The sequence below is a fragment of the Pan paniscus genome, chromosome 21, assembly GCF_029289425.2.
Source record: "Pan paniscus chromosome 21, NHGRI_mPanPan1-v2.0_pri, whole genome shotgun sequence".
Taxonomy (NCBI): domain Eukaryota; kingdom Metazoa; phylum Chordata; class Mammalia; order Primates; family Hominidae; genus Pan; species Pan paniscus.
The window spans coordinates 37,201,710-37,272,252 of record NC_073270.2 but is presented as its reverse complement, the minus strand read 5'-3'; the positions used below and the strand labels follow the sequence as shown (position 1 = coordinate 37,272,252).

At 49.9% G+C, this 70,543-nt stretch overlaps 2 protein-coding genes across 5 annotated transcripts; both read right to left on the bottom strand.

The window, feature by feature from the left end:
* Positions 1–9,921: 9,921 nt before the first annotated feature.
* HM13 (histocompatibility minor 13) lies at positions 9,922–66,572 on the bottom strand. 4 transcript variants are annotated; one of them, XM_003833405.6, is made up of 13 exons: positions 66,208–66,539; positions 53,353–53,451; positions 42,677–42,759; positions 35,899–35,987; positions 31,817–31,902; positions 31,599–31,724; positions 30,808–30,865; positions 26,099–26,182; positions 19,826–19,862; positions 17,743–17,845; positions 13,171–13,256; positions 11,242–11,388; positions 9,922–10,345 (listed from the first exon to the last, which is right to left on the bottom strand). In XM_003833405.6, exons 1-13 carry the CDS (start codon positions 66,388–66,390, stop codon positions 10,246–10,248), a joined length of 1,281 nt encoding a protein of 426 aa, XP_003833453.1. In that variant the 5' UTR covers positions 66,391–66,539; the 3' UTR covers positions 9,922–10,245. The 4 variants fall into 4 exon arrangements, with proteins under 4 accessions (XP_003833453.1, XP_003833452.1, XP_008957162.1 ...); XM_003833404.6 differs by lacking the exon at positions 11,242–11,388 and having other exon boundaries at positions 66,208–66,572; XM_008958914.5 differs by lacking the exon at positions 26,099–26,182 and having other exon boundaries at positions 66,208–66,527.
* MCTS2 (MCTS family member 2) lies at positions 32,750–35,879 on the bottom strand. Its single transcript, XM_055105032.2, has one exon. It carries the CDS (start codon positions 33,424–33,426, stop codon positions 32,881–32,883), a length of 546 nt encoding a protein of 181 aa, XP_054961007.1. The 5' UTR covers positions 33,427–35,879; the 3' UTR covers positions 32,750–32,880.
* Positions 66,573–70,543: the final 3,971 nt, after the last annotated feature.

Genomic DNA, 70,543 nt, shown 5'->3' with positions numbered 1-70,543 from the left:
ACACATACTCCTAAACATACTTAGGCACACACAATCATGCATTCACAATCACAACCATATAGAAACCCATCTACAGCACTGGTCCACGTAAGATTTCAAATTTACCATTACCCACAACTTGTAGAAACCCAAACATTAGCATAGACTCTCCTTTTTTTTTTGAGACAGTCTCATTTTGTCGCCCAGGCTGGAATGCAGTGGTGCGATCTCAGTTCACTGCAACCTCCGCCTCCCAGGTTCAAGTGATTCTCCTGCCTCAGCCTCCTGAGTAGATGGCGAGAGGTGAGTGTGCTGGCAGCCCTCCCTCGCTCTTGGGGCTTCCTCGGCCTCGGCGCCCACTCTGGCTGCGCTTGAGGAGCCCTTCAGCCCGCCGCTGCACTGTGGGAGCCCCTTCCTGGGATGGCCGAGGCCGCAGCCGGCTCCCTCAGCCTTTGGGGAGGTGTGGAGAGAGAGGCAGGGGTGGGAACCGGGGCTGCGCCTGGCGCTTGCGGGCCAGCTAGAGTCCCGGGTGGGCATGTGCTTGGCGGGCCCCGCACTTGGAGCGGCTGGCCGGCCCGCCGCCCCAGGCAGTGAGGGGCTTAGCACCCGGGCCAGCAGCTGCAGAGGGTGCGCCGGGTCCCCAAGCAGTGCTGGCCCACCAGCGCTGCGCTGGATTTCTTGCCGGGCCTTAGCTGCCTCCCCGTGGGACACGGCTGGGGACCTGCAGCCCGCCATGCCCCGCCCGCCCCATGGGCTCCTGTGCAGCCCAAGCCTCCCTTACGAGCGCCGCCCCCTCCTCCATGGCGCCCGGTCCCATCGACCCCCCAAGGGCTGAGGAGTGCGGGCGGCACACGGCCTGGGATTGGCAGGCAGCTCCACCTGCAGCCCCTGTGCGGGATCCACAGGGTGAAGCCAGCCGGGCTCCTGAGTCTAGTGGGGACTTGGAGAACCTTTATGTCTAGCTAAGGGATTATAAACACACCAATCAGTACCCTGTGTCTAGCTCAGGGTTTGTGGATGCACTAATCGGCACTCTGTATCTAGCTAATCTGGTGGGGACTTGGAGAACCTTTATGTCTAGCTAAGGGATTGTGAATACACCAATAGGCACTCTGTATCTAGCTCAAGGTTTGTAAATGCACCAATTAGCAATCTGTGTCTAGCTCAGGGTTTGTAAATATACCAATCAGCACTCTGTATCTAGCTAATCTAGTAGGGACGTGGAGAACTTTTGGGTCTAGCTCAGGGATTGTAAAAGCACCAATGAGCACCCTGTCAAAACGGACCAATCAGCTCTCTGTGAAACAGACCAATCGGCTCTCTGTAAAATGGACCAATCAGCAGGATGTGGGTAGGGCCAGATAAGAGAATAAAAGCAGGCTGCCGGACTCTGCAGTGGTAATGTACTGGGGTTCCTTTCTGCATGGTGTGTGGTTTTTTTTTTTTTTTTTTTGCTGTTTGGTTCCACATTGCTTTTATGAGCTGTGATACTCGCTGTAAAGGTCTGCAGCTTCACTTTTAGAAGCTAGTGAGACCACGAACCTACCGAGAGGAACGAAGAACTCCACACACGCCGTCTTAAGAGTTGTAACACTCAGGTGGAAGGTCTGCAGCTTCACTCTTGAAGCCAGCGAGACCACAAGCCCACGGGGAGGAACGAACAACTCCCGATACGCCGCCTTAAGAACTGTAACACTCACCGCGAGGGTCTGCAGCTTCATTCCTGAGCCAGTGAAATCACGAACCCACCAGAAGGAAAAAACTCCCAGCACATCCGAACATCACAAGGAACAAATTCCAGACACGCTGCCTTTAAGAACTGTAACATTCACTGCGAGGGTCTGCAGCTTCGTTTTTGAAGTCAGTGTAGACCAAGAACCTGCCAATTACGGACACAATGCGACTACAGGTGTGTGCCACCACGCCAGAGTAATTTTTGTATTTTTAGTTTAACCATGTTGAGCAGGCTGGTTGTGAACTCCTGACTTAAGGTTATCCACCCGCCTTGGCCTCCCAAAGTGCTGGGATTACTGGCATGAGCTACCAAACCCGGTCCATCAGAATAGATCCTCACAGGAGCAGACACTGTCAGTCAAACACCTACCCCGCCCTCCGCAACATGCACGCATAGTTGCATAGAGAACCTGTCAAAAAGAAAGGATCCCGGTCAGGCAGAAAGAGGCTTAGCTTCTCCCCCAAAGTCCACACCTAAGAAATCTGTTTTCCAGACTCAGTACCCTGGATTTTCCCTCACCACCTTTGCATCTGAGTGTTACCAGTGCCTCCACCTCCCCTCCCGCACTTCAGAGCCCAGCTGGGACCTGGGGTAGCCTGAGGGGGTGGGTGGCCAGCTTCTGGCAGCAAAGGAAAGCACCTGTCTGAGGTGGGCAGGCCCATGGGGGTCTGGCAGCAAAGGAAAGCACCTGTCTGAGGTGGGCAGGCCCATGGGGGTCTTGAAGCAGCACCTTCGCTGGGTATCCCCAACTGGGCTGATCCCAGGGGGCACAGAGCTGGGACCCATGGTTTTGGGAAGGCAGTAGGGAGGGCCCATCAAAGACTCCACCAGGCATTCTCTGCTGGGGTCTGCCTTCACATGAAGATAGCCTTGTTTGTCACACCTGTCTGCCTTAAAATAACAAAAGTTGGATGCTGTCTGGGTGTGAGATGAAATGGCAACTGACTGAAATGGGAAGAAAGTTAACTATGGAAAAAATACTTCATTTAGATCTGATTTGGGTTAAAAAAAAGCATAGAAAAAAATCTGAAAGTAATCTATGGGTGGCCAAATGTGCTGTTTTATTTTCAATGTTTTTTACATCTAATTTTCTTTTTTTTTTTTTTTCTGAGACAGGGTCTCTGTCACCAAGGCTGGAGTGCAGTGGTGCGATCATGGCTCACCTCCAGTTCAGGTGATCCTCCCATCTCAGCCTCCCGAGTAGCTGGGACCTCAGGTGTGAGCCACCAGATCCGGCTAATTTTTGTATTTTTTTGTAGAGATAGTTTCGCCATGATGTCCATGCCAGTCTGTAACTCCTGGGCTCAAGCGATCCACCTGCCGTGGCCTACCACAGTGCTGGGATTACAGGCTTAAGCCATGGTGCCCGGCCTTTTTTGAGACCTGGTCTTGCTCTGTTGCACAGGCTGAAGTGCAGTGGCACTATCATGGCTCACAGCAGCCTTGACCTCCCAAGCTCAAGCAGTCCTCCTTGGCTCAAACAATCCTCCTGCCTCTGCCTCGTGAGTAGCTGACACTACAGGTGTGTGCCATCATTTCTGGCTAATATTAAATTTTAATTCTGTAAAGATGAAGTCTTGCTATGTTGCTGACGATAGTTTCAGACTCCTGGCCTCAAGCAATCCACACACCTCGGCATTCCAAAATGCTGGTATTACAGATGAGAGCCACCGTGTCCAGCCTAATTATTATTATTATTATTATTTTTTTGAGACTGAGTCTCCCTCTGTTGCCCAGGCTGGAGTGCAGTGGTACCATCTCGGCTCACTGCAACTTCTGCCGCCTGGGTTCAAGCAATCTCCTGCCTCAGCCTCCTAAGTAACTAGGATTATAGCTGCCCACCACCGCACTCGGCTGATTTTTGTTATTTTTTTTTAGTAGAGATGGGCTTTCACCATGTTGGCCAGGCTGATCTCAAACTCCTGACCTCGTGATCCACCCGCCTCGGCCTCCCAAAGTACTGGGATTACAGGCGTAAACCACTGTGCCCCACCTTTTTTTTTTTTTTTCTTTTTTTGATAAGGAGTCGTGCTCTGTTGCCTAGGCTGGAGTGCAATGGCATGATCTCGGCTCACTGCAACTTCTGCCTCCCGCGTTCAAGAGATTTTCCTGCCTCAGGCTCCCAAGTAGCTGGGATTACAGGCACCCACCACCATTCCTGGCTAATTTTTGTATTTTTTAGTAGAGACGGGGTTTCACCATGTTGGTCAGGCTGGTCTCGAGCTCCTCACCTCAGGTGATCCACCTGTCTCGGCCTCCCAAAGTGCTGGGATTACAGGCATGAGCCACCGCACCCGGCCAAGAAAATTTTTTAGAGATTGGGAGGAGTCTTGCTATGTTGCTCAGGCTGGTCTTGAACTCCTGGCCTCAAGCATTCTACATGCTTTTGCGTCCCAAAGTGCTGGGATTACAGGTGTGACCCATGTCCAGCCTAATTAAAAAACTTTTTTTTTTTTTTTGAGACGGAGTTTCACTCTTGTTGCCCAGGCTGGAGTGCAATGGCACCATCTCGGCTCACTGCAACCTCCACCTCCTGGGTTCAAGCAATTCTCCTGCCTCTGCCTCCCGAGTAGCTGGGACTACAGGCGCATGCCACCACACCCAGCTAATTTTATTTTTAGTAGAAACGGGATTTCACCATGTTGGCCAGGCTGCTCTCAAACTCCTGACCTCAAATGATCAGTCCGCCTTGGCCTCCCGAAGTGTTGGGATTACAGGCGTGAGCCACTGTACCTGACCATATTTCTTTTTAATACAGACAGGGTTTCACCATGTTGGTCAGTCTGGTCTCTAACTCCTGACCTCGTGATCTGCCTGCCGTGGCCTCCCAAAGTGCTGGATTACAGAGGTGAGCCACAGCGCGCCCGGGCCAAAGTTTTAAAAATACAAAATGAGGCCGGGCGTGGTGGCTCACGCCTCTAATCCCAGCATGTTGGGAGGCCTAGACGGGCGGATCATGAGGTCAGGAGATGGAGACCATCCTGGTTAACACGGTGAAACCCCGTCTCTACTAAAAATACAAAAGAAAATTAGCCAGGGTGGTGGCGAGCGCCTGTAGTCCCAGCTACTTGGGAGGCTGAGGCAGGAGAATGGCATGAACCCGGGAGGTGGAGCTTGCAGTGAGCCGAGATTGCGCCACTGCACTCCAGCATGGGCGACACAGCGAGATTATGTCTCAAAAAAATAAATAAATAAAATAAAAAAATAAAATGCAAAGTGAGCAGGGTGTGGTAGCATGCACCTGTAGTCCTAACTACTCAGGAGGCTGAAGTGGGAGGATGGCTTGAGTGCAGGAGTTCAAGGTTACAGTGAGCTATGACTGCCACACTGCACTCCAGCCTGGACTACAGTGAGAGCCTGTGTCAAAAACCAACAAGCAAAATACCCACCCACACACAGCTTAGTTTACATATATAGCAAAAATCTTCCAAGCCACCTAACTCCTTTGTATATTCCTTGCCCTCAAATTTACTCAAAATAGTATCTCCCTTTTTTTAATATTTTGGAGACTCTTCCATAAATATCTATTGAGAACACACTATGTGTGATTTCCATGTATTTATTTATTTTACTTAATCCTCACAGCCATTATGTAGACGAGGAAAGTGAAGCTCAGAGATGGGAAGTCACTTGCCTGAAGCCGCAGGTTGGTAAACATTAGACTCTAGGTAATTTGATAATTTGTGTCCATTTATGAAGTGCCTGCTGTAGCCAGGCCCTCAGGATTGTCCCAAACCTTTATAGTCACTCTTACAACAAAGACTGAGTGCCTTCATGTTTCAGGCAATGGGCCAAGTGTTGGGGCTACGGTGGAGAGGAAAACAAAGGCTTAGCCCATGGTTGAGGGAGGTTCAATTGTTCACCCCATTTTTCAGGTAAGAAAACCAAGGAAGAGAAGGGAAAGAAAGTGTCCTGAGATCACACGGTCACACGAAAATAGCTGAGGCACGGCGCGGTGGCTCACGCCTCTAATCCCAGCACTTTGGGAGGCCGAGGTGGGAAGATTGCTTGAGCCCGAGTTCGAGACCAGCCTGAGCAAGAGTGAGAACCGCCGTTTCAACTAGGGGAAAAAAAAAAGCCAGGCGTGGTGGGACACACCTATATTCCCACCTGAGGTGGGAGGATCGCTTGAGCCCAGGAGGTCGAGGTTGCAGTGGGCCGTGATCGCGCCACTGCACTTCAGCCTGGGCGACAGAGTGAAACCCTGCTGCACAAATAAAAGAGAAAAGGGAAAAAGAGCGGAGACAGGCAGCCCCGCTTTACAGGTAGGGAAAGTGAGGCACAGAGAAGTAAAACGACCTACCCAAGGAAACCCATCTAGTAAAGGCAGGGACCGGGATCGCAGGCTCTTGGAGCTCACCAGTCCCCGCCGGGCGGTGCTTGGCCCCTCCTTCCCCTCCGGCGGGCGTGGCCCGGCCGGGCCCGCCCCCTCCCCTGCGCGCGTTCCTGGCAGCCCGGCCGGCGTTTCCTGCCTGCGTCGCTGAGCTGGCGGGCGGGCAGCCCATCTGGCGGCCCCCGCGGGGCGGCGCGGGGAGGCGGCCCAGACTTGCTGGAGCCAGGCGCCGGCCCGGGGGCCCCCCTGCCCGCCTGGAGAACCCAGGTGTGGCCGCGGCGGGGGTGGGGGGTGGTGCTTTCCTTCCCGCTTGCTCGGCCCTTCCTGACGCACCAGGGCAGGATGCAGCCTCCTCCCGTCCTCTCCTCGGCCTCCGCCTCCCGCGCCCTGGCCCGGAATGCTGGAGGGAATCCAAACGCGGGGCGGGGAGGCAGGGGCAGGCCCCTGAGGCCCCGCCCCTGATAGCCATTTGATACCACCGCTAGTCTTGCCCGTGTTTGGGGTGACTCAGCTTCCCTGCTTGTGCAAGAACAGCTGAACTCTGACCTCCTGGATGGCCGACTCTTGCCTTGCTCCTCAGGGACCCCAGACACGATCGTAGGAACCGGAGGTACTACTGCCCTAAGCCATAGCGCTTGACATTATCCATTTATTCAGCAGTTTCAAGTCGCGGCAAGCGGCGTTTGACCACTTCTGGTCCCTGCCCAGTGCTTAACTGGTACCTGGTGTCGGCCTGATGGAGGCTCTGAAGGCTTTCCCTCAGAAAGCTGGACCCGCCCTGGGAAGCAGGTCCTAACCCCCCTTCAAAGTCGAGCACAAGACCGCTTCATTCACACTGCAGGAGCCAGCCCTGCTGTCAGACTCTGACGGTGCCAAACCCCCTTCTCCAATGCTGCCCCCAAAAGGAACCAGGGATCCATTATCCTGATCATGTCAAACAGCACCACGGTGAATACGAGACTTGGAAGCCAGACACTCTGGGTTCACATGCCCCCTGGGCCCTTACTTACGGTCTCTGCCTCAGTTTCCCCATCGTAAGAATGATGTAGGTACCTCAAAGTGTTGTTACAACGATTAAGTAAATCTTAAGATACATTTGAAACTTGAACACGGGTTTCAATTGTGCAGGTGCACTTACACGTGGACTTTTTTCTACCTCTGCCACCCCTGAGACACCAAGACCAACCCCCTCCTCTTCCTCAACACAGAGACCAGGATGAAGATCTTTATTTATGATGATCCACTTTCACTGAATAATTTTTTTTTTTTTGAGACGGAGTCTCACTCTGTCCCCCAGGCTGGAGTGCGATGGTGCAATCTTGGCTCACTGCAACCTCCGCCTCTTGGGTTCAAATGATTCTCCCGCCTCAGCCTCCTGAGTAGCTGGGACTACAGTCGCCTGCCACCATGCCAGGCTAATTTTTGTATTTTTAGTAGAGTCGGGGTTTCACCATATTGGCCAGGCTGGTCTCGAACTCCTGACTTTGTGATCCGCCTGCCTCTCTCGGCTTACTGCAAGCTCTGCCTCCCGGGTTCAGGCCATTCTCCTGCCTCAGCCTCCCGAGTAGCTGAGACTACAGGTGCCTGCCACCATGCCCGGCTAATTTTTTGTATTTTTAGTAGAGACGGGGGTTTCACCATGTTAGCCAGGATGGTCTCGATCTCCTGACCTCCTGATCTGCCCATCTTGGCCTCCCAAAATGCTGGGATTACAGGCATGAGCCACCATGCCCGGCTCTTAGGATTTTCTTAATTACATTTTCTCTAGCTTACTGTATGGTACACAGTGTAGTACGTATAACATACAAGATGTTTTGACTGTTTATGTTATCAGGTAAGGCTTCTGGTCAACAGCAGACTATTAGTTGTTTTGCGGGACTGAAAAGTTATACAGATTTTCGACCATGACGGGTTGGTGCCCCTAATCCCTGTGTTGTTCAAGGGTCAGTTGCACTAGCATAATGCTAGTCACGTGAAATACAGTCAGTGCACACTGGGGTCTCAGCAGGGCTGGTTTTCCCCTTGGAACCCTCTCTCTTGTCGCAGTCATGGGAGACTGAGGCACAGAAACAGAATCTAATAAAGCAGGGTAGAACTTGGGTTCTAGAGCAGTTTCCTAATAATCCACCCCAAACCAGGTGAGGCTGGCATCTAGCCCACTCGGGGCCCTGCCCAACCACCCACACCCCCTCCCCAGCATGCAGGCCCAATCCTTGCCCGGCCTGGTGCCATTTTTCCATGGGACTCTGGCGGTGGCGGTTCACATCTGGAGTCTAGACTCGCAGGCTCTGCGGGCCAGGCCTACCGCCTGGGCTGGGCCACCACTGCCCGCTGTTTGCTCAGCTGAAGCTGGTTAATTGGAATTAGAGTGGCCTCTGCGGTGCCGGCTGGCCGGGCGGGCCCTAGTCCGCTGCTCCTCCGGAGGTCTGTGGAACATCTGGCTGGACCAGGACAGTCATTAGGTGGCAGGCACTCGGCGCCACTGCCGCCTCAGCCTCTGCCGGGGGCTGGTGGTGACTCAATAAGGCCTTTGTGGGCCCTGGGCCGCAGAGCCAACCATGCTGTGTGCCTGGGCCGCCTGCCCCATCTGCCACCCTCAGAGGGGCCTTGTTCCAGGACCACATGGCCTCAGAGTTGGCTGGAGTGGGTAGAGATTCCAGAAGCCCCTGAAAGGGAACCCCCCTCCCTGAAAGGAAGAAGCCTTTTGAAATTTTCTACCCCTTTTCCTTCCTATAGAACCCTGGAGCCAGTAAAATTGGGTGGCTGGGGCTCAGGGATGCCCAGCATACCAGCCAGTGACTTGGTCCCAGGGGTCTGGGGAGGAGCTGCGGTCCTTAGGAACCTGGAATTGTTTGGCTTGGCTAAGGTCAAATCGATGTCCATGGGCAAGCTGCCTCAATTCCCTCATCTGCACAGCGGAGCGAATAATAGCACATACAGCCCAAGACTCAGAAGGAAGTGAAATCCTGTATCAAGGTGCTTAGTGCATGTCAATACCTAGTGAGGGTATTACAATCATACTCCTGAGTCTCTGGTCATGATTGTCCTTTGGCCACTTCCAAACTGGAAGCCACTGTTATTTTCAGCCTTTGAACCTGAAGCTTGGGCAAGGGAGAGCCCCGGGTCTGTCAGTATAGTGGCCACCTGCTCCTGTCTGTTTCCCCACTCAGTGACCTCATACCAGGTGGGTGGATGAGGGTTGTGGCCACCGTTTGCCTGGTTTGGGGTGGTGTGCGGTCGGTCTCCTGCTGGCCGGGGCTGCTGTCTTCAGCAAACTTTAGGGAAACCCGGGCGCTGAGATTTCAGCTCTTAGGCCCCAGAAGGCCTCTAAGAATCACTAGGCTCAGTCCTTCCCCACCCCAGCCTCTAGAGGTCCTGGCCCTTGTGCCATGACTGGCCCCACAGTAGTCATTTTGGGAAGAAACCCAGGAATGGGCAGAATGGGAGACAAAGCCTTGATCTTCAGGGCAACCTAGAGTCTGAGCCCTCATCAGCCGAAGCCATATGGGCACAGGGACCAGGGAGGCTGGCAGGTTCTACAGTTACTGCTTCCCTTGTGAGTCAGGTCAGCCCTGGGTACTCCCCACCACTCTCACCATGGTGAGTGGGAGACTCTCATCTGCCAACACTCTTGCTGCCCCCAAGTATTTCGAGGAAGGTGGTGAGAAAAGTGCTAGCTGGTGAGAGAGGGCTCATGGGCCCCCTCTACTGGCTAAAAGGTGTTTTACGGGTGCAGGGCTGGCCAGGCACTGGGGTGGGCACCCTTAAGGGGCTTGCAGAAAAGATTTTGGGTGGGCAGGTGAGACCTAGAAAACCCAGGGCAAGACACTGGGTGCTTAAACAGAGAATGTTCCAGGAGCACAGTGGCCCGCCCTGGCCATGGGATGAGTTTTTAATGTGAGGCAAAATCAGTCCACAATACAAAATCTAAAAATCACACCCACTTTTCCCACCTGGCTCCTGGGGAGGGGGGAAGCTGGGGGTTTCTTTTGCCTGCAGGGTGTGGGGAGGAGCAGAGGAGGGCCAAGAAAGGGAGAAGGAAACAGAGGCCACAGAGGCCTGGCTGGAGGTATCCTGCTGCCCCCTGCCCTGTCCTGGAGCTGCCCTTGGCCTCCTGTGCCCTCTACCGGTGCACGCCTGTGTGGGCCCAGCCCCCATCTGTCTGGTCTGGCCCTGAGAGGCTCGGGCACCAGCCGCATCATTTCTCTTTCTTCTCCAGCCCCTTCGATGCTGATGCCTCTGTTCCCTCTTTGGATTCTGTCACTGCCGCTGGATCCTTAGGATTTGACTCCTCATAACTGACCAAAAAAAAAAAAAAAAAAAAAAAAAATTCATTTAGAGGAGAGGGTGAGCAGAACCTTGGTTGTCCCCTTCCCCCACCCCCATCCTAGGAAAGCGCCTGGTCACATGCAGAGCATCAGCCCTGTGTCCACTGCCCAGCACCTAACAGCACCTGGCCCCAGCCCTACCGCATGCCCTCCTCAGGCAGGCTGCTCTGCTTTCTCTGAGCCCGGGGGTACCAGGAGGCAGCAAGGGCAGCAGCCAATGGAAGAGAGGTTGGGCCTGGGCTTGTGTGGGCTGACTTCAAGCTTCCTGAACCTTCTGCTGTAGCGTGGAAAAAGGGGTGGCCATGACAAGGCTACAAGAGATGGAGATAGGCTGCCTCCCAGGGCACACAGCATGAATCAAACAGCTCAGCCCCAGAGGTGAGGGCACTGCTGTACTGGCAAGTGGCAAGGTGCTGCTCTGAAGACAGACACCCTGGCTTAGCTCCTTCTATGGGCTTCATTTTTCAAGCAACTGAGTTCATGCCAAAGATAATACACATCTTTCCTCACCAGATCAACCCCGTGAGGCAGGAATGTGCCCACTTACAGATGAAGAAAGTAACTTGCCTAAGGTTATACATATACCTTGAATGGTAACAGTATCTACTACTGCATGACAAGGGCCATTTCCATCCACTATGATGTGGGCCCCACATTACTGGTGAGGGCAGGAAGCTTCGGGGTTGTCCTGCTTCCCAGCCCTATGGCTCGGTGCAACCACTGCCTGGTGGTTGTGGAGGAGCTGCTCTTGCGGCCTACTCCTGGCAATGGTCCCTGCCCTATGCACTGGAGCTGCAATGTCTGCCCTACCTTGGGCCCCGGGGCAGTAGGGGGAAGCGGGCAGGTGGGCACCCGCTGGGCATTACATGGCGCTGGGATTCTGCGGGCGCCGGCGGCGAGGGCCAGCTAGCTTCTGCTGCATGGAGTCGGCCAGGCTGGCTGGGGAGCCCGAGACTGTGGGGAAGTGGGTGAGCCTCGGGGTATGAGGCAGGATTTCCGCCGAGGACTCGTAGCTGTGTGAGAGAGACAGAAGAGACAGAAAAAAAGAGATGGATAGGGAAAGACTAAGGGAGGACAGAGACTTCCTTTCCAAGGAGCAGAGAGCAGAACTGTCTTGTTTTTACCTATTTTTGCACTTCCAGATTTTATGGAAAGAAGCTGATATTATTTGGAGAATGAAAAAAGAAAGATGCACCTAGACAAAGGCACATCAGGCCACTGTGCAAAAGAACAAGCATGCTCTAGAAGTGTATGTGCTGCTGTGGAAACACCTCTAAGAAATACCGTAGAAACCCAATGTGCAGAATGCTCCAAGAATGCCACCGTCTGTGCAAGAAAAAGTATACACACATCAGTGCACAGGTGTCTGAATGTCTGTGTAACACTGCTGGCCTCTGTGGGGTAGCTGGAGCATGAGGGTGCTCTCTCTGTTACAGCTTTGGAATTTTTAACTATGTGAATGTGGTACCAATATAAAAATAAGTAAATCAATAAAAAAAGGAGGAGAATAGAAGGGAAAAGTAAAAAGGTGGAGAATCGGGAGAGAAATGGGGAGAAAGGAGGGAGAGAGAGACAGAGAGAGATCACTTGCTTTTTACCCCAATCTAAGAATGTCCAGGGTGGGAGTGGAGGGCAAACAGTGGGGGCAGGGTACCTGTATGGCAGAGCATTTAGCACCAAGCAGGTAAAGGCCAGGGGCACCCTCTGCCTTGTGTATTCAGAGCTTTGCCTGATGAGGGTACAATAGCATTGGGTGGTTACCCCAAGGGGAGGGGCAGGGAAACCTGGGCTGGATGGGAGGCAGAGGGAGGGTGAAGGATGGGTGCTAAGCTCAGGGATCGGGTGCCATGCCTGCTCCCAAAGCTCCCTGAGACCTGTCCCCAAGTTCACCCCTAGCCCCCACTTGCCTCAGACCACAGAGCTTTGCTGGGCGAGGCAATGTGGGCAGGCAGGCGGGGGGCTGGGGATTCTAGACAGGACAGGGAGGGCAGAGGCAGGTCTGGGGGAGGGGTGAGTCACAGGCTCCCCTGCGGGGAGCCAGGTGCACAGGAGGCCCTGGCAAGCGCTCTAGGGACAGCTTGGAGGCCAGGCAGGTGGAACTGGGCGGAAGGCACCCGAGTAGGCAGCTTTAATCGCAACTGGCAGCTATTTCTAGGTCCCTGGCAGGCAGGGTCGGCAGTGCTGGGGGCAGACACCTGTTGGAGTCACGCAGGCCTTGCGGTATGGGTGGGGCTGTGTGCAGGGTGTGGTAGGTGTGGATATGGCCCTGGGGAAGGGGTATCTGTGTGAGATACAGATAGAGAGAAAGCAGTGAGCTGTGGGTTAAAGCCACAGAGGTGAATGAACAGGGACTGACACCTGCCTTCTACTCGGGGCACTTTCTACCACACTAGGGCATCCCACACGCCCCCTGTTCTATTACTCACATGTGAACACTGAGGCCATGGGAGGGGAAGACATGCATGAAGTCACCTGGGGGCAGAGTCACCTAGGACTTCTGACAGTAGGCAGAGAAAAATCCACAACAGCTATTCTTAAGATCCAGCTAACATTTGGATGGGGGATGCCTAGAGGGCTCTGATGCCTTGCGCTCCCCTGGCTCCTGGCCCAGGGTAAGGTTCCCACTGGTGTCCACAGGCCAGGTACCCATGTACTGGTGAAAAAGGCAAGGGGTGGGGCTGGTGGTGGGAACAATGTTCCCCTGGAGAGGTGTAAAGATACCCCCAGCAGGTTCCACTGACTGCCAGCAGGCGCACTGGTGCCCATGAGGACATCTGCCCCCCACTCTGCCTTACCTGAACATCTCTGTCACTTCTCCCTTGGCCAGCGCCACCAGGACAGGAAAACCGATGCAGGCGGGGACCAGGTATAGGAGGGCAGGCTATGAGAGGACACAGGCTGGTGAAGCCATGCTGGGCACGGCACTGCCTCAGGGCCGTGCCCAGCACCCCAAACCCCTCCTGGGCTGGACTGAAGGACAGTGACTGGTCCAGGACCATAGCAAGTCAGTGGCTGGGCCTGAACCCAGGGCTCCTAACTCCCAGACAAGGGTTGCTCCTCCCGAGAGGGAATGCAAGAAAACTAAGAAACTCAAGTAGGCAGGGCTTCAAGGGTTCCCAGGGGTTTGGCTGGCAGCATCTGAATCACCTAGGTCACCACGTTCAAAAAGCAACTTCCTGGTTTGGTCCTACTCCCAGAGACTCTGCTTCCTGAGGTCTGGGGCTCACACCTGCATTTTAGCAAATGCTCCAGGAGATGCTATTATAGTGATGATGACGCCACAGCTGCTATGTAATGACTACTTGTTGCAGCCTGTATTAAGGTGACCTAGCTGGTCACTGGCTCCCCCAGGATTCACACCCAAGCAATTTGGCATGTCTGTGCTGAGACTCCTGGTAAAGCTGGGTTTGGAGAAGAGGACGGTTATACTAAGACCCTGTTCATGAACATCTACTGTGCAGGCACTGAGCTTAGCCTTCCCAGGAAGTCAGCCCACTGCCACATCCCATGATGGTTATCCTTTTGCAGAGGAGGAAGACCAATGCTTCACAAGGAGAGGGAAAATAGCCCAGGACTCAGAGACCCAAATCTTTTTTTTTTTTTTTTTGAGACAGAGTCTCTGACTCTTGTTGCCCAGGCTGGAGTGCAATGGTGCAATCTTGGCTCACTGCAACCTCCGCCTCGCGGGTTCAAGCGATTCTCCTGCCTCAGCCTCCTGAGTAGCTGGGACTACAGGTGCCCGCCACCACGCCCGGGCTAATTTTTGTATTTTTACTAGAGATGGGGTTTCACCACGTTCGCCATGGTGGTCTCGAACTCCTGACCTCAGGTGATCCACCTGCCTCGGCCTCCCAAATTGCTGGGATTATAGGCCTGAGGCACCACGCCCAGCCCAAAGAGTTTCTTTCTTTTTTTTTTTTTTGAGATGGAGTCTGGCTCTGTCACCCAGGCTGGAGTGCAGTGGTGTGATCTTGGCTCACTGCAAGCTCTGCCTCCCAGGTTCACACCATTCTCCTGCCTTAGCCTCCGGAGTAGCTGGGACTACAGGTGCCTGCCACCATGCCCAGCTAATTTTTTGTATTTTTAGTAGAGACAGGGTTTCACCGTGTTAGCCAGGATGGTCTCGATCTCTTGACCTTGTGATCTGCCTGCCTTGGCCTCCCAAAGTGCTGGGATTACAAGCGTGAGCCACCGCGCCTGGCCGAGTTTCTTTTCTTTTCTTTTTTTTTTTTTTTTTGTGATTTTGAGATAGAGTCTTGCTCTGTCTCCCAGACTGGAGTGCAATGGTGCGATCTTGGCTCATTGCAGCCTCCACCTCCCGAGTATCTGGGATTACAGGCATGCGCCACCATGCCCGGCTAATATTTGTATTTTTCAGTAGAGATGGGGTTTCACCATGTTGGCCAGGCTGGTGCACTTGAGTTCTTTCACATGGAGTCAGGTCCCTTGCTACGTGCTCTGTAAGTCCCTCTAATTTCCCTCACAGCATTCCTCAGCAATTTTTTTTTTTGAGACAGGGTCTCACTTTTGTCTCCCAGACGGAAGTGCAGTGATATGAACACGGCTCACTGTAGCCTTGACCTCCTGGGCTCAAGTGATCCTCTCGCCTCAGTCCTACAAGTTGCTGGGCCTACAGGTGTGCGCCTCCATACCTGGCTAATTTTTGTATTTTTTGTAGAGACTGGTTGTCACCATTTTCCCCAGGCTGGTCTTGAACTCCTGAGCTCAAGTGATCCACCTGCTTTTGCCTCCCAACGTGCTGGGATTACGGGTGTGAGCCATCGTGCCTGGCCTCCCCAGCAATTTGTAATGGAACATCCCCATAGGTGGTGAGTTCAGTGAGGGCGGGCCCACAGCTGTCTTGCTCACCGTAGTGTGCCCTGCATACTGAAGAGGGCCTGGTAAATACTCAGTGAATGGCTCCTTCATGGTGCGTCTTCATGGGTGCTCATGGAGTGAAGAGATTGTCCTGGAGAGGGTGAGGAAACTTCATTCTTTTTTTTTTTTTTTCTGAGACAGAGTTTCCTTCTTGTTGCCCAGGCTGGAGTGCAGTGGTGCGATCTCGGCTCACTGCAACCTCCGCCTCTCAGTTCAAGCGATTCTCCTGCCTCAGCCTCCCGAGTAGCTGGGATTACAGACATTCTCCACCAAGCCCGGCTAATTTTGTGTTTTTAGTAGAGATGGGGTTTCTCCATGTAGGTCAGGCTGGTCTCAAACTCCCGACCTCAGGTGATCCACCCACCTTGGCCTCCCAAAGTGCTGGGATTACAGGTGTGAGCCACCACGCCTGGCCGGAGACTTCATTCTTAACATAAAGCCACCCCTTGGCCAGAGAACAAAGAAGTCTTTCCCGCATGCCCTTGATCCTAACATTCAGACTTATTTCTTGCCATCTGTCATAGGTGGGCTGTGATCAATACTGCTTTATGTATATTAAATTATTGAATCTAACAATCCCTAAGTAGGATGGGTGTGGTGGCTCACGCTTGTAATCCCAGCACTTTGGGAGGCTGAGGTGGGCAGGTCAGTTGAGGTCAGGAGTTTGAAACCAGACTGGCCAACATGGTGATACCCTGTCTCTACTAAAAATATAAAAATCAGCTGGGCGTGGTGGTGCACGCCTGTAATCCCAGCTACTTGGGAGGCTGAGGCAGGAGAATTGCTTGAGCCCAGGAGGCGGAGCTCCAATGAGCTGAGATCACACCACTGCACAAAGGCAGAGGTGACCCTTACCTAGACCAATGCTAGCACTGGGACTACCTGTGTGTTGGACAGCAGGGGACCCCATGGGACAGGGTCCCCTCATGTCCTGGATCCCCTTTCCAAGGATTTTCAGAGAGGTGCCCACTTGGATGACTGGGGAGAAGGGCTGGGCTGCTGCTGGGGAGTAACACAGGCCTTGGGGCAGGGTTCAGGAGTTCATTAGTCTGGAGTCCAGATCGCCACCCAGGGCCCAGCCTGATGTAGTGTTTGCATTCTCTCAGCGCTGCAGTTTTCCGATAAAGGAGAGGACTCCTGTGTGCCAGAGCTCTGAATGGGAGCCTCTTCTCAGTCCAGCCAGGCAGAGGGTGAGGCTGCCACCTTATGGCCACTGGGGGAATTGGCTCTGGGCTTGGACTCCAATAAGGGGCTGGGAGCTGCAGAGACCTCCAAAAGGTCTCTTAACTAGTCCTCCAAACCAGGTCCAGTCACTCTCTGTGACCCTTGCCATACGCATGTTACTCTCACCTTACACGCCATTGAAGCCCTTGAGCAGAAGTGAGAGGCAGTTCCACAATGGTTGTTCTTGGTTTTTCTAATTATGGGCTAGGGGCCTTTTGACCTTCTATAAAGTAATACTGTACTAGGACTAAATGAGTTATTAGCAAAAGAGTTTAGCACAGTGCCTGGCACAGAGTGATTAAAAAAACCCCAGCTTTTGTGATTAATTCAAAGATGGCTCGTCTGTATTTGGGCCCTGGGGAAGGGGAAAGGGGACAGAAGCAGCAAGCCCAGAGTTCCATGGTTACTGGGCGGTGCTGGGATTCACAACAGGGCTCCCTTAGCCCCTGTTCGATGCTGCGTTTCCCATGGCCAGGGCTTGAGAGCCTGGGTGTGGTTTCCATGCTGACCCAGGTTTGAATCCTGGCTTTACCACATACTTGCAGTGTGTCACCTGAACTCCAGTTTCCCCACCTGTTCACAAGGATCCTCATGAGTGCAGAGCCTGACATGTGGAAGTGCTTAACAAACAGGAGCTCTTATTATTTCCAGTAGAAAGTAGGGCAATCCTGTCTGCTCACTTTCCCCTGAATCTTCCCCTCTCCAGGCCACGCTGAGGGCTCCCAGTCTTTGTGCTATGTTGCTTCATTCTGTGGTGGCTCAGTACTCCATCCTCATCTTGGTGGGAGAAGGAGGCAGAGCCTGGGCTACTAGGGAGTAGGGGGAGGGACGCCCCAATACCCAACACCCACTCCAATCCTGTTCTTCTCTGCCTGCTTCCCACTACCAAGGCTGAGAAGCCAAATCCTCTTTCCTGGACTCTCCTGTAGCCAGGGTGGCTTTAGAACCCCAGTCTGGCCCATGAGATGCTGAAAGGGTTCTGGGAAAGTTCCTGCCTTCCTGATGAAGGCAGCAGGCATGGCTGTTACACTTTTCCCTCCTTCTTGCCTCTAACGTGCCCATGCTGCCTAGAGCAGTGGCAGCCATCTTGCAACCACAAATGGAAGGCACAAATTGGAACCACAAAAGAGAATCACAGACATGACTGCTCCAACACCAGTGGGGAGTGCCTATCTCTGGACTGCTTGCATTTACAAATAAATCCCTCTGTAAGTCCCTCTATTTGCAGTGAGGCATTCCTGACACTCTGATACCGTCCTGCTCACCTGAGCATGCTTGAAGATGTGCATGATGAAGATGGTAAGGCCCAGGCCGAAGATGTAGGCTGCAAAGCTGGTGTAGAAGTAGGTGTGGGTATTCTTCTTCAAGCTGCAGGGAAGGTGTGAAGAAAGAGGAGGAGGGTTAGATATAGGGACTGAACTAGTAATACCCCTTCTGAGGGAGCTGGGGAAGACCCTAGAGGTTGTAGGGGGGTGACTGAGCTCTGGGCTGGGAGTCTGGAGGTGGGTGTGCACGCTGATACTGCCCCCAGCTATGTGTCTCTGGACAAGTTGCTTTCCTTCTCTTAGCCTCAGTTTACTCATCTGCAAAATGGGAAAATGAGCTCATCTCCTTGGTAGTTATGAATATCAAATGCTGCAACTTATAACAGTGGCTGTAAGACTTTAGTCAGCATAAAAATCGTCTGGAAAGCTTGTGAAAAAATGCAGGATTCTAGGTCCCACCCCCAGGGAGTCTGATCTAATAGCTCTAGAGCAGGGCCCAGGAATCTGCATTTTGAAAAAAACATCTGAGGTGAATCTCATACCGTTGGATCATGCTTTGAGAAACACAGATACAGAAACTGCAAAGGTAAGTTACTACTTTTAAGTGCAGTGGACGTAATAGTTCAGTAGCCTATTTGTGGTACTAACTAGATGCTGGCTGCATGAATAAATGCCAGTGGCTTCCTGGAGGTGATTCATCCAAGATCAGCTTCAGAACAGATGAATCATATACAGCCCGGCATTGCCATTACGTGACTTCCCTCTCCAATGCCAGCTCCATAACCTCTGCATGTCCCCAGCACCTGGGATGTGCCCAGCCAGTACTATGGACTCAATTAACATTTGTGGAATGAATGAGTGCTTCTGACCCCCTTCTCTCCTTGTCCTGGGTGCTTCTAAGCCTTCGGCTGCAAGTACCTTGAGAACTCACCTATCTTGAGAACTGGGATACAAGTGACTCCCTTTGGGAATGTTGCACTGATTCTGGAATCAGCTGAGGAGCTGCTTATGCTGTGAGCCCAGGCTAGAAATGAGACTCTGTCTCTGAGGGTGCTGGCAGTTGAATCTGTCTCCAGCAAATAGCCTGGGGGCTTCTTATGGGTTTCACTTTGTATTACCTCTGAACAGCCAGGAGTAGAGATGGCTGGCACAGACATCCCTCTACTTACAGACTGGCCAGGTCTCTTCCAAAGGTGACTGTGAGCCCATATGCTCCTAAGGTTTGAAGTGGCACTACACAAATAACCCAGGTGTATGTGAGTGGGAAAAACCTAAGTTTCACATGGAAACTGGATTTCAATGATGCTGGTAGTAAGTTTCTCATTACCACTGTCACTGTTATTACTGCTTTTGCAACTATCAGGCATGAGGAAATCAAGAGAAGTTCACAAACCACCTCAAAGTTAAGTGCAACATTGCCAGCCCTCACAGGGATGACGGGGCATAAAATGATGGAGCTGTTGCTGGCGCCCCCTGCTGACGGCAAGTCCCATTGCATAGGTGCATTAACTCGGATAAGACCTTTCTTGTGTTTTAAATGCTGACCTAAGTTGCCCACCTTCTCCCCCTCGTGCTGTCTACAACAGACTGAAAAATGTCTGAGTAAAGAGAGGGCAGGGAACAGCTAGAGCAGCTGAGACATGGTGACCTGACCCTAGGCTGATAGAAGATGATGATGATGACTGCAACCAGGATTCAACCAAGAGCTACTGAGGTCAGTGTGTGCTCAGCACTCTCTCCAGATTTTCATGGTAGGAACTCTTGTTATTAACTCAAGATGAGAAACCAGAGGCTCAGGAAGGTCAGGCCACTTGTCAAGGTCACACAGTGAGAAAGCACTGTGAGTACCACCAGGCCCTTGTGGGTTTAAATCTCTTGGCCTATGATTCTTAAAACAATTTTTTGACCACAGGCTCTTCAAATACTTAGAACTTCAAGATGCAAAATGCAGATAAAATCAGAATTGCTCTGGCTGCTGTAGGGGTGGAGGGTCTGGTCTCCTGAGGTACCTTCTCTGGGCTCCTGAAGGCCACTGGAGAATCCCTGGAGAAGCCCATGCTGGGGCAGGCCCTCACTCACTCACCTGATGTCAAAGCGCAGCAGCAAGGCAATGAAGATCCCTGTGGGAGAAAGCTGGGGTTAGAGAGTGGCAGGGAAGCAGCAGGGCAGTGAACTAACAGGAGACTGGGTCCTGGTCCCCAACCTGGTGTTCTGTCTTGGAGCAATCATTGGAGACCAAGGGTGTGGCCAATACTCTCAAGTGCCAGCAGAAAGTCCCATTTCTCTACCTAGAACAATGAGAGGGGCCCAGGATTTTGCTTTGGCCTGGGACTACAATGACCCAGCACCTCACCGCATCATACTATGTCACACTGTGTCTGCCCAAATGCTTATCAAGTGCCTATGTACCAGGTGCTATGGGAAATGCAGGAGTAGGCAAAATCACTGCTCCCACAGAGCTCAGCCAGGGGGACAGGGTAGCCACACTATGACATACCTCAAATAGTCACGGAAATCATTGTGAGATTGTGACTGTTAAAGAGTGCTTCCACTTTGGAAGGCAGAGGTGGGTGGATCATGAGGTCAGGAGTTCCAGACCATCCTGGCCAACATGGCGAAACCTCGTCTCACTAAAAATACAAAAATTAGCCAGACATAGTGGCATGCGCCCGTAGTCCTAGCTACTCGGGAGGCTGAGGCACAAGAATCGCTTGAACCCAGGAAGTGGAGGTTGCAGTGAGCCGAGATCGCGCCACTGCATTCCAGCCTGGTGACACAGCGAGACTCTGTCTCAAAAAAACAAAACAAAACAAAACAACAACAAAAAACAAAAGCAAAAATTAGCCAGACGTGGTGGCAGGCACCTGTAGTCCCAGCTACTCGGGAGGCTGAGGCAGGAGAATCGCTTGAACCCAGGAGGCAGAGGTTGCAGTGAGCTGAGATCACGCCACTGCACTCCAGCCTGGACAACAGAGACTCTGTCTCAAAATACAAAAAACCCCAAAATGAGCTGGGCATGGCAGTGCACGCCTGCAATTCTAGCTATTGGGAGGCTGAGGCAGGAGAATTGTGCTTCCCATGTTGTAAGAAGGTGTAACAGGATGAGACCTAGGCTGGGCAGGGGTGAAGGAGGGGAAAGAAGGCAGGCTTCTTGGAAATGCCACACGCCAGGAGGAGAGAACAGCATGTGCAAAGGTCCTGGAGAAAGAGTGCTCAGGAGATGTGGCAGGGACTGAGGGGTCACTAAGGCAGCTTGCCCACTGGCAGGAGATGAGGAGATAGACCAGCCCTGCAGGGCCCCGAGGACCATGGGGAGGAGTTGGGTCTTTATCCTGAGTGAAGAGACGCACTGGAGAAGTTCTGAGCAGAACAACCTAAACACATTTTGAAAAAGGCCCCTGTGGCAGTGCGTGGCTGGAGGGGGGAGGAGGAGGGGCAAGCAGTGGGCCATTTGAAGGCTCCACAGGAGCACAGGAGAGGGTTACTTCGGTCCACCCACTGCACTCTGAAACTTGAAAACCAAGCCAATTGTAAGCAATGGTTCTGCTAAAAAAGAAAAAAGAAAAAGAAAGAGACATCCCGGAAGCCTAAGCAACCCCCAAACACAGCCAACCAGTCCTGTCCCTGTGCTATACGCACACCCTGTGTGTCGCCTCCCTTACTGGGCTCTGGGCTCTGAGTCTCATTTACTTGAAGGAAGGCGCTGAGAAGCACTGCCTGGCCGGGTGCGGTGGCTCACGCCTGCAATCCCAGCACTTTGGGAGGCCGAGGCAGGCGGATCACCTGAGGTCAGGAGTTCCAAGACCAGCCTGACTAAAATGGTGCAACCCCGTCTCTACTAAAAATACAAAATTAGCTGGGTACTAAAATTAGCTACTCGGGAGGTTGAGGCAGGAGAATCACTTGAACCTGGGAGGTGGAGGTTGCAGTGAGCTTAGATTGTGCCATTGCACTGCCTGGGCAACAAGAGCAAAACTCCATCTCAAAAAAAAAAAAAAAAAAAAAAAGAAGCACTGCCTGTCAACTGTCAACATATGATTAATTTTAAAGAGGGAAATGAATTAGTTCTCAATGAATACTCTGTAGGAGTAGGGAGTTGGTTGGGGATAGAGCAGACAACTGCAGTTATTCTGGAATCAAGCTGGGAACTCAGTGCCCCCTGGCGGCTGATTTCTACCAGTGTTCTCCAACTAATCCAGGGGTCAGAGCTCTGCCAGGGATTTTCACTCCTAAAGTGCATCTGGCCTTCCAAACAACGCTCCACTGTGATCAACTTACATTTATTGTGATTGCGGGACTACTGGGGATATATATAGAGGGTGGGGAAAGGACAGATATGCCGAGATGTCCCGTGCCTGTCTCAAGCCTGGAACTTATGACAAGGACACAGGGGAAGTTTGTGTGGGTGAATGACAGACTGTGCCCTTAAGAGTGAGCCAGATGCTTTACAGGACTCCATTTCTTTTGTCTGACAGAGATGCCTTCTACTGGGGAAGCAAGTCTCCCTGCCTCACAGCACTGCAAATTATGAAGACAGATGGGTGCAAGCCCATACCCTCGTGGCCTCAGGCAAGTCAAACCTCAGTTTCCTTATCTGTAAAATGGAAATGCCCTCTATCTCACTGGACTGCTGGGAGAAGTAAAGATAACATATAAAAAGTACCTAGCACCATTCTTTTTTTTTTTTTTTTTGAGATGGAGTCTGGCTGTGTGGCCCAGGCTGGAGTGCAGTGGTGCAATCTTGGCTCACTGCAAGCTCCACCTCCCGGGTTCATGCCATTCTCCTGCCTCAGCCTCCCGAGTAGCTGGGACTACATGCGCCCGCCACTATGCCTGGCTAATTTTTGTATTTTTAGTAGAGACGGGGTTTCACCATGTTAGCCAGGATGGTCTCGATCTCCTGACCTCATGATCCGCCCGCCTTGGCCTCCCAAAGTGCTGGGATTACAGGCTTGAGCCACCGTGCCCGGCCACCTAGCACCATTCTTGGTACACGACAGGTGCTTGATAAATGGTAGCTGTTGTGATTACCATCTTATTACTGCTAGTGCTGCTGTAAGGAGCAGTTCTGACAGCGTAGCCTTTTTTGCAGTTGGACAGTGCTGGTCTGAGTCCTGGCCCTTTTGCTTACTAGTGTGTGAATTTGTATCATTCCCTTTACTTCTGAGCTTCAGTTTCCTCATTGGTAAAACAGGGAAAGCCTCTGTGTCACCTCCATGTGTCACAAAATGCAACTGTCACAAATAGAAGTGCCTGTATCACCCTAGGTGATCAGAATTGCTATAATATCCTACCCTGGAAAGTAAGTCAGCCTTTAATCTGCTGCTTTAAAATAATTCCTCTTCTTTTAAAAAATATAGACGGGGTCGGCCAGGCGTGGTGGCTCATGCCTGTAATCTCAGCACTTTGTGGGGGCCGAGGTAGGTGGATCACCTGAGGTCGGGAGTTTGAGACCAGCCTGACCAACATGAAGAAACTCCATCTCTACTAAATATACAAAATCAGCCGGGCGTGGTGGTGCATGCCTATAATCCCAGCTACTTGGGAGGCTGAGGCAGGAGAATCGAGAATCGCTTGAACCAGGGAGGCAGAGGTTGCAGTGAGCCGAGATCGCGTTATTGCACTCCAGCCTGGGCAAGAGCAAAACTCCGTCTCAAAAAAAAAAAAAAAAAAAAAAGGCTCCCTCTCTCCCTCTCCCTCTCTTTCCATGGTCTCCCTCTGATGCCGAGCGGAAGCTGGACTGTACTGCTGCCATCTCGGCTCACTGCAACCTCCCTGCCTGATTCTCCTGCCTCAGCCTGCAATTGCAGGCGCGTGACGCCACGCCTGACTGGTTTTCGTATTTTTTTGGTGGAGACGGGGTTTCGCTGTGTTGGCCGGGCTGGTCTCCAGCTCCTAGCCGCGAGTGATCTGCCAGCCTCGGCCTCCCGGGGTGCCGGGATTGCAGACGGAGTCTGGTTCACTCAGTGCTCAATGGTGCCCAGGCTGGAGTGCAGTGGCGTGATCTCGGCTCGCTACAACCTCCACCTCCCAGCCGCCTGCCTTGGCCTCCCAAAGTGCCGAGATTGCAGCCTCTGCCCGGCCGCCACCCCGTCTGGGAAGTGAGGAGCGTCTCTGCCCGGCCGCCCATCGTCTGGGACATGAGGAGCCCCTCTGCCTGGCTGCCCAGTCTGGAAAGTGAGGAGCGTCTCTGCCCGGCCGCCCATCATCTGAGATGTGGGGAGAGCCTCTGCCCCGCCACCCTGCCTGGGATGTGAGGAGCGCCTCTACCCGGCCGCGACCCCGTCTGGGAGGCGAGGAGTGTCTCTGCCCTGCCGCCCCGTCTGAGAAGTGAGGAGACCCTCCGCCTGGCAACTGCCCGTCTGAGAAGTGAGGAGCCCCTCCGCCCGGCAGTCATCCCATCTGGGAAGTGAGGAGCGTCTCCGCCCAGCAGCCACCCCGTCCGGGAGGGAGGTGGGGGTCAGCCCCCCGCCCGGCCAGCCGCCCCGTCCGGGAGGGAGGTGGGGGGGTCAGCCCCCCACCCAGCCAGCCGCCCCGTCCGGGAGGTGAGGGGCGCCTCTGCCCGGCCGCCCCTACTGGGAAGTGAGGAGCCCCTCTGCCCGGCCACCACCCCGTCTGGGAGGTGTACCCAACAGCTCATTGAGAACGGGCCATGATGACAATGGCGGTTTTGTGGAATAGAAAGGGGGGAAAGGTGGGGAAAAGATTGAGAAATCGGATGGTTGCTGTGTCTGTGTAGAAAGAGGTAGACATGGGAGACTTTTCATTTTGTTCTGTACTAAGAAAAATTCTTATCCTGTTGATCTGTGACCTTACCCCCAACCCTGTGCTCTCTGAATCATGTGCTGTGTCCACTCAGGGTTAAATGGATTAAGGGCAGTGCAAGATGTGCTTTGTTAAACAGATGCTTGAAGGCAGCATGCTCGTTAAGAGTCATCACCACTCCCTAATCTCAAGTACCCAGGGACACAAACACTGCGGAAGGCCGCAGGGTCCTCTGCCTAGGAAAACCAGAGACCTTTGTTCACTTGTTTATCTGCTGACCTTCCCTCCACTATTGTCCTATGACCCTGCCAAATCCCCCTCTGCGAGAAACACCCAAGAATAATCAATAAAAATAAATAAATAAATAAATAAATAAGGAGAAATAATAATTTTATATATATATATGGTCTCACAATTTGCCCAGGCCAGACCTCCTTCTTTAAGAGACAGGGTCTCACTCTGTCACCCAGGCTGAAGTGCAGTGGCACAATCATAGCTCACTGCAGCCTTGAACTCCTGGGCTCAAACGATCCTCCTACCTCAGCCTCCAGAGTAGCTGGGACTACAGGCATGAGCCACCACGACTGGCTAATTTTTTTTTTTTTTTTTTTTGTAGAGATGAGGTCTTGCTATGTTGTCCAGACTGGTCTTGAACTCCTGGCATCAAGTGATCTTCCCCACTCAGCTTCCCAAAGTGTTGGAATTACAGGTGTGAGCCACTGTGCCCAGCTAAAACCTTCTTTTAAGCAAGCTTCTAACCCTCTCACTCTGAGGCTAGGAAGACAAGTATGTCCCTTGGGTTCACTGCCCCCACAACTGGGCCCAGATAAGCAGACACACCCGAGCCTCAGCCACTTCAGCAGCTCAGCTTTGCCCTTAGTCTCTTTCCTGACTGGTAGTTTGAGCTGCTCCTGCCCCAAGGTGAGGCCAGGCTGTGGTTGCGCAGGATGTGCTATCCTGCTTGGATTGTGGACAGGGCCCCTGTGTCCATACCCACAGACACACTGACTAGAACCCACACGCAGATCCAGGGGCTCAAAGGCCAGCCTCTGCAGACAAGCAGGTGTGCATGCACATGCTCCTCTGCTGAGAGTGCAGACAGGAGCCCATGTGTGTGTTCTCCCTGGAGACGTCTTGGCACAGGGAGGAGGAGCAAGGGGGCTAGGGCAATTCTGGTACATCTGTGATGCTTGCAGATGCTGGGAAGGGGTGTGTGTATGTGTGGGTGTGTGTGACAGGGGTCCAGTCTGTTAAGATTGTCATGAAACATGCTTTTTCAGAGTGTACCTCAATCTGTCATTAGACTTTTACTTTTGTAGTTCTTGAGCAACATCTGCTCACCTAGACCAGAGGCTCTGTGAAGACAGTCTTGTTCACTGACACCTGACCAGGACCCAGCTTGGGGCATGGCACCTGACTGGCCCTCCGTAAATGGATGTTAAGGGGGAACCCTTCACCAATCCCTGGCCTGATCCAGCCTTTACCTTTTCTCTTTCTCAGCTGGTAAGCCTGTCTGTTTAGCAGTAATCCCCTTGCTCCGGGGAATACCCTCTCCACTCCTTTCACATAGCCCCCACACCAGCAGGCTCACCTGGAATGACGACATCTCCAAGTCCCAGCATGGCAAAGTTGTTTGCTTCGAGGCCTTTCTCCAGCAGATCCTGGGGAAACACCACTGAAGCGGGAGGCGGGAATGTGAGGAGTCAGCTGGAGCCCAGTTTACATTTTTTTTTTTTTTTTGAGACGGAGTCTCGCACTGTCACCCAGGCTGGAGTGCAGTGGCGCAATCTCGGCTCACTGCAAGCTCCATCTCCTGGGTTCATGCCATTCTCCCGCCTCAGCCTCCCAAGTAGCTGGAACTACAGGCGCCCACCACCGCACCCAGCTAATTTTTTGTATTTTTAGTAGAGACGGGGTTTCACCGTGTTAGCCAGGATGGTCTTGATCTCCTGACCTCGTGATCCTCCCGCCTCGACCTCCCAAAGTGCTGGAGTTACAGGCGTGAGCCACCGCTCCCGGCCTACTTTGTATTTTTTTTTTTTTTTGAGACGGGGCTTGCTCTATTGCCCAGGGCAATGAGGACTGCAATCGGGAGTGCAGTGGCATGATCTTGGCTCACTGCAACCTCTGTCTCCTAGGCTCAAGTGATTCTCCTGCCTCCTGAGTAGCTGGGATTTTAGACGCCCGCCCCATTTTTGTATTCCCAGCTTACTTTGACTCCTAACCCCCCATTCTTGTTGTATGAAACTCACACATTTGTTTCTGGGTGGGATGTGGGGGATGGGGACGTGAGAGGATGCAGGGCAATGTCTCCATCTGGAGTCACAGCTGGTTAGAGTGGGGAGGAATAGGGTCATCTAGGCTGAAGATTTAATGCCTTTACTGAGCTATAACTCAACCATACAATTTCAACGCCTTTTTATAGCTATTGAACCCTTTGGTTAAATGGGATTGACCCTAAAGCCCAGTATATAAAAGAAAAGAGCCACACAGTGCCAACATCTACAAGGTTTCCCATCTCACTATAACAGGGGTATGGACAGATGTTGGCCCTTGTTCTGAAGCAGGGTGAGCCCGGGCTATAAGCTCCTTCTGTATTTGCTGAGGGAGAAAAGGCTACACACCCGCAGATTGCTTCCTTAAAGCCCCTCACTCAGAAATCTTGCTGGACAGCTTGTCTGGATAAATACAGATTAGGGAGAAACGCCTCCCTCTGTGTCTAGTTATAGCAAAAGGAGGTTATAACTGGATTTCATCCATAGGGCCTTGCAAGCAGAAGAGCAGTTATAAGTGGACCTTAGAGGCTGACTTGTGGGTCTGTAGGTCTGAATCCTAGTTCTGTGCTCTGCACAGGTTACTTACCTGCCTTAGTTTTGTCACCTGTGAAATGGGTAGACAACAGAACTGACCCCTCAGGGTGGTAGTGAAGATTAGATGATTTGTACACAGTTAACTGCTACCTCATGCCTTCTTTACTAATCCAGTCCTGGTTTTGTGTTAGGCAGCCTTCCCAGGTGATAAGTGTGGTGCAAGACTAAGCCAGTCAGGAAAATCCTGTTCCTTGAATTCCTTACTTGCAGGTAGGGGGTCAGCTCTGGCCAACCTTTTTTTTTTTTTTTTTTTTTGAGACGGAGTCTCGCTCTGTTGCCCAGGCTGGAGTGCAGTGGCGCAATCTCAGCTCACTGCAACCTCTGCCTCCCGGGTTCAAGTGATTCTCCTGCCTCAGCCCCCTGAGTAGCTGAAATTACAGGCATGCGCCACCACGCCCGGCTAATTTTTGTATTTTTAGTAGAGACAGGGTTTCACCATGTTGGTCAGGCTGGTCTCGAATTCCTGACCTTGTGATCTGCCCACCTCAGCTTCCCAAAGTGCTGGGATTACAGGCGTGAGCCACCACGCCTGGCCATTTAATTTTTATTTCTTTATACATATATACATATATATTTGAGACGGAGTCTTACTCTGTCACCCAGGCTGGAGTGCAGTGGTGCGATCTTGGCTCGCTGCAACCTTCATCTGGCCAACAACAGGTACACAGAGGTGCGTGCACAGGGATTCTGAATAAGCTTGTGCTTCCCTAATACATGGATAGGTACTCTTGCCCTGCCTGCCTCTTCCTGCCTTGAATGTACAACGCAGTGATTTACAGATTTTCTCTCTCAATCCTGGTACCATTCAATTTTGAGTGGCAGAGACTATTGTCACCATTTTACAGTTCTAGAAACCAGGGCTCAGAGAGGACAAGTCTTCTCCCCAAGGCCACACGGGTCAGCAAGTGGCAGAGCTGAGATTCAAGTCCAGGCAGCCTGACGTCAGCATATGAGCACTTCACTCTTCTGCCTTTCTGCCACTGAGCACTAGTCCTAGCAGTAGAAGGCAGTGGGTCTTCTCCCTAGCCCAGAAAACCAGACCCTAAGTATCAGAAACCAAATATGACAGCACCACTTCCCTGCTCGGAGTCTTCCAGTGGCCTACGGGGCAGTGTCCAAGCTCCTTGGAGTGGCATCCTTGGCTTCCCAAATCTGGCCTCTGCCCACCTCTTTCCAGCCTCTTTTCCCTGAACTCAGCTATGCCCACTCCCTGATTCTCTGCTCCCAGGCCCCTCCATGTACCTTCCTGCCTCCAGCCCTTTGCTGAAGCTGTACATTCTCTTTCAAATGCCCATATTGCCCCTGCATGCTTGGGAAATGTGTATTCATCCTTCATGACCCAGAAAAGATTTTCCTGACACCCTGGCTGGGTTCTCTGGGCTTACACACCCCCAGGCTCAACCATCAAGGCACTGGGGAATAGCTGTTGCTCTGGCTGGCCCAGCATCTGTTCCCTTGCTCTGGAGAACTGCCCTCCCCTTGTACACTTGGTTCTGGGGGGCTGCCAATTCCAATACTCTGCCCCCAGGCACTGGAGAGGGCAGTGACCCTGGCCTGTCCATCACGATCCTCCATCTCTCCAGTGGGAGTGTCTGGCTCATGGGCCAGGCCAGGCCTTGTAGGTTTATTCAGGCCAAAGCTGGGAGAAACCTGTTTTCCTCTGGGGTCACTAAGCTGGGACCACAGAATTCAGGAGCTGTTTGTGGCCATGAAGCTCTCCTCAACGCAGGGAGAAAGGCTGTCCGCAGTGGTAGAGTGAGTCATGAGAAAGACAGCTGTTTCTTGATTCCCTGAGTGGAATCTCCCCCAGTCTCCCCCAACGACTGCCTGTCGCCACGAGCCAGTGCTTCCATGGCATGCACTCACTGTTGCCTGCCCTCCCAGCAGCATCTTCCTCTCTTCCTTGCTAGCATGCCTGACGGATTCTGTTCCCCTCTCTGAGCCTTGTAATACCAGCAGGTGATTCTCCACTAGTCTAAAGCTTAAACTCTAAGCCAATCATGTTTCCTATCCCCCTCACTGGTGAATGGTTTAGACTTGGGCCTGTGACACAGTTTTGGCCAATAAAGTATGAGGGAGACTGCACAGGAGATTTGGGAAAAACCATCCCTCCCTGAGACATAATTTCCCCTTTCTTTTTCTGGACACAGCTATGTGAGGAGTCAGTGCTGGGAGCTGTGGCAGCCATCTTGGGACCATGAAGGGATGACCTAAGGGGCAGGTGGATATGCTGAGAATACTGGGGTGGGAGTCCTGAAGTAACCTTGGCTCTTGGTGAAGAGAGGGTCATTAACTCACTCTAAGCCTTCTACCCCTGGGCTTGCTGTAGTGTGAGATGACAAAATTTCCCCCTTGTTTAAAGACAGTTATACAGGTTGAGTATCCCATATCTGAAATGGTTCAACCAGAAATGTTTCAAACTTTGTTTGAATTCTGGAATATTTGCATATACATAATGAAATGTTTTGGGGATAAAACCTAAGTTTAAATATGAAATTCACATTATACATAATAGCTTGAAGGTAGTTTTATATATGTACACACACATATATATTTATATATATATAAATTTTAAAGACAGGGCCTCATTCTGTCATCCAGGCTGGAATGCAGGGACATGATCATAGCTCACTTCAGCCTGGAACTCCCAGGCTCAAGTGATCCTCCTGCTTCAGATCCTCCCAAGTAGCTAGGACTACAGATGTGTGTTACCACGCCTAGCTAATATTTTAATTTTTTGTAGAGATAGGGTCTTGCTGTTACCCAGGCTGGTCTTGAACTGCTGGCCTCAAGTGATCCTCCCACCTCAGCCTCCTAAAGAGTTTTATACAATCTTAAAATGCTATTTGCTGCATGAAACACAGTTCACATGTGTTAAGTCCTTATGTGTGGAATTTTCCACTTGTGGTGTCATGTCAGTGCTCAAAAACTTTTGGGTCTTGGAACATTCTGGATTTCAGATTTTCGGATTAGAGATGCTCAACCTGTAGGTGGATTTTCTATTACTTATAAACAGTGGATACACTGAAGAACAAAACCAAGGCAGTTTGAGAGGCACGGGATAGACAGCACCCGACACTCAGGTGCCAAGGGGACCCCAGTGAGGGGTCTCGGCTTAGAGGTTTTCTCTCCTGGAAAGCCCCTGCGCGTGCCCCCCGGGCTGGGTTAAACACTTCCCCTCCATGCTCGCTCCCATTTTGGCTCATTTCACGCCATGCTGCACCACGACCAAGTGGCCAGGGGCCGGGACCTGGGCAGGATGAACACAGCCAGATGAATCAATTGAGGATAAGGAAACCAGGCTGGGGAGCCACAGGAGGAAGAGGTACATGGGGAAGAGATAGGGAGATGCACTGACTGAAACGGGCTGTGGGGGCATGGCCCGGCAGGGGTAGGGGAAGGGGTTCCCTGTGGCGGGGTGGTCACTTACATTTTATTGGTGCCTCGAAGGACTTGGCCACTGTCACCATCACATTGGTGCCAAATACCTAGAAGGAGAAAAAAAGAGCAGTATGAAGGGAAGTGAGGGGCTGTGGGGGGAAGAATGGCTGTCCCTGGGCTTCTAGATGTGCTGCTGCCTGGGATCTGAGGGGAGCTGGGAGGGGCTCCAGTGCAGATCTGAAGCTGAGGTGAGGTGGCCACTGATACTGGTTCTGGGCAACAAAGGGGAAATTCGAGGGAGTATAGAAAGGACCTCTGATGGCCCAAGCCAGGCAGCCTATGTTTATTCACAGTTCTGTTCCTCCCAAGTGATAAAGTCCCCAGCGCTACCCACTTGAGAGGGGAAGAGGCTGCCTGGGGCCAGGAAAAGGGTGCCTGAGTCAGGCTGACGTCAGTCCCTCTGTGATGCCTCTCAGAGTGAATGTGAATGCCCTTGCTGGGCCCATTCATCAACATTCTTCCACCCCTACCTGAACTTCTCTGAGTCTCAACTCCCTTGCCAAGGAGACATGGGATTAGGTAACACCCCTGCTAGCAAGGAAGATAGGCAGGTGGTCGGAAGGCACCGGGCATGAGTGTGCTCTCAGAAAGAGGTAGAATCTGCTCTCTCTGGCTCCATCTCACAGATGGGCCCAGAGAGGACTTGCTCTGCGGTCCGGAACTTCAGCCCAAAACAGCTCTTCTCCGTCAGATGACTGCAACTTGGGCCAGAGAGGCAGGGTAGTAGGAAGATGAGATGGCCCTGGAGCCAGACATCCTTGGCATCCCTGCCTGACTCACCCAGAAGACATCGTAGATGAAGAGTCCGCCCAGCAGGATGCAGCCAGTGCTGACATTGTTGAGGTGCAGGAGCTCTACTCCATTAAGGGAGAAGGCCAGGCCAAAAAGGTTGTTGGCAATCCAGTGCTGAGGAAAGCGGGGAGTGAGACCAGCTTGCTGTGACCCACCCTGCCCTGTCAACCCCATCCTCCCCTTCTGCCCAGGTCCTGACTACTCACCTTCCTCAGCAGGTACCAGACGCCAACGATGCTGCTCAGGCCCAGGCACACCAGATCCTTGGTGTCAAATTCGTAATTGATGATCTCTGAGCAGAGAGGCCAGGTAAGTCCACTCCCTGAGGCAGGGCTACCCCTCCCACCTGTCAGCCCCTGGACGGAGGAGGGCATGGCTGTGGGCACTGTGAGAGGTTCACAGGCTGGCGGGGCTAAGCCTTGGCTGCCCCAGATTAGTATGAGTTTCAGAAGGGGAGAGCTCACTGGAGCCACCCCAACCCCTCCAATTTCCTACAGGAGGGAATGGAGGCCCAGAGAGAGACTTACAAGCCTGGCACAGTGTCAGCGGGAAGTGGTCTTTGGTGTTAGAAGCACAGGCTTTGTTACTTGTAGCTGGGTGACCTTGGGGAAGGCAGTGCCCTCTCTGAGCTTCAGTTTTCTTATCTGTAAAAAGGGGATAACAGCACCCCTTCTTAGGGCTGCTGTGGGGGAATAAGTAAGACAGTCCTTACAATGCATTCAGCACAGTGCCTGGCACATAGCGGGTGCTCAGTCAGTGCCAGCTGCCACTGAGCCCAGGTCTTTAGAAAGGTCGAGTTAATTCTGGAATCTTTCTACTTTGCCACCAAAGGATGAAGAAGGTTAGCGGCAGTCTCAGTTCACTAGCAGGCGATGAAGAAGGGAAGAGATGCAGGTCTCAAGGAAAGGCCGGAGTCCCCGAGGCTGCTTTTGTGGGGGGCCCTGTGGTAGACATCTTGATGTTAGACCCTTCTCAATTGCTTCCAAGCTTCCTAAGAAGACAACTAGAGGCTGTGGAGTTTGCCGGGAGTCACGGAGTCCAGACACTCCTTTCACATTCCAGAGTGTAGCAGACTGCTTGCTGCTTGTCCCCTAATTTGTTTTTTCATCTGTGGTAAGAGCACCCTGATTTGTTTTCTATAAAGTATCTGTTAAACTTATTTAGCATAACCACAGAGGCATTGTATTCACGCTGTCACACACAGACACAAACACACATACGACACAATCAATATCCACATTTAGCCCCCCAAATGCATTCCTTCTGAGGCTCATTTATATGTCTTCATGTGCCACAGCCCATCATTTAAATAATGGATATTTTCAATGCCAATTCCTTTGTTGACTTTCTCAATATCTTCTGCAGACATCTTCATGACCCCAACACACAGAGCATGCTGTTTTCCTTCCGCTGTGACTGCTACAATCGTATCTACCGCAGCAGGGTACAGCTTAGCTCCAGGAGAAGTTAAACCTGGACACATAATATTTGCGCCACTGAGTACAAATTTGATAGCTCCTTTATCAACCTGCTGGTGTGGCAGGATAAAAGGGTATTTGTGAAGCAACCTTAGAGTTGGACAAAAAGGCCCCTTTCTTTGTCTAAAAAACAGTAATTCCCCACTTACGGTAAGGATTTCTGTATGTTCGTGGCATCGGACTATTTTGACAGGATCTTTCTTAGGCATGATTTGATTAAGCCATGGTTCAATACCTGGAAATTGCTCTACCAGTTGGCTCTTAATGCCCTTAATAACTGACGTTTTCAACTGGATGCAGTTGGACACACTTTCCTTTTCATCAAACTTCTTGAACATGATCCAGGGTGAAGCGGGCGACAACAGGGAAACAAACGGAATTGGCAAGCCTCCGGTGGAGTCCCCTGCAGGAAGGCCGGCGCGGGCGCCACGCGGCCTGCCAGACGGTCAGAGCCGTTGTCGCTAACCGGAAGATGACACAGCCAGCGCGCTTTACGGCCCGGTGAAATCTGACAACTTCCGCTCTCTGAACGCCACGTCACGACTGCGCTTGGCCCGCTGTTCCTTCGACTGCTGATTCCTCTCCAATGAGGATCGCTGAAACAGTAGGGCTTGAGAAGCTAGAAATGATACGAATGCTTTCTCCTTGCTGGAACAGAAGACTGGAGATGCGCACCCTGATGAGTTAGTTCTAACTGGACACGAGACCGACTCACGGCCATTTTCCAGCTTCTCTTATAGCTAAATGGACAGGGAATATGGATGCCTCTCCTTCCTTCTGGCTGGACAGTGGAGTGATGACACTATCCTGACCCGAGGGCCAGTGCTGTATATGGCGGAGCATGAGATAGAGAGGGCCTGGGACCTTGAAGACTGTGGTATAAGCCTAGCCTTTTTACTGTTTTATTTATTTATTTTTTTAGACGGGGTCTTGCTCTGTTGCCCAGGCTGGAGTGCACTGACCGTGGCTTACTGCAGCCTCGAACTCCAGGGCTCAAGTGACCCTCCTGCATCAGCCTCCCAAAGTGTTGGGATTACAGGCATGAGCCACCGCGCCTGGCCAAGCTTAGTCTTTTTTTTTTTTTTTTTGAGACAGGGTCTCACTCTGTCGCCCTGGCTGGAGTGCAGTGGCGCGATTTCGGCTCACTGCAACCTCCGCCTTCCCAGGTTAAAGCGATTCTCCTGCCTCAGCCTCCCGAGTAGCTAGGATTACAGGTACACGCCACCATGCCTGGCTAATTTTTTTTGTGTTTTTAGTAGAGACGGGGTTTCGCCGTGATGGCCAGGCTGGTCTGGAACTCCTGATCTCAAGTCATCCGCCTGCCTCAGCCTCCCAAAGTGCTGGGAGGCGTGAGCCATCTCACCTGGCCCAAGCTCAGTCTTTAAAAAAAAAAAATCAACAATTGTTTAACAGAGGTTCCTTACAGATGCACAAAGCAATCACATAAAATTGCTGCCGATTAGGGACAAGGCAGCATGTGCTAGGCACCAGTAAGAGAGAGTGCTATGGCCGGGCGCGGTGGCTCACGCCTGTAATCCCAGCACTTTGGGAGGCGAATCAAGAGGTCAGGGGATGGAGACCATCCTAACACGGTGAAACCCCGTCTCTACTAAAAATACAAAAAATTTAGCCGGGCGTAGTGGCGGGCGCCTGTAGTCCCAGCTACTCGGGAGGCTGAGGCAGGAGAATGGCGTGAACCCAGGGGGTGGAGCTTGCAGTGAGCCAAGGTTGTGCCGCTGCAGTCCAGCCTGGGCGACAGAGCGAGACCCTGTCTCAAAAAAAAAAAAAAAAAAAAAAGTGCTAGATTTCACATGCTCAGTATTGTACACAAGAGAAATACCTGCTGGGCGTGGTGGCTCACTCACGCCTGTAATTCTAGCGCTTTGGGAGGCTGAGGTGGGCAGATCACTTGAGGTCAGGAGTTTGAGACCAGCCTGGCTAGCATGGCAAAACTCCATCTCTACTAAAAATACAAAAAAATTAGCTGGGTGTGGTAGCACACGCCTGTAATCTCAATTACTCAGTTGGCTGAGGTTTCAGTGAGCTGAGATCGCACCACTGCACTCCACCCTGGGTGACAGAACAAGACTCTGTCTCAAAAAACAAAAAACAAAGAAATACCTGCTGTTTGGTCAAGCATTGATAATCTTGTTACAGCATTTGAATCCATACCCTAACTAACCTGCAAATCCCAGGATCTCCACACTTCCCCATAGTTTGCATTTTTTAAAAATTTTTTTGTAGAGATGAGGTCTCACTATGTTGCCTAGGCTGGTCTCAAATTCCTGGCCTCAAGTGATCATCCTGTCTTGGCCTCCCAAATTGCTGTGATTACAGGCATGAGACACTGTTTCTGGCCAGTTTTTATTTTTGAAAAAAGAGCTGTGGAACCCCCTTTTCAAACCTTAGGTGAGGCAGTGATCACACTAAAAATATATACGAATAAAATAATCATGAAGGCCGACTTTGATTGAGTGCTTACTATGAGCCAGGCACCATGCTGAATGCTTTCCACTTATTGACTCGCCATCTTAACAACATGACTGTGAAGGAGGTACTAGATTAACACTTTCATTTTACAGATGGGAAAAAAAAAAACAACAAAAACACCTAATGCTCAGAGAGGTAAGGCGTTCACCCAGGGTCCCATGTCTAGACAGTAGCAGAGTTGGAATGTGAATCCAGGCCATGGAATTCCAGAGCCCACTTCATCAGTTGCTCTATTGGAGAACCCCAATATTGGAGAGACAAAGGGAATGGTGGAGGAAGACACCCAAGGCACACTACAGGGGAAAGTGGTTAGCACTGACCTTCCTTGTTTTCCCCAGAACCCTGTGTGAAGAGCAGCTGGTACTGTCGATTTGGAAAGCTGGCTGGAAAAAACTTATTCATGAAGGGGCTGGAAGGAAAGACAAAGCAAGTCGGCAAACAGAGCCCCCATGGGCAGTCAGCCTTAACACACCCCTGCCCCATTTACAGCTGGCACCCTTACAGCTGTCCTGATAGGTAGGTGTTACTGTTCCCACTCTACAGATGTGAAAACAGAGGCCCTCAAAAGGTAAGTGATTTGCCCAGAGTCACACAGGGGTCCTATATCTCAGCTAAGACTCAAACCTAGGTTTTTGCACTCATAGTGATTTCTCTACTGCCTTTTTGTTAACATCAAAGAAATGCAAAGCAGAAGCAGATAGACTTTCAGGCAAAATACCATTTTTGGGAGAGCAGAGGATCCCAAAGTCTGGCCCACATGCCACCTATCTGAGTCCCTTGTCAAGAAGCATATTTGTGGACTCCCTTCCAAACCTATCAAGTTAGATGACCTGACAGTCACCCCCACCCCACTCCATGACTTGACATTCTGCTTTCCAACAGCAGGACTGAGATTTTTACAGACTCAGCTGGAATCAATCAGCCAGATGAATCATAGCCGCTGGGAAGGATCACCATCACATTCACTCCTTCCACAAGGCCTCAGTTGTTTAAGACCAGCTTGGCCTCGTCTCTAGAAGCATTCTCTCTGATTACCCAGCATGCCCCACCTCCCAGCCAGGAAGGAAGCAGAGACCTTTTCTGGACTTTTTTCAGAGCAAGATTAGCAAACCAAGGCCTCTTGACCCAGCCTGGTGGCAGTACTGTGGAGTGGCTACATGCCTGGGTGGCCCAGCACTGAGGCCTGCTCTGCCATGTGGCTGTGGGAGAGCCATTTCAGTGGCTCTGTCTCCCTGGACCTCAATCTTCTCATCTGTATACAGGGCTAACAATACCATCTGTCTCAGAGCATTGCTATGAAGATATGAAAGAAGGCAGGATGAATGCTTTGCCTGGCATGGAGTCTTTAGCAGGGATGAGGCAGGCCAGGAGGTACCCAGGTCACAGTGATAAAGGGAGGGAAAAGGGAACTCTCTTTTTTTTTTTTGAGATGGAGTCTCACTCTGTCGCCCAGGCTGGAATGCAGTGGCGCGATCTCGGCTCACTGCAAGCTCCGCCTCCTGGGTTCACGCCATTCTCCTGCCTCAGCCTCCCGAGTAGCTGGGACTATAGGCACCCGCCACCATGCCCGACTAATTTTTTTTTTTGTATTTTTAGTAGAGAAGGGGTTTCACTGTGTTAGCCAGGATGGTCTCCATCTCCTGACCTCGTGATCCGCCCACCTCGGCCTCCCAAAATGCTGGGATTACAGGCGTAAGCCACCGCGCCCGGCCAAGGGAACTCTCTTCTAAAGACCCTGGTGGCATGGAGCAAGATGTAGATTCAAGAACCCTCTCTGGCCAGGTGCAGTGGCTCACGCCTGTAATCCCAACATTTGGGAGGCTGAGGTGGCGGATCACTTGAGGTCAGGAGTTCGAGACCAGCCTGGCCAACATGGCAAAACCTCATCTCTACTAAAAAAAATACAAAAATTAGCCCGGCGTGGTGGCAGGAGCCTGTAATCCCAGCTACTCAGGAGCCTGAGGCAGGAGAATCACTTGAACCCGGGGGGCAGAGGTTGCAGTGAGCTGAGATTGTGCCATTGCACTCCAGCCTGGGCGACACAGCGAGACTCCGTCTCCAAAAACAAAAACAAAAAACCATCTCTGGGCCTCTATTTCTCCACTTGTCAAACAGCTGATCCCTCCTAGCCTGTAGGGCTGTGGTATGAATGATGGGAGGGCTTTGTGAAGAGAAGCGCAGCAGGTGCAAGGCCAGAATCGGAAATGGGCTCCCACAGCAGGGTTCTGAGGCGGTGGGAGGCAGAAGCTGGGTGGGTGACAGGAAGCTACTTTCAGATTAGTTTGCTGAATCAGTTTTGGGGGAGTCTGAAGCCAGGGTGTGAGTGCAGGTATGGATAAGAACTCTGCCCATCTTAGCTGGCCTCTTCCTTAGGAGCTTGGTGCTCAGCTTCTCAACCAGCAGAGTGTGACAGTTAAAGACATGGACTCTGGAGCCAGACTTCCTGGGCTCAAATCCTAACTCTGCCACTTATTAGTGGTCTGATCTTGGGAAACTTACTTAACTGCTCTGTGCAACTGTTCCTCATCTGGAATGCTACAACACCTTTCTTGTAGGGCTATTGAGAGGATTAAATGAGCACTTGGCACCCTATAAACTTAACTGCAGCTTCAACTTCAAGTAGCAAGTCTCTAGATTGATATCTTTGTTATTCCAAGAAAAGAGAGGCTGCTTAGCACTACACAGGGGAAGAGTCAAGCAACCTGGCTAGCGCGAGCCTGTGGACTTGAGAATAGAGGCCCTGTCTCATCATCTTCACCCTACCCTGGGGTGAAGATGCCTGGTGCCTGCTAGACATCTGCTAAAATGCTTGCTGAATGACTCTGAATGCAGACTTTTGTAGCAGGCAGAGATTCTTCCTGGCCCTTGATGGCTCATGTCAAACGTAAAGGTCATTGCTTCCCACTGACAAGCCACATCCTGGTGCCCTTCTCCCCTGGGGGTGGAAGGCAGGGTCAGTGAAACTGGTGATGTGGCTTCCTCCTCTGGGGTGGCAGATCTGGTCCTTCTGGGCATTTTTTCCCTCTAAGGTCAGCTGGGTGGGGCACGAGCTCAGACACAGATGATGAAGTAAGCCGAGGTTCCCTTTGCAGGAAGGATGTCTTGGGTTTGAATCTTGGTGACTACACAAGGTAAGGCAGGCTGTGGCCCCTGCCTTCCTCCAATCCCCCAGGCTGGGGTTTGTTCCCAAAGAGGCTTAATGTGGGCTAGGAAGTGGTGGTGGAGGTGGAGGGAATCCTGAGAACCTCAGCCTGTGCTGTCACAGCTCGGGTGCAGCTCTCTGCAGCCTTTCAGCAGGCCTCTCCTCTGCCAGTCCTTGGGAGACCACAGGCTCAATGGCAGGAGGTGGCCAGCCCACCCCCTTTAAGCTCCCCCCACTTCACTTTTGCCAAAACTGTAAAGAATAGGGGTTTTGGAGTCAGACAGACCTGAGCTCAAAACCTCACTTTGCCCTTACCAGCTGTGAATCCTGGTGGTCACATAACCCCTCTGAGCCCAATTTCCCTGTCTTAAACCTTTGGATCTGTTGTTTGGATCCTGAGGAAGGTCTAAGTTTGTGGATACAGGCAGCTGATCAAAATTCTAACAATACTGTAGACTTTCCTTGAGAAAATATTTAAGAAAACTCGATTTAATTGAAACATCCATTTAATTGGTAGACCAACTTTCTAAAAAGCATGATCAAATCATCCCCTACTTACTAAAATTATTTTCACTGGATTCAGTTCTTTTCCATGTTAATTTTACAATAATGATTTCCTTCATCTGACAGTTTTTGGTCCCCATGAAATTTTTTAGTGGACCAGCTTTAACCCCATATGGTAAGCATACCTTCTGCCTATGGTCATCCATTATTCTTATTTTTTTCTTATATTTTTCAGATGGGGTCTTACTCTGTTACCCAGGCTGGAGTGCAGTGGCATGATCACAGCTCACTGCAACCTCTCTGCCTCCCAGGTTCACGCGATCATCCCACCTCAGCCTACCGAGCAGTTGGGACCACAGGCACGCACCACCATACCCGGCTAATTTTTGTATTTTTTGTGGAGACAGGGTCTCAACATGTTGCCCAGGCTGGTCTTGAACTCCTGAGCTCAGGTGATCCAACAGCCTAGGGCTCCCAAAGTGCTGGGATGACAGGTGTGAACCACCATGCCCAGGTGATCCATTATTTTTAAAAGGTATGGTTTTCCCAGGTCAAATTTTGTTGCTCTAAATTTCATTAAGAAAATTATTCTTCTGTTAGTTTCTAGTCACTCACACATTTTACCATGTGCAGTTTTAGCTGCTGTTGGTTTTATTTTCTGTTGATAATATCTATCTCTAAAAATTATGAAGTGGCTAAAAGACAGATAGACAATTATTTCTTTTTTTTTTTTTGAGATGGAGTCTCCCTCTGTCACCCAGGCTGGAGTGCAGTGGTGCGATCTTGACTCATTGCGACCTCCACCTCCTGGGTTCAAGTGATTCTCCTGCCTCAGCCTCCCGAGTAGCTGGGTGCGCCATCACACCCGGCTACTTTTTTGTATTTTTAGTAGAGACAAGGTTTCACCATGTTGCCCAGGCTGGTCTTGAACTCCTGACCTCAGGTGATCCACCTGCCTTGGCCTCCCAAAGTGCTGCGATTACAGGTGTGAGCCACCGTGCCCACCCTCAATTATTTCTTGACATAGATTACTCATCTATGAGAAATTTGGGACAATGTCCCTTAGTTATTATTCTAAAAGGGAAAAAAAGTCTTTGGTGTCAAGATGATAAAGGTTCAAAATACCCTGCCTAGGCAGCTGGGTAGAGATAAGATCTTCATTGTAGGGTTGTTGCAATAACATTAAATAATCAGTTCCTCAGCACACAGCCTAACAGTGGCTTTCAAAACACACTGGGCTGTCTGAGGTGGAGGCTGGGCTGTGGGGAGACTTGGGGGTCTCAAGCGTCTCACAGATGCTGGGGTAGGATGGTCTACAGTTGGGGAGGATCCTAATCAGCATGGGAAAGGAGGACACCCTATGTCTGGAAGTGACTGCCCCCACCCCACCCCAGGTCCACCACGAAAGGACTGGTTTGTCCTGTGAGCAAGGGCGACTGGGCCTGCCATTATCTTGGTTGGGTCCAAGTCACTCAGGTTCCCTGGGCCTCCATTTTTCAGGATGCGGGGCTGGACTAGAATTCTCCCAAGCTAGCTAGAATAGAATTTTGTGGGTGAAGAGTCAGTGCAGGTGAGGACAACAATGACCTCAGTGGGAAGACCAGAGGTGAAGTCTCAGCTGTGTAACCCTGGGCCAGCCACTAGGCTCACTGTGTGCTTGGCACTGTGCTCTAGGGATGTTACAGCCTGGGGCTCACTAGACCCTCCCCACACCTCTGAGGAGGTACCTGTAGTCTCTCCATTTTATAGGTAGAAGAACTATGCTCAGAGCTTGAGTAATTTACACATATTAGAGCTGGCAGCACCAGGTGTTTGTCCCAAGGCTGCCTGCCTCTTGACCCTGTGCTCCTGACTACCACACTGTCCTGCCAGTGTGCCTAGAAGAATGAAGCCACATTCATATTGGCTTTTTTTTTTTTTGAGATGGAGTCTCACTCTGTCGCCAGGCTGGAATGCAGTGGTGCAATCTCGGCTCACTGCAACCTCCGCCTCCCAGGTTCAATGATTCTCCTACCTCAGCCTCCTGAGTAGCTGGGACTACAGGCATGCACCACCACGCCCAGCTAATTTTTTTGTATTTTTAGTAGAGACGGGGTTTCACCATGTTGGCCAGGATGGTCTCAATCTCCTGACCTTGTGATCCGCCTGCCTCAGCCTCCCAAAGTGCTGGGATTACAGGCATGAGCCACCACCTGGCCTCATATTGGCTTTCAATGCTTTTGGGAGCAGATTCTGCCCATGCCCTCAATGTGCACAAACTTTCTAGCACCTGACCTCTCCCTCCTTTGTACGTCTTCCAGGTTTCCTACCCTTCAAAGAAAGCTAAGTTCAAGTTGAGTTCCTTCCTTCTGGGAACCCTGGCCACCTCTTGGTCTATCAGTGTTTCTCAGTCTGAGGCTGCACCTCTTCAACGGGGCAGACAGAAACATACTGGGACATCTCTGTAGTCACAAGCTGGGGAATACTGGTATGCAACTCCCATTTGGTGAGCAGGGCAAGGTTGCCAACTGTTTGTAATACACAGGATAGTCCTGCAGAATGGAGAACTGGCCTGTCCAAAATAAAAGTAGCAACCCCCTCTAATGAACCACTCTCCCCACTGAAAGGACACGAGCATGTGGCAGTTTGAGTTAGGGTAGCAGTGGGAAGAGGATGGGCTCTGGAGCCACACCTGGGTTTGAATCCTGGCTCTGTTGCTTATTAGCGGTGTGATCCTAGCAAATTTCTTAACCTCTCTGGGCTTCAGTTTCCATGACTATCATACAGGTGTGAAAGCAAAAGCAACCCATATAAGGTTGTCTGGCAGGTTAACACAGATAATGACAGTAACAGCTAATAGTTACTGAACACTTTAAATCACCAGATACTGTGCTAAAAGCTTTCCACATGACCCCATGGGAAGGGCACTATTATTTTTCTCCACATTCACCAGGAAATTGAGGCCAGAGAGATTAAGTAACTTGCCCAAGATCACAGAGCTATTAAGTGGCAGAGTCTGGACTCAAAGTAAGGTAGTCAAATGCCAGAGCCCGCGCTCCTAACTTTTCACTATGCTGCCTCTGGCTCCTTACGAAACACGGTCATGTGTGAGGAGCCCAACATGGCACTTAGCACACAGCTAGGCCACAACACCCGGCAGGTGGTACTGGTGTTACTCACCTGAGTATTGTCACAACTAACATGACATTACTGCTCACAAATCACTTTCCCAACAGCTGTGGTGGTGGAAACACCCACCAGATCCTCATCATGTCTATAAGGAAACTGTGGCCCAGAGAGGTCATTGTTCTTGTCCTAGTCATCTACAGTGTGCAGGGGAAAGAGTCCCTTGAGTTTTATAGCCAGGATTCAAACCTGGCTCTGAATGATGCCAAAAGTCATGTTCTCATCCAAGACCCTGTACTGGTTCCCGAGAAAGCTGCTTCAAATGTTGCAGAGAGATGCCTTCTGACCTGATGGTGTGGGACAGGGCCAGGATTCCCAGCACGAAGAAATACATGGACAGCAGGAGGTTGATGTACTCCTGGGAGAATATCTGAGGCAGAAATACAAAGAGAAACAGGAAGTTAGGGTTGCCAGTGGCTGTGAGGAAACCAGAGTCCCTGCGTCTCTTCTGGAGGTTGGTCTCATCCTTCTTGAGTCGGGGGACAGTCAGGAAGAGTCTCAGACAATACTAGTGGCATTCTAGTTTCTGCAGCTGTGGGGGAAAGGTGAGAAACCTCAAGCCCCCAGCTGTACCTCGCAAAGGGGTTTGTAAGTTTACGTTTAGTGGCTCCATTATCTGGAGAGAGACAATTATGTTTGTGCTCAGAGTGCTGCACAGGGGTTCTTAAGGGATAAGGGAGTCTTCAGTATAGAGCCCCAGGAGAGCTGTTGGAACCTCAGAACTCGCTCTTCCACATTTCCTTCTCCCTGTTTAATCATCCAGGGAGCCCCTACAGAGTGGCTACCCAGGCCCCAAGCATGCTAGTTACAAGACATCTGTCCCACTCCATTCTCCACATTCTGCTTTCTGATGACTCCTCCTGCAGTGATGGCTGAAGCTATGACAGCATCCCTGACAGCTGCTTCTTGGTCTTTTCGTCGTTAGGTGAAACTTGAGAAATATTCTGTCACAATGCTCCAGTCAATGGTCACATGTTAATTCTAGACTTTGGAAAGGCTATGCCATGGTACACCATGTTTGCTGCATCCCTGATGAATTTGTTACTATCGTGGTCTCTAACCTGGAGGGAATAAGGGAATAATGTGCTGTTGTGTGGGGTATAGGGAACCTGGCCACTCTCAAGCAGGGCTGTTTTGGAATCTGCTGAACATCTGTCAGATCATGTCACTCCCTTACTGGAAGCCTCTCCGCAGCTAACCTCTGCTCTCATAAGCTGAAAGCTCACATCCACCTGTTGGCCTCTTGCCCTCGTGGTGGCCACCACAAGTCTCCTGAGCCTTGGCTCACACATGCTCTTGCTCTACACACTGCAGCCACACTGGCCTTTTTGCAGTATGATGTGTGTGCTACATGCCCACCCACAGGCAGCTGTGTACAAGCTCTCCTGCTGCCTGAGATGTTCTCCTCTCTTCTCTCTTCACTGAGGCCACCCCTACTCAACCTTCTTTAGCTCCCAGATCAGGGAAGCTTTGCTCACATAGTTTCTATGGGACAATAACCCCTCAGTAATTCAGCCCATACTGATTGATTGCCTACTACGTGCAAGGCATCGTCCTAGACACCAGTGATTCAGCAAGGAATCAGGCAAAGTCGCTGCTCTCCTAGAGTTCATGGGCCAGTGAGGGAGAAAGAATCTCGAAAGAAACAGTTACATGTATTGTTAGGTGGCAATGGGCACTAAGAAAAGCAAACCAGGGCAGGGAGATAGAGAATGAAAGGGCAGAGCTGCTATTTTAGACAGGTGGGCAGGGAAGGTTCTGGAGGAGAGGACATAGGAAGAGCGTCATAAACGAAGGGAGCAGGTGCAAAGGTCCTGAGGTGGGTGAATGTTCATGTGTGCAGGGACTACAGAGGGCCTGTGAGCCCAGAGCTAAGGGAGCATGGGGACAGTGTCAGGAAAGTAGGCTGGGCGGGAAAAGGGAGCCAGACCCTGCAGTGCCATGGGAAAGTCTTTAGATTTGCCTGCATGAGACAGGCTGGTACTGGAGTGCTGATGGCAGGGTTTGACATGATCAGACAGCATGAGAGGACCTCTCTGCTGCTGTGTAGAAGACCCTGCAGGGCTAGAGTGGAAGCAGGGAGCAGGAGAGGGGGACGGTGCCCTGGCTTGGGGGGATGGAGGGGAAGTGATGAGCAGTGGAAGGATTCTAGATCTGTTCTGCTCCCCTGACCCCCACCCTCCCCGAGATGGAGTTTCGCTCTTGTTGCCCAGGCTGGAGGGCAATGGTGCGATCTTGGCTCACTGCAACCTCCACCTCCTGGGTTCAAGTGATTTTCCTGCCTCAGCCTCCCAAGAGGCTGGGATTACAAGCATGCACCACCACGCCCGGCTAATTTTGTATTTTTAGTAGAGATGGGGTTTCACCATGTTGGTCAGGCTGGTCTTGAACTCCTGACCTCAGGTGATCCACCTGCCTCGGCCTCCCAAAAGTGCTGGGATTACAGGCGTGACCCACCGCACCCAGCCTCCAGATCTGTTCTGGAATTGGAGCTGCAAGATGTGTGAAGGGGCTGGATACAAGGGCTTGGGGGGACAGGGAGAAGGATGACTCCTGGAGTTTCGGCTGAGCTAGGACAATGCAGGTGCTGTTGTGGATAAGGGGCTTGGGCAGTTCACCTTGGGTGTAGGTTCACCCTGAGCTGGTTCTTCCATGCTTTCCTGGTGCTATGGACCTCACCTTAAGAGCACTTTGTACAGCTGTAACTTCACATCTATCTGTGTGATTGGTGTCTGTCTCTACCACTTAACAAGATGCTTCTTGAGGACAGGGATGGTCAGCTGTTTTTCTCACTTCAGTATCCCCAGTACCCAGCCAGGGCCTGATGTAGCAGGCTCTCAATAAATGCAGAATGACTGAATGGAAGGGCAAATTGGTGGTCCATGTTAGTGCTACAAGAAAAAGACCTATGAGCAGACTTTGTAGGCATATGGATTGTGCTTTATTTATGAAGATGTGGCATACCTCTCACATTGCATTCTTTCAGTCTGAGCCCTTGGGACAAATCACTCTCAGGCCACACCTCTGAGCTTCTTGTTGGTTTCACTGTGACCCATGTGGATTGGGCACCAGGTCTCACTTTCCTTTGTGTTTTGGCTGCTAAAAAGCCAGAGCCACAACTAAGCCCATTTCTAGCAGGAGTACAGGCTTCAGAGCATGGGGTATGGGTGTGGTCCTCACCCAAGGCTTGTTTTATCTTATTTTAATTTTCTCCTTTAACTCTATTTCTTCTGTCTTTCTTATGCTGTTGGATTTAATTTTTTGAGTTGCCTCAAAGGAATCAATTTTAAATAAGGTGGGATAAAGTAAATACTATGATTTTGTGAAATATTACTATATTGTACAAATTAAAAACTTATTTTAAAAACTTACTTTACAGATGCCTCAACATCCCCACAAATAGGATATGAACATTCTGCCCAGGTTCTCCTTCTGGCCCTCCTCTTCTTTTTTTTTTTTTTTTGAGACAGAGTCTCGCTCTGTCGCCAAGGCTGGAGTGCAGTGGCACGATCTTGGCTCACTGAAAACTGTGCCTCCCGGGTTCACGCCACTCTCCTGCCTCAGCCTCCCGAGTAGCTGGGACTACAGGCGCCCGCCACCACGCCCGGCTAATTTTTGTATTTTGTTTAGTAGAGACGGGGTATCACCATGTTACCAGGATGGTCTCGATCTCCTGACCTCGTGATCCGCCCGCCTCGGCCTCCCAAAGTGCTGGGATTACAGGCGTGAGCCACTGCACCCGGCCCATTTCTTCTTCTTTTTTTTCTTTCGAAACAGGATCTCACTTTGTTGCCTAGGCTGGAGTGCAGTGGCCTGATTTTGGCTCACTGCAGCCTAGACCTCCAGGGTTCAAGTGATCCTCCTGCCTCAGCCCCCAAGTAGTTGGGACTACAGGTGTGTGCCACCACGCCTGGCTAATTTTTGTATTTTTTGTAGAGACAGGGTTTCACCATGTTGGCCAGGCTGATCTTTAACTCCTGGGCTCAAACGATCTGCTGCCTTGGCCTCCCAAAGTGCTGGGATTACAGGCGTGAGCCACAGTGCCCAGCCTCTGGTCTTCTTCTTCTATGACCTAATACCATTCAAACACATGGTAAATCCCCTCATGCCCTTTGCTTGTACTACCCTGAGCCCTAACAAAGGCACTTGCCCAGGGGTCCTCCCCTCTCCTTCCTTCCTTCTGTCCTCTCCCCCTTCTCCCTACCTGCTTGGTTGAGTGGCTCCTTGGAGCTCCTCCCATATGGCCCCCTGTGTGGCATGCATGCCTCCTTCTCTAGAACATGTGAGTATAGTAAATCCTGTAATTTCATAAGCCTCTCTGAGCATAGTTTCTGTGGCTGTGTGCGAGTGATCCTTAAAGACTTCATAAAGTGGGCTGGGTGCAGTGGCTTGCGCCTGTAATCCCAGCACTTTAGGAGGCCAAGGCGGGAGGATTGCATGAGGCCAGGAGTTCAAGATCAGCATAGGCAACATGGCAAGACCCCATCTCTACAAAATAAAAAAAAATTAGGCGGGCGTGGTGGTGCATGCCTGTAGTCCCAGCTACCCAGGGGGCTGAGGTGGGAGGATTAACTGAGCCTGGGAGTTTAAAGTTATTGTGAACTACGATCGCACCACTGCACTCCAGCCTGGGTGAAAGAGTAAGACCCTGCCTGTAAAAACAAGGACAAAAAAACCTCACAAGGGGAACATCTTTTTTACAACACAATTGGTGATGAGGATGGGATCATTCTAAACTCAGTGTGAAAGTCCTTGAGAGAGAGGCATATGAAATGAAAGGATTTATTATACTCACAGGTCCTACAGAAGGAGACCCATGGCCAAGTGCCTTCTTTGGGGCTCAGGGTGAAAGACACAAGCAAAAGAGATCTCACTGATGTGTCTGAATGTCACTAGGTCAGAGTAGAGGAGGGCAAGAAAGGGAACTTGTCGCAGGGACCAGCCTTATCACACTGGCACCTGTTCACCTGGGCAAAGTGTTCATGGCCTGTTTGTGGGATGTTGAGGCATCAGGAAAATATGAAGTTTTTTTTTTGTTGTTTTTTTTGAGACGAAGTCTCACTCTGTCACCCAGGCTGGAGTGCAGTGGCATGTTCTCGGCTCACCATAACCTCTGCCTCCTGGGTTCAAGCGATTCTCCTGCCTCAGCCTCCCAAGTAGCTGGGACTACAGGCATGGGCCACCACGCTCGGTTAACTTTTTTGTATTTTTAGTAGAGACGGGGTTTTACCATGTTGGCTAGGCTGGTCTTGATCTCCTGACCTCAGGTGATCTGCCCGCCTCAGCCTCCCAAAGCGTTGGGATTACAGGCGTGAGCCACTACACTCAGCCCTGAAGTTTTAAAAATGTTCAATGCAGTTACAAACTCCAGTGCCCCAACCAGGAGGAGGGGAGGAAAAGGGCTGAGGGAGAGCCGCTGTGGTGGGCTGTTTTTCTGTTAAGCAAACCAACCAGCCAGATGTCAGTGGGGAGGCCAGGAGGAGCCCAGTGGCTGTGCTGTCCAGGCAGCTACCTTTCAGAAATCTTATTGGGGACACTCTAGAGGCATGGGGTATACTCTGTGCTTCTGGCACGAGGCCGACTGAGGCTTACCTGCCCAGAGAGGAGGCAAGACTGAGCAACAGGAAGCCAGTGCCTTAAATAAAAATGCTCACACCCACTGCTGCCAGAAATTCCTTTTGGGAGCATCTGGTCTAAGGAAAGAATCCTAAATACTAAAAATGTTAGAAGGTCTCTCAAGACTTCAGAAATATCTGCCAAAAGCAAAGGCAGAAGCAATGGCTGGATGTACACAGAGCCATGGAGAGATCTTAAGGTACAGAGAGCGGAAAAGGAAACAGAGGGAGATGCAATGCACAGTTCTATTTATGGAAATGCAATTCCCACTCATACACACAGATACACCAACACTACATATTTTATAAGAAACATACACATCTAAGGACAGAAGTCAAATGCATTAAAGCAGCTGCCTCTGGCAGAGAGAGAAATGAAGGTGGGAAATGGAGGTGGATATTGGAGTGAAGTGGGAAAAAAAAAAAAGTAGGGGGGCCTGGCATAGACCAAGGATGGTATGCTATGAACCAAGGCATTTGATAAATTCAGCTGTTTGTTTTGTTTTGAGATGGAGTCTCTCTCTGTCACCAGGCTGGAGTGCAGGGGCACGATCTCGGCTCACTGCAACCTCCGACTCCCTGGTTCAAGCGATTCTCCTGCCTCAGCCTCCCAAGTAGCTGGGATTACAGGCGTGTGCCACCACACCCTGATAGTTTTTGTATTTTCAGTAGAGACGGGGTTTCACCATGTTGGCCAGGATGGTCTCGATCTCCTGACCTCGTGATACACCCGCCTTGGCCTCCCAAAGTGCTGGGATTACAGGCTTGAGCCACCGCGCCCGGCCTAAATTCAGCTCTTTATCTGAGGTCCAGGAAAAAAGAAAAAAAAAAATCTGTGAATAGCCAATGTTATTTAGTGCACTCTTATTTCTTAGAGTAAAAATCAGAATGACATTTTCTGTTTAAAGTGAGGGGGATGCTTTAAGTCAACTGTGCTGTATCTGCTTATAGGGATGTTTTTCTGCTTTTATTGTCAGGGTAACATTCGTGTCCAGGCTGGAGTTCAGTGGTGTGATCATAGCTCACCATAGCCTTGAACTCCTGTGCTCAAGTCATCCTTCAGCCTCAATCTCCTGAGTAGCTGGGAATATAAGCCTGCACCACCATGTCTGGCTAATTTTTAAATGTTTTCTAGAGATGGGGTCTTGCTATGTTGCCCAGGCTGGTTGCTTGTGGGGATACCCTGTAACCATTAAAAAGAGCATTTCTCAGGAGGCTGAGGCAGGAGAATTGCTTGAACCTGGGAGGCAGAGATTGCAGTGAGCCAAGATCATGCCACTGCACTCCAGCCTGGGTGACAGACTCCGTCTCAAAAAACAAAACAAAACAAAACAATAACAACAACAAAAAACAACAAAAAAAGGATTTATAGCTGGATGTAATGACATACGTCTATAGTCCCAAATACTTAGGAGGCTGAGACGGGAGGATCATCTGAGCTCAGGAGAACAAGTCTTCAGTAAGCTACGATTATGTGACTGCACTCCAGCCTGGGCAACAGAGCAAGACCTCATCTCTAAAAAAAAAAAAAAAATTCCGATCCAAAATGAGGGAGCTATGAAATAGGAAACAGGTGTTAAAAAATTATGTTTTTGGCTGGGCGCAGTGGCTCACACCTGTAATCCCAGCACTTTGGGAGGCCAAGGCAGGTGGATTACCTAAGGCCAGGAGTCCAGCCTGACCAACAAGGTGAAACCCCGTCTCTACTAAAAATACAAAAATTAGCTGGGCATGGTGGCACACACCTGTAATCCTAGCTACTTGGGAGGCTGAGGCAGGAGAATCGTTTGAACCTGGGAGGTGGAGGTTGCAGTGAGCCGAGAATGCGCCACTGCACTCCAGCCTGGGCAACAGAGTGAGACTCCATCTCAAAAAAAAAAAAAAAAATCTTTTTAATTCACTCACAGACTGGAAAAAACTAAAAATTTTGGTGCTATCCAATGCAAGTGAGCGCCTGGGTAGGCCAGCACACTTGTAACTGTCAGTGGGAATGTAAAATGGTACAATCTTTTTGGAGGGTGATTTTGCACTATCTAATTACAAATGGAGATGCACTTGACCTGGTAGACCTACTGCAGATAGACTTGAAGAAAATAAGTGCACAAATTATGTGTATGAAATGTTCACGACAATACTGCTATGATACCCCAACACTGGACAGACCTAAATACCCTCAGGGTACACTGTAAAACAGAACCATGAGCAGCTGTTAAAAAGAATGAAAGAGGCTGGGCACGATGGCTCATGCCGGTAATCCCAGCACTTTGGGAGGCTATGGAAGGCGGATCACAAGGTCAAGAGATCAAGACCATCCTGGCCAACATGGTGAAACCCCATCTCTACTAAAAATACAAAAATTAGCTGGGTGTGGTGGCATGCACCTGTAGTCCCAGCTACTCGGGAGGCTGAGGCAGGAGAATCGCTTGAACTAGGGAGGCGGAGGTTGCATTGAGCTGAGATTGCACGCCACTGCACTCCAGCCTGGCGACAGAGAAAGACTCTGTCTCAAAAAAAAAAGAATGAAAGAATGGGGTAATTTGACTGTATTGATATAAAAATACCTCCGTGGTAAGAATCATGTATTTGATACATATAAAAATATATATAATTTAACATAAGTATAGATTTATGCATGACAGAATCACAGGAAACTGTATTGGGGAGAGGATTATGGTTCATTTGTACTTTAGGTTGAAAAAAATATTTTTTTGAGACGGAGTTTTGCTCTGTTGCCTAGGCTGGCAACAAATTTTTTTAAATGATGTACATTATTGATGAATCGGTTTATTTATTTACCTATGAATGAGATGGGGTCTCACTATGTTGCCCACACTGGCCTCTAACTCCTGAGTTCAAGTGATCCTCCCACCTTAGCCTCCCAAAGTACTGGGATAACAGGTGAGCCACTGCGCCAGGCCTACATGTACATATTTTTTTTAATTGATACTTTTTTTTTTTAAATTGAGACAGAGTCTCGCTGTGTCGCCAGGCTGAAGTGCAGTGGCACCATCTCAGCTCACTGCAACCTCTGCCTCCCGGGTTCAAGCGATTCCCCTGCCTCAGACTCCCGAGTAGCTGGGACTACAGGCACATGCCACCATGCCCAGCTAATTTTTGTATTTTTAGTAGAGACCGGGTTTCACCACGTTGGCCAGGATGGATTTTTGTAGTTTTTGTAGAGACTGGGTTTCACCATTGTTGGCCAGGGTGGTCTTGAATTCCTGACCTCAGATGATCCACCCACCTCGGCTTCCCAAAGTGCTGGGATCACAGGTGTGGGCCACTGTGTCCAGCCTACATTTTAAGATGTAAATTAAAGACATCCTTGAGGAATTTTCAATGACCAGGAAAAAAGCTGACGTACTATTAAAAAGAACAAAAAGGGGCCAGGTGTGGTGGCTCATGCTTGTAATACCAGCACTTTACAAGGCCAAGGAGGGTGGATAGCTTGAGCCCAGGAGTTCGAGACCAGCCTGGGCAACATGCAAAACCCCATCTCCACTAAAAATATGAAAATTAGCTGGGTGTGGTGGTGCACGCCTTGTAGTCCCAGCTACTCTGGAGGCAGAGGTGGGAGGATCGCTTGAGCCCAGGAGGTTGAGGCTGTAGTGAGCCATGATTGCACTACGGCACTCCAGCCTGGGTGACAGAGCAAGACCTTGTCTCAAAAACAAAACAAAACAAACAAAACAAGGGCCTGGCATGGTGGCTTACATCTGTAATCTTAGTGCTTCAGGAGGCCAAGGAGTTTGTTACCAGCCTGGGCAACATAGTAAAACCCTGTCTCTAAAAATAAAATACAATAAAACAAAATCAGTCGGTTTTCCACTTGAGTCCAGGAATTGAGGTTGCGGTGAGCCATGATTGCACCAGTGCACTCCAGGCTGGGCAAGAGTGAGACCCTGTCTCTAAACAAACCAATAAACAAAGAAAAACCTAACATAAACAACAAAAAGAAGATCTAACACTACAGTTATGATTATAATAATGCTAAACATACACTTATTAAAAGGCTGAAAGGGATGGATGCAGTGGCTTACGCCTGTAATCCCAGCACTTTGGGAGGGAGAGGTGGGAGGATCACTTGAGCCCAGGAGTTTGAGACCGGACTGGGCAACAAAGCGAAATCTTGTTTCTACTAAAAGAAAAAGTTGGCCGGGTGCAGTGGCTAACGCCTGTAATCCCAGCACTTTGGGAGGCCAAGGTGGGTGGATCATGAGGTCAGGAGTTTGAGACCAGCCTGACCAACACAGTGAAACCCTGTCTCTACTAAAAATACAAAAATTAGCTGGGCGTGGTGGCGCGCGTCTGTAATCCTAGCTACTCAGCTGGCTGAGGCAGGAGAACCACTTGAACCTGGGAGGTGGATGTTGTAGTGAGCCGAAATTGCGCCACTGCACAGGAGCCTGGGTGACAGAGCGAGACTCCGTCTCAAAAAAAAAAAAAATTAGCAGGGTGTGGTGGTGCGTGCCTATAATCCCAGCTACTTGGGAGGCTGAGGCAGGAGGATCTCTTGAGCCTAACAGGTTGAGGCTGCAGTGAACTGTGATGGCGCCATTGCACTCCAGCCTGGGGGACAGAGTGAGACTCTGTCCTAAAATAAATAAATAAAAAGCCCGAAATGAGATATGCCAAAATGTTAATGACTACTTCTGTGTTGTGGTATTTATTTTTCCCTCTATTGATATACTTTCTTTAGTTTTTCTGAATATATTTTTATAATCCAGAAAATAGTACAACTAAGGAGGGTTTGCAGTAACATGAGAAAATGTTTATGATGTTATTAATGTGAAGTGAAAAAAGCAGCTACAAACTGAATACACCATGTGGTCACAGCTACGGAGAAACCATGCACAGGGGGAAACAGTGGAAGGACACACCTCCGAAGGGAAACTGTGACTGTCTCTGGTAGTGGGGTTTTGGATGACTGCTGTTTTTCCCTTTTTACTTTTCTGTGTTTTCCAGGTTTTCAACACTGAGCCTGTATAACTTTTATTGGGAAAATAAACCTCGATAAATTAAAAAAAAAAAAAAGGCCATTAGTATGGTAGAGGTATGTCTGAGCACAAGCTATACCCCATCCCAACATAAACAGTACAATGAAACCAAACTGATATCACAAAAACAAAACAAAAAGCTACATGGAGAAAAGAAATACAGACTAGTGAGAAAGGGTCCCAAACACTAACAGTTGTTGTCTTTGGGTAGGTCTATGGGTGAATTATTAATTTTTCTTTCTTCTTTATTTTCTATAAATGAACATGCATGGTTCTTGTGATGGGAAAAATAAAACAAAATAAGATAAAGTCATTTAGATCAAATGACACAACAGGTGGCAAAAGACTTACTTTGAAAAAGAGGTAGAGCCCCAAGAGTGTGCAGCTGGCGATGATGGGGAAGCGGGCGGCATCCCGGCTGGTGATTGTTTCAGGCATGTCTGAAGCATTCTAGAGGAGAGAAGAATGACAATGGCTCAGCACGGCTGGTTCCCATATGTTCCTGCAAGGCTCTGCTAATGCTATTCCCTTGGCTAGGGATGCTGCCTGCCTCATCCTGGGGCAAGATGCTCTGATCTTGCCATTTTTTTTTTTGAGACGGAGTCTTGCTCTATCACCCAGGCTGGAATGAAGTGGCACAATCTTGGCTCACTGCAGCCTCCGCTTCCTGGGTTCAGGCGATTCTCCTGCCTCAGCCTCCCGAGTAGCTGGGACTATAGGCATGCACAACCATGCACAGCTAATTTTTGTATTTTTAGCAGAGATGGAGTTTTACCATGTTGGCTAGGCTGGTCTCGAACTGACCTCAAGTGATCCACCTGCTTTGGCCTCCCAAAGTGCTGGGGTTACAGGTATGAGCCACCATGCCTGGCTGATCCTGCCACTCTACCATGAGGAGATCTGGACCCTGATCAAGAGACCAAGGAGAACCCAGGGCATGTGTGACACATCTGGGGAGAAGGGCTATGGCAGAGGCCATTCCAGTATGGAATAACTGAGAGAAGAAAACCTGGACACCAGTGATGCCACAGCAGTTTCAGACCTCTCGAAGAAAATTGTTTTCAGTTTTCTAATGGATCAGCCAAGAGGGAAAAATGACTATTCTGTCATCCAGTAGGTAATGAATATTATGAGTTGAAATTAACAACAAACAAGACAGACAATGGCTGAAACTGCACATAGGGAGACACCAACTGTGAGGAGAAGCAAATCTTGACAAAACTTAAATTTAAGAAATTTGACTGGCAGACTTGAAAATGGTAAAAATAAAAGCCACAATTAAATTTATAATGGCAGATGCTATAGTTGGCAAGAATGTGATGTGGGTAAAGAACTGATGAAGGATAAATATTTACATGAAAAAGAACTGAATGCAATCAAAATAATTTCAGTATTATAAAAATGGAAAAGAATTGAAAATGGAGTAACAGATCAACATAGGAATAGATTAGCTTCATAGAATTTATGCCAAAGAAGGCCAGGCGCAGTGGCTCACGCCTGTAATCCCAGCACTTTGGGAGGCCGAGGTGGGTGGATCACAAGGTCAGGAGTTTGAGACCAGCCTGGCCAACATGGTGAAACCCCGTCTCTACTAAAAATACAAAAATTAGCCGGGCGCAGTGGCGGGCACCTATAATCCCAGCTACTCAGGAGGCTGAGTCAGGAGAATTGCTTGAACCCAGGAGGCGGAGGTTGCAGTCAGCTGAGATCGCACCACTGAACACTCTAGCCTGGGAGACACAGCAAGACTCCGTCTAAAAAAAAAAAAAAAAGGATTTATGACGAACTTTCTTTTTTGTTTTTTGAGATGGAGTCTCACTCTGTCACCTAGGCTGGAGTGCAGTGGTGCAATCTTGGCTCACTGCAACCTCTGCCTCCTGGTTCAATCAATTCTCCCGCCTCAGCCTCTCAAGTAGCTGGGACTACAGGCACATGCCACCATACCTGGCTAATTTTTGTGTTTTTTGCAGAGAGGGGGTTTCACCATGTCGGCCAGGCTGGTCTCAAACTCCTGGCCTCAGGTGATTTGCCCGCCTTAGCCTCACAAAGTGCTGGACTTCTAGGTGTGAGCCATTGTACCTGGCCAGAACTTTCTAATGAAAATTTATCAATGATATATAGTACTGGTATAAATTTCTTTTCTTTCTTTTCTTTTTTTTTTGGTATAAATTTGTATTCCAAACAGGGTCAAAAGCTTCCAGGATCACAGTGGTCTCTACCTGCCCTCTCTCTGCTAGGCAAAATCCTCACAGTCCTCAAGGGCCTAGTAAATGTCACTGCCACGAAGCCCTTCCAGATTTCCCTGCTGGGACAAGCCTACTCTGCAACTGTTTTGTATCATGGCTACCAAAAGTCCTAGCAATGCCAGATTAGACTCCTGCTCACGCTGAAGTTCTTTCCATAGTAGCCAGGCTCATTACAGTGCCTGAGATTCTACTATCACCATATCCATCCTGCAAGTAAAGCACCAGCATCCCTAGAAGAAGGGATCACATTCAGTTATGGAGACTCACAAATATTTTGGCTTACAAAAACCAACAATAAAAAACCTGCTAAGAGAGAGGGTGTCTGGAGAAGGTAAGACTGGCTCAGAGAGGCCCTAGTGTCCCAGGTGGAAGGTTGCAAAGAGGGAAGGAGATGGGGCAGAGGGCAGTAAGCCCACAAAATGACTACTAGGAGAGGGAGGTGTGGGCTAGATTCGAAATCCTGGGCTTAAGTAATCCTCTTGCCTCAGCCTCCCAAGTAGCTGGGATTACAGGCATGCACCACTGTGCCTGGCTAAAGGAAATACATAGACAGCACTGGCCTAAAGTATAAACCTGTCCAGCCTTTTCAGGAGGGTAATTTGGCAGGATGCATTAGACTGAAATTTCCACATGCCCAAAGATACAAAAAGAGGAGCCACAGAGGCCGGGCACAATGGCTCACGCTTGTAATCCCAGCACTTTGGGAGGCCGAGGCAGGCGGATCGTGAGGTCAGGAGATCAAGACCATCCTGGCTAATGTGGTGAAACCCCATCTCTACTAAAAATAGAAAAAATTAGCCAGATGTGGTGGCGGGCGCCTGTAGTCCCAGCTACTCGGGAGGCTGAGGCAGCAGAATGGCATGAACCCGGGAGGCGGAGCGTGCAGTGAGCCAAGATTGTGCCACTGCATTCCAGCCTGGGCGACAGAGCGAGACTCCGTCTAAAAAAAAAAAAAAAAAAGCCACAGAACAAGAACTACAAATGGCTCTTAATAATAAAAAAAAAGTCTTTATTCTCACCCTTAATAAGAGCTCAAACTAAAGCACACTGAGGTTCTGTTTTTTGTCTATCGGAAAGGTAAGAATCCACACACTGGGTAACATACTGAGTCGGTGGGGCTACGGGGAAAGATGTAGTCTCCCATACTGCCTATGGGAGTCAATCTGTCTTCCTGTAGAAAGCAACTAGGCAATACACAAAAAATTACAAATGCACATACCCTTTGACCAAGCAATTCCATCTGTGGGAATTCTCCCTACAGATATAGTTCATACATAAGTGAAATGCTACACATAAAGTGTATCCAAGGTATTCCTTGCTCTGTTAACGGCTTGCTGAGTGACTGGGTTTACTTCTCTGTCAAACAGGAGGACAATCTCTAGCCTCACTTCAAAAAAGGTCCAAGAGCCTTCTTTTTTTTTTAAAGAAAAGTGACAGGGTCTCTCTCTGTTGCCCAAGCTGGAGTGCAGTGGCAGGATCATAGCTCACTGCAGCCTTGAACTCCTGGCATCAAGTGATCCTCCTGCCTTGGCCTCCCAAAATGCTGAGATTATAGGCGTGAACCACCACACCCAGCCCCATAGGAGTCTTAAACCAAATAAGATATGGGATGCGAAACAGCCTGGCAAACTAAAGTACTGTGCCTGTATTGGGGGTTGTGACTATCAGGGAGAGGTGAGTGAGGAGGCCCCTAACCACACCCTTGCCTATGCATGGCTGAGGCAGCCCAGGCTCTGGGCTGGAAGGGAGACCCTCCCCTCTGGAGCCACTGGAGGCAGCTCCATGTGAGTCACTTGGACAGCTTTGCTAGGAGGTGGGAGTGGGGTGGGTGAGCAATACCCACATGAGAGGCCCAGTTTCCTTCCTTCCCTATTCTCTCCCAACCCTTGGCTTCTGCTTTTGCCAGCAGTGTGCTGTGGGACTTGGGCAAGTTCCTCATCCCCTCTGAGCATCTCCACACATTCAATACATTTCCTGTGTAGCAGTAGTATGGGTACAAAAATGAGTTCCTGATCTTGAAACACTCACAGGCAGGTAGGTTAATACTGTGACATGATACATATTACAGGGAACACGTATTCTATTTTATGGAATGCACAGCAAAACTGGCTGGGCGTGGTGGCTCATGCCTGTAATCCCAGCACTTTGGGAGATGGAGGCGGGCGGATCACCTGAGGTCAGGATTTCGAGACCAGCCTGGCCAACATGGTGAAACCTTGTCCCTACTAAAAATACAAAAATTAGCTGGGTGTGCTGGTGTGCATCTGTAATCCCAGCTACTTGGGAGGCTGAGGGAGGAGAATAGCTTGAACCTGGGAGGTGGAGGTTGCAGTGAGCCGAGACTGAGCCACTGAACTCCAGCCTGGGTGGACAGCGAGACTCTGTCTCAAAAAAAAAAAAAGACCAGCCTGGCCAACATGGTGAAACCCCGTCTCTACTAAAAATACAAAAATTAGCCGGGTGTGATATCGTGCGCCTATGGTCCCAGCTACTCAGGAGGTTGAGGCAGGAGAATTGCTTGAACCCGGGAGGTGGAGGCCATAGTGAGTGGGGATCGTGCCACTGAACTCCAGCCTTGGCAACAGAGCGAGACTCTGTCTCATAAGAAAAAAAAGCTCCCCCCCGCCAAAAAAAAACCCCAAACAGGCTATTATAATGTAGTGTGACACATGATGCAATAGACATGTATATCACTGTGACACACAGTATGAACATCAGCAGTTATGAAGGGACTCTGAGATCAGGAAGTCCATTTGGACTCCCAGCTCTACTTCCCAGCTGTGGGACCTTGGGAAAGTGATTTTTTTTTTTCTCTAAGCCTCGGTTTCCTCAGCTGTAAAACAAGTTGTGAGGATTCTGATTTCTGCTTTGGAAGTACTCAGCATTGTATCTCGAGTCATCATTTAAACCGTATACACCATTTGTATCATTATTATGCAAAACGGAATCACGAGACAGCCAACAAGACACTATTTCTGCAGAGAAGTAAGGGAGTCAGAGGTGGCAAGAGCAGGTACCACTTAAGCAAGGCCTTGATGGTCAAGCACAGTGTCTGGTAGTCTGGAGCCAGACAAATGCTGACTGGGTTGAGGAGTCAGCTTGTCAGTATTTTTTTTTTGTTTTTTTTTTAGTAGAGTTTTGCTCTTTTTGCGCAGGCTGGAGTGCAATGGCACAATCTCAGCTCACTACAAATCAAGTGATTCTCTGCCTCGGCCTCCCGAGTAGCTGGGATTATAGGCACCTGCCACCACACCCAGCTAATTTTGTATTTTTAGTAGAGATGGGGTTTCACCATGTTGGCCAGGCTGGTCTCAAACTCCTGACCTCAGATGATCTGCCTGCCTTGGCCTCCCAAAGTGCTGGGATTACAGGTGTGAGCCACCATGCCCGGCTTGAGGAGTCTGCTTTGTGTACAAGGAAAGGAAGTGCTTATCAGGCAGAAAGATATGCACATGCAGAGGCTCAGGGCTGTCAAAGGACACACAGGACTCTGTGGCTTCACCTACAAACCAGCATTATGGCTCATTTCCACATATTCCTTTCAATTCAGCTCAGCACCCTGGGTGGGAAGAGGCCTAATCTTATTCAGTGACAAACCAAGGTTGGACAGATCCTCTCCATTACACAGAGGACTCTGGTCTCCTTTGTGGGTGACTTATAAATATCCCATGCTGCAATGCTGAGTCAGAATGGGAGACCGGACTGTAATCCCAGCACTTTGGGAGGTCAAGGTGGGCAGATCGGTTGAGCCCAGGAGTTTGAGACCAGCATGGGCAACATGGAGATACTCTGCCTCCATTTAAAAAAAAAAAAAAAGAAAAAAAAAGAATGGGAGACCTGAAATCTGACGATAATAGTAATAACAATAACATTACTGCACTGTTCTAGGTACTTTACATGTTTTCATCCTCACAAAAACCCCACAAAGCAGGTACTTTTTTTTTTTTTTTTTTTTTTGAGACGGAGTCTCGCTCTGTTGCCCAGGCTGGAATGCAGTGGTGCAATCTCGGCTCACTGCAACCTCCGCCTCTTGGGTTCAAGCAATTCTCGTGTCTCAGCCTCCCGAGTAGCTGGGACTACAGGCATGTACCACCACGCCCAGCTAATTTTTTGTATTTTTAGTAGAGACAGGGTTTCACCATGTTAGTCAGGATGGTCTGTCACAAGATCCTGACCTTGTGATCTGCCTGCCTTGGCCTCCCAAAGTGCTGGGATTACAGGTGTGAGCCACCACGCCTGGCCAGCAGGTACTTTTAATAGCTCTTTTACAGATGAGGAAGCGGAGGTCTAGAGAGGTGAAGTAACTTGCTTAGTGTCACACAGCTGGTGAGTGGCAGAGCCAGGACTGAAACTGAGGCAGTCCAGTTCCAGACCCCAAACTCTTGGGAGCTGTTTCCTAGAAGATTTCTATCTTTCCTATCTGGAAATTTCTGTTGGAAAGTTTTAACAGGAAGATACTTGGGAAGCCTGCAACCTTTCTGAGGAACAGAATCCTGAAGGTAACTGAACAGCTAATCTTTGTAGTTACAAAAATACTAAAAAGTTGCTAGGATTCTTTACCAATCCAATTGCGATTTTTTAACCAGATTTGTGTATGTAAATACAATAGCTCCTGCAACATAAAACACAATTAGAAAGTGGGGGAAAAACCTGACACAAACAGCAGAAGTAAATGTAGCTTCCAGTGACATTCTGGATGTTGTTATCAGAGCGGAAACAAAAGCTGTAAGAGAGGACAGATGCCTGCTTCAAGCCATTGGCACGGTTCAAGCTCTCGAAGCACTGCTTCTACGCCATGCCCTGGAAATGATCTGAAATTCATGGGCCATTCTGTTACTGTTGCCCCAGCTGGAGACTCCAGAGTCTCCATTCTTTACCACAACATCCAGTCACTCAGCTCTCCAAGGTTACCTTTCCTAACTTCCCACCCCAATCCTTTGGCCCTCATTGCTGCATTGCTGTCTTCACAACCCCTGCACCAACATTACACTTCTCCCTCCTGCCTATCACCCACCCTGCCATGAGCTCTTTCTAAAGCCTACACCTGATTGTATCACGTATCTGCTTAAAAACCTCTGGAGAAGCCAGGCACAGTGGCTCACACCTGTAATCCCAGCACTATGGGAGGCCGAGGTGGGCGGATCACTTGAGGTCAAGAGTTCGAGACCAGCCTGGCCAACATGGTGAAACCCTGTCACTACTAAAAATATAAAAATTAGCCAGGTGTAGTGGCACGCGCCTGTAATTCCAGCTACTTGGGAGGCTGAGGCATGAGAATTGTTTGTACCTGGCAGGCGGAGGTTGCAGTGAGCCAAGATCACACCACTGCACTCCAGCCTGGCCAAAGAGTGAGACTCTGTCTAACAAACGAACGAACAAACAAACAAAAACAACAACAAAAAAACAAAACCTCTGGAGAACAGACTCCTCCACAGCCATTAAACAAGAATTGAGGTCATTGCTGGTGGGAAAGTAAACTGATACAACCTCTATAGTGGATCATATGGTAAAATCTATCTAAATAAAAAGTGTGGGCTGGGAACAGTGGCTCACGCCTGTAATCCCAGCACTTTAGGAGGCCAAGGCGGGCAGATCACCTGAGGTCAGGAGTTTGAGACCAGCCTGGCCAACATGGTAAAACTCCATCTGTATGAAAAACATAAAAATTAGCCAGGTGTGGTGGGTGCGCGCCTGTAATCCCAGCTACTCAAGAGGCTGAGGTGGGAGAATTGCTTGAACCCAGGAGGCAGAGGTTGCAGTGAGCTGAGATGGCACCACCGCACTCACACTCAGCCTGGGCAACAGAGCGAGACTGTCTCAAAAAAAAAAAAAAAAAAAGTGTGCATAGCCTTCGACCCACCAATTTTGAGAAATTTATCCCACAAATACACAGACAAGTGTGAAATAAAAATGTATAATGTTATTAATTTCAGCATGGTTTGTAATAGCAAAAGACTGAAACAACCTAAATGACCAGTTGGGGACTCAAATTCTCAAATTTGAGCATGCATCAGAATCACCAGGTGGGCTTGTTAAAACACACATTGCTGGGCCCACCTTGAGCTTCTGATTCAGAATGTGCATTTCTAACAAGTTCTGGGGTGATGCTGACACTGCTGGCCCAGGGACCAGATACTAGAGAACTAGCATTCTAAGCAAACTGGAGTACAAGTGGGATACCATACAGCTGTTAAAGAACACACCCACCCCCTATGTACTGACATGATTGGATCTGCAACACACATTAGGTGAAAAAAGCAAGGTGCAAGGAAGAGTGTACTGGCCAGGCGTGGTGGCTCACGCCTGTAATCCCAGCACTTTGGGAGGCCGAGGTGGGTGGATCACCTGAGGTCAGGAGTTCAGGACCAGCCTGGACAACCTGGTGAAACCCCGTCTCTGCAAAAATACAAAAATTAGCCAGGCATGATGGCAGGTGCCTGCAATCCCAGCTACTCGGGAGGCTGAGGCAGAAGAATCCCTTGAACCCAAGAGATGGAGCGTGCAGTGAGCTGAGGTTATGCCATTGCACTCCAGCCTGGGTGACAGAGCGAGACTCGGTCTCATTAAAACAACAACAAAAAAAATCAGGGAAAAGTATATGCCTATTTATTTGTAAAGACACAGAATCTTTCTGGATGGATATCTAAGAAACACAGGAGAGGGGCTGCCTCTGAGGAGGGAAATAGGGCAGCTTGGGGTAGCAGGGAGACTTTCACTGTGCACCCCTTTGTACCTTTTGAATTCTGTACCATGGGCATGTATTACCTACCCTCCCCACCATAAAAGATGAGGTAGATCTCTCTCTCTCTCTATATATATATGTATATATATTTTGAGACAGGGTCTCACTCTGTTGCCCAGTGGTGCAATCAGGGCTCACTGCAGCCTTGAACTCAAGGGCTCAAGTTATCCTCTCGCCTCAACCTCCAGAGTAGCTAGGACTACAGGTGCATGCCATCATGTCTGGTTAACTTTAGGTCTATATGTACTGACATAGAAAAATAATGAAACATATTATTATTATTATTTTTGAGATGGAGTCTCACTCTGTCGACCAGGCTGGAGTGCAGTGGCATGATCTCAGCTCATTGCAACCTGTGCCTCCCGGGTTCAAGCAATTCTTGTGCCTCAGCCTCCCGAGTAGCTGGGATTACAGGCGTGCCCCACCACGCAAAGCTAATTTTTGTATTTTTAGTAGAGATGGGGCGTCACCATGTTGGCCAGGCTGGTCTTGAACTCCTGACTTCAAGTGATCCACCTGCCTCGGCCTCCCAAAAGTGCTGGGATTACAGGCATGAGCCACTGTGCCTGGCCAACATATTGTTAAAAAAAAAAAAAATTGCTGGGCGCGGTGGCTCATGCCTGTAGTCCCAGCACTTTGGGAGGCCGAGGAGGGTGGATCACCTGAGATCGGGAGTTTGAGATCAGCCTGACCAACATGGAGAAATCCCGTCTCTACTAAAAATACAAAATTAGCCAGGTGTGGTGGTGCCAGCCTGTAATCCCAGCTACATGGGAGGCTGAGGCAGAAGAATTGCTTGAACCTGGGAGGCAGAAGTTGCAATGAGCCAAGATCACACCATTGCACTCCAGCCCGGGCAACAAGAGTGAAACTCCATCTCAAAAAAAAAAAAAAAAAAAAAAAAAAAAAAAAAAAAGTTGTGGAGAAATATGTACTATATAATCCAATTTTTATAAAAATAAATTTACATGTCTATATACACAGACACATATACAATGAATGTGTAAACACAGAAAAAATTCTCAAAGGTTATATACTCAACAGCCAGTTGGGTTACTTCCAAGGAATAGTGCCCAGGAGGCTTTTCCTTTATACTTCTGCACTGCTTGATTTTTTTTTTTTTTTAACAAGTGTATAGTATTTTTGTAACAATAACAATTAACCGCTGCATTGCTTTCAGGATTCTCTTCCCCAGAAAGGCCACAGGCTTCCTGAACATCTTGTCACTACATCCAAGCCCCTCTCCTGGGCTCACACCACACTCTTCACTGCCTCCCTGAACACATCTTGTGGTCCCCTGCCCCACCTTCTCCTGCTCTGCCTGTTGGACTCTCCCAATCCATGCAGAGACAACTGCTGCCCCCTCCAGGAGGTCTATCAGAGCTCTATTTACTTGACTAGTCACATGTCTGTTTCTCCTTGGTGACTGGGCTCAGTGAGGGCAGGGCTTGGCCTTCTTTGTCCTGGAACTCCTGGTACCCAGCCCAGAGCCTAGCCCACAGCAGGCACCCAGTCCTGTTCGCTGAGGGCCCTTTAAACCAATGTTTAATGTGCAGCTACTGCCTGGGTCATATTCGCTTCTGTCTGGGATATAGGACTCTGACAGTGATGGGTGCTGCTCTGAGACTGCTCCTCCCGAGGCTACTTCTTCACAACATACTCCTGGAGGCTCTACCTTCTTTCTCTCCATGATTTCACAATTTTCCCTGCCTGTTATGGACACCTTGACCCTTGGGGATTCTGTCCTCACATTCCCTCTCTCCCAACTGGTTTTGGGGTCCAACACTGGTGGGAAATCAAAACTGGGTCCCCACACTAACTCTTCTCTCTCCTTTTCACATGACCAGGGAAACGACTCAGGGTAGAAGGGGAGTCATTTGCCCTGTCCTTTCCCTAGGTCAATGCTGCTTGTCTTTAAAGGTACCTGTGTTAGGAGAGAGCCCTGGACGAGGACTAGGCATACCTGATTCTGCCCCTAAATGGCAGAGTGATCTTCAGAAGTCATTTCTTTGACTCTCAGTTTCTTTTCCTGTACAATGAGGATAATGAAACTGGCTCTGCCTGCCACCTCAGTTGCTGTGAGCATCAAAGGGCGTCAAGGTTTTGCAAGCTTTACCGCATCTGGGTCATTGGTGGTGGCAGGCTCTTAATGGTCAGGTCCTGTTTGTAAATTCATACAGTCCTCCACACCCTGCTGCCCTGCAGGAGATGCTTGGGAGAGGTATTCAGAGGCTAAGGCTTTCTCCTATCCATACCCTCTGTTCCAGCCACACCAAACCTTCCACTATTTCCTGAACTGCCTTGTAGCCTCCTGCCTCCGTACCTCTCTCTGCTTACCTGGTTTCTTTTGCTTAGAATGCCTTCTCCTGGCTGAAATTCTACCTCTACGTCAAGGCTCAGGCCTACCTCTAGCACAAAGCCTCCCTGCATTGTCCCAGATGTGCTCAATCTTTCTCCCTAAACCTTGTAGCATTGCTTGTAGTATAATCACAATCTAGTTATTATTCTTTCACCTAGGCTCCCGAATTCCTTGGTGACAGGGCTCTGACCTACTCATCTTTGCAGCAATCCTCCCTTACCCCTGACAGTGGTGGAAATTCAGGAAATACTGTTGCCTGGAAGGTGTTTTCTGCAGAGATTAGTGATCCATGTACAGAAGGTGCCAGGGAGAATTACTCAGTTTGGAGAGCAGCTCAGATCAAGCTGCCTAGCCTTATGCCAGCTGTCCTTCGCCTCCTCTGTCCTGGGTTATCTCAGAACTGCTCTCTACACTAAGTGTCTACCTGACAGGCATAGTAGAGAGGCTTAATATCACCTGAACTCAGCTTAGAAAAAGCCAAATAAAAAGGAAAATGGAGTCATGTTTGAGTCTCTCAGCCTAAGCCCCGCCTAACTACTTTCCTTTGCATCTGATCGCATACAGAGCCAGTAGTGAGTTCTCTGCTCTTGGGGAAGGAAGATGGCAGGCCTCAGCTACTGCTCAAGTTGGGTAGTGTTTTGAGAACCTCAGCTTCAGCAGTTTCAAAAGTGGCAGCTGCTTTGTGGGCCTGCCCTCTTTGGGCAAGACTTCCACTTAGGTCCATCCTCAGGTCTGGGTGGGGGAGGAGCATCGGGAAGGTGCAGATTAAGAGGTTGTGGAGGAAGGGAGAGGGTGCCAGGAAGTGAAAAGTCATTGGTACAACGGGCTAGAGAGGGCTTAATATAGGGAAGAAGTGGGGCAGGGAAGGGGGAGGGAGAAGCAGAAGGTGAAATGTGCTGGAGTCCTCCTAGGTATCCAATGGGACAGATGTTGAGGAAGGCCAGGGATGGAGTCTGGCCCAGTCTCACAAGAGGGGCCAACAGTGGCCCAGCAGACAGGCCCAATTTGGTGGGGGGATTGTCTTGGGGGTATGGGGAGAAGGGCTACTTTGAGATAGGGTCAAAGGCTGGGTGGGAAAAGGGTTACAGGTTAGGAACAAGGTCTGGGTTTTGACTAGGCCATGTCCAAGGTTGGATGGTAGTTAAGAGAGGAAACCAGGAAAATAAGACGTCCATGCCTAGTTGGAAAGTAGAGGCACCAAGATGCCAGCTTCTGAGGAGCCAGCTGACTGGGATGGTTCCAGAAAGTGATGTGAAAAACTGGGCTCTTAGAGATCATTGTTTTTGAGGCAGGGGCAAGGGCCAGGTGTGGGGGATCTAGGTGAGCACATAAGGTGCCATAGATTCCAGTGAGACAGGAGTCAGAGTCTAGGGATGGGTCTGGATGGTAGAAAGGGCCCTGCGGTGGGCTGAGGCAGGGTTCCTAACAGGGAATGACACGAAATTGTACCATTCAGTAAGTTGTGAGGACCAGTATCCATCAGGTATACATGATGGGGCTGGTCTGCCTGGGCCCAACAGGCTCAGAACAATCAGTGCCCGAGTCGCAGTGGGGGACGGGCTGACAGCGTTCCCAGCCGCGGCATGATGCACAGGGAGGGAAGTGTCAGGGTCCGGGTCGGGAGCAGAAGCAAGTTCCTATTGGGGAAGGTATCATACCCTGGTCGGGGGTCGGTGCCCAGATCCCGGGGTAAGAAATGCCAGCCCCGGAATGTGGGCCCGAGACAGAGGGAACGGTGGTGATCAGGGCTGGGAAGAGTCAGTGTCCGGGGAGGAGGTGTCTGTCCCTCCTAGGAAGGGTCCATGTCGGCCGTGTTCGGTATGGGGGTGGAAAGTGCCCGGTTTTCCCGCTGACCCTACCTTGCCGCGGGCGCAGCGTACGGAGCGCAGGGCGCCGAAGAAGATGGGCAGCAGCGCCATGAGCAGGAGGCTGCCGTAGGCCAGCGCGATGCCCTCGGGCGTGGAAGGCGGCCGCGTAGTGCTGTTGGTGGGGCCGCCTGCCTCGGCGCTGCCGTTATGCGGATCGCTGAGGGCCGAGTCCATGGCGAGGGTGCGTTTGGGATCCGACTCCAGCTCCGGTTGCTGCAGCAGGGACGCAGGCGGAGACACCGGCTCTGCAGGGAAAGCCACGTTCCCCTAAGGCAACAGGAAGTGACGTGCTCCCTCCCAAGCCCGCGCCGCGCACGCGCGCACACACGCTTGCACGCACGCGCGCGCGCGTGCACGTCTCCCCGCCCGCTCGCCCTCTAGCGGTGGCCGAGGGCCGGGCGGCGGGTTGCTAAGCAACTTGTTAGCGGTCCGGACAGGGGCTCTGGGCCACTGCGGTGGGCATGCCACCCGAATGCCCATTTCCCAGTCCCAGCCAGTCTCCTCAATCCCAGGCTGTCCACTCTCCGCAAATCCTCATATTCCGAATAACTAAGAATGTGTTTATTCATACATGCATTTATTGGGTATCCAATTGTTTATTCACTCCTTAAATATTTATTGAATGTCCCTCAATATGCCAATAACTGTCCTAGGCTCTGGGGACACTGAGGTGAACAATACAGGCAAAAGTTCGTCCTTGCCTTCGTGAAGCTTGCATTTTAGTGCAGTGTGTGTGGGGGGACGTTGGGAAGACAATAAAGAAACTGAACAAAATAAAAGTCTGTAAAATGGGCTGGGCGCAGTGGCTCACGCCTGTAATCCCAGCACTCTAGGAGGCCGATGCGGGTGGATCACCTGACGTCACGAGTTCGAGACCAGCCTGTCCAGTATGGTGAAACCCCGTCTGCACTAAAAATACAAACAATTAGCCGGGCTTGGTGGCACGCACCTGTAATCCCAGCTACTCGGGAGGCTGAGGCAGGAGAATCGCCTGAACCCGGGAGGCGGAGGTTGCAGTGAGCCAAGACCGAGCCATTGCACTCCAGCCTGGGCAACAAGAGCGAAACTCCGTCTGAAAAAAAAAAAAAAAAAAAAAAAAAAAGAGGCCAGGCGCGGTGGCTCACGCCTGTAATCCCAGCACTTTGGGAGGCCGAGGTGGGCAGATTGCGAGGTCAGGAGATCGAGACCATCCTGGCTAACACGGTGAAACCCCGTCTCTACTAAAAATATAAAAAGTTAGCCGGGCGTGGTGGCGGGCGCCTACAATCCCAGCTACTTGGGAGGCTGAGGCAGGAGACTGGCTTGAACCTGGGAGGCGGAGGTTGCAGTGAGCCCACTGCACTCCAGCCTGGGCGACAGAGTGAGACTCTGTCTCAAAAACAAAAACAAAAACAAAAACAAAAACAAAACGAGAAAAATTTGTAAAATGTTAATGTATAGTTATGTGTTCCATAGCATGTTAATGCAGATAAATAGAGAAAAATAAAGCAAAAGAAAGTAAGCTGTGTGTGGAGTTTGCAAATGTATTGAGAGCCTACTATGTGCCAGGCAATTATAATACCTTACCAGTTCATGCCCCTGTACAATTTATAAAGCTTTGTGGCTCTTTTCAGAATTGGAAGAATCTGTTTATTTATGTGATTCTTATTTTTGATATTGTTAAAAAAGTTAAAAAAATATATTTTCTTAGACATGGGGTTTTGCCACGTTGGCCAGGCTGGTCTCAAACTCCTAGGTTCAAGTGATCCTCCTGCCTCAGCCTCCTAAAGTGTTGGGATTACAGGTATGAGCCACTGCTTGCAGCCTACTGTGGCTATATTAGATACTGGAACATCTAAACATCAGTGTGTGACTGTGCAAACAAAAAACTTCAAGGAGGGCCTATTATTATTATTATTATTATTATTATTATTATTATTATTATTATTTTGAGACAGGGTCTCACTCTGTCACCCAGGCTGGAGTGCAGTGGCATGATCACAGCTCACTGCAGCCTCTACCTTCTGGGCTTGGGTGATTCTCCCACCTCAACCTCCCCAGTAGCTGGGACCACAGGTGTGTGCCACCACGCCCGGCTAACTTTTTGTGTTTTTAGTAGAGATGGGGTTTCGGCATGTTGCCCAGGCTGGTCTCAAACTCCTGGGCTCAAGCAATCTGCCCACTTCGGCCTCCCAAAGTTCTGCAGTTATAGGCATGAGCTGCCACGTCCCGCAAGAGTGCCTATTTTATTTTATTTTATTTTATTTTATTTATTATTTATTTATTTTTTTTTGAGATGGAGTCTTGCTATGTCACCCAGGCTGGAGTGCAGTGGCGCGATTTCGGCTCACTGCAACCTCCAGCTTCCGGGTTCACGCCATTCTCCTGCCTCAGCCTCCCGAGTAGCTAGGACTACACGCACCCGCCACCACGCTCGGCTAATTTTTGGTATTTTTAGAAGAGTCAGGGTTTCACCGTGTTAGCCAGGATGGTCTCCATCTCCTGACCTCGTGATCCGCCCGCCTCGGCCTCCCAAAGTGCTGGGATTACAGGCATGAGCCACCGCGCCCGGCCAAGAGTGCCTATTTTAAAAAAGATTTCTATGTGTTGAGGCAGTTGTTTACTGCAGAATCAAGCCCACTTTAGGCTTACTACCAGCTTCTATCTAAAAATATTGACTGATAACCGAAAGTGTTCTAAAGGTGGTTATTCTGATCTATAGTTTTTTTGTTTGTTTTGAGACGGAGTTTTGCTCTTTTTGCCCAGGCTGGAGTGCAATGGCGCAATCTCGGCTCACCACAACCTCTGCCTCCCTGGTTCAAGCGATTCTCCTGCCTCAGCCTCCCGAGTAGCTGGGATTACAGGCATGCGTCACCACGCCCAGTTAATTTTGTATTTTTAGTAGAGATGGGGTTTCTCCATGTTGGTCAGGCTGGTCTCGAACGCCTGACCTCAGTGATCCACTCGCCTCGGCCTCCCAAAGTGCTAGGATTACAGGCGTGAACCACTGCGCCTGGCCTCTGATCTATAGATTTTTTAAAAAGTATTTACAGAAAGTATAGAAGTTTTTGTGAATTTAATACAAGTTAGCCTCCAATTTTCTCTTCTCAAATGCTTGATTTATAGTTTTTGCTCCTTTACATATTTGCTTTTTTAATTTCAAGATTTGTAATTTTACCTTCAAAACAGTTCATTTTTAAAATTGTAAAGCATGTTTAACATACGCAGAAATAGGCTGGGTATGCTGATTCACGCCTGTAATCCCAGCATACTGGGAGGCCGAGGTGGGCGGATTGTGTGAGCCCAGGAGTTAGAGACCAGCCTGGGCAACATAGCAAGACCACATCAAAAAAAAAAAAAAAAAAAAAAAGTCAGTATTTTGAAATTAGTTGAGCTCAATGCAGTTCTACTCTTTGGAAGCAGATTAGCTAACTGAATCTGGTGCTCTTGTTGAATAGAAATAGGTGATGGGAAATGTCTATCATTTGACTTTATAAGGATAAGCAAGATTTACCATGATGCTTTGATTTGGGGGTGGATTCCAGTCCATCATTGCCCTGGCACATGTCAATTAGTACACACAAAATTCAATGTCAAATCCAGAGCCTCAGAGGAAAAAATTTATTTCCCAAGAGAACAATGATAACATAACAAAGTAAAATGTTATCTAGATTATATTGGTATTAAAATTATCTCTTATATAAAGTATATTGACTGTAACTATACATAGAAGATTCATAGTAACACCTGGAAGTTCCTTCTCATGTTATATATAAATTGAATTATGAAAGCTTTTCATATTACCTGTTTATGGCCTTATAGATTTAATGTACCAAATGAAAACTTCCCACTCTACCTCTAGATAAGATAAAATCTATATTTATTTTCAAGGTAGAGTTTTAAGTGGCCATATTTCTTAAGCCGTATTCAAAGGAAAATTTTATTTCAAGGCACACTTTCACTCTGTCACCCAGGCTGGAATGCAATGGCATGATCACAGCTCACTGCAGCCTTGACCTCCTGGGCTCAAGCGACCCTCCCACTTCAGCCTCCCGAGTAGCTGGGACTATAGGCATATACCACCATGCCCAGCTAATTTTTCCATTTTTTATAGAGATGGGGTTTCACCATGTTGCCCAGGCTGGTCTTGAATTCCTGGGCTCAAGCGATCTGCTCACCTTGGCCTCCCAAAGTGCTGGGATTACAGGCATGACCACCATGCCTGGCCACTCAAGGAAATTATGTCTTAACTAAGTTTGAATGCTGTTCCTCTTCATTTTGTATATGAAACTTCAGCTGATTTAATATTGACATTCATCATCTAGTCAAACCCTTCACATGTTCTTCA

Coding starts and splice junctions, on each gene's coding strand:
- HM13 (XM_003833405.6), bottom strand. CDS start 66,390: ATGGACTCGGCCCTCAGCGATCCGCATAACGGCAGCGCCGAGGCAGGC. Junction 53,452..66,207: donor TACGCTGCGCCCGCGGCAAG/GTAGGGTCAGCG, acceptor TCTCTCCTCTAG/AATGCTTCAGACATGCCTGA. Junction 11,389..13,170: donor GAAGTGACAGAGATGTTCAG/GTAAGGCAGAGT, acceptor TCTCTCACACAG/CTACGAGTCCTCGGCGGAAA.
- MCTS2 (XM_055105032.2), bottom strand. CDS start 33,426: ATGTTCAAGAAGTTTGATGAAAAGGAAAGTGTGTCCAACTGCATCCAG.